The sequence below is a fragment of the Perca fluviatilis genome, chromosome 6 (assembly GCF_010015445.1).
Source record: "Perca fluviatilis chromosome 6, GENO_Pfluv_1.0, whole genome shotgun sequence".
NCBI classification, from domain to species: domain Eukaryota; kingdom Metazoa; phylum Chordata; class Actinopteri; order Perciformes; family Percidae; genus Perca; species Perca fluviatilis.
The window spans coordinates 29,999,595-30,071,683 of NC_053117.1; the positions used below are offsets into that span (position 1 = coordinate 29,999,595).

A 72,089-nucleotide genomic window follows, 5' to 3' on the forward strand; every position below is an offset into this window, starting at 1 on the left:
GGCCTCATGAACACTGGAGTCATGCTTTAATGCAGTTGTGCTGCTACAAAGTAGAAGTCTACACATTACTGTAACATCATCTGACATTTAGTTTTTAGACCTTTGAATCACTGTTAGAATATTTTCATCTTCACCTTGCCAAAAATGGGCAGAGGTGGGTAGTAACGAGTTACATTTACTCCGTTACAAGTTACAAGTTTTTGAAAAAATTATACTTCTAGGAGTAGCCTAGTTTTAAATCACTATAATTTTTACTTTTACTTGAGTAGATTTGTGAAGAAGAAACTGTACTCTTACTCCGCTACATTAGGCTACAATGACCTCATTACTTTTCTTTTTACCTCTTTGGTATTCTATGCGTCATTGTTTGTATCTCCCCCCCCAGCGTACGCCCAAGGGGGTAAGCTTCGCTTCAGAACTCGAACCTCCTATGGCGCCATTTTGTTGCTACCTGGCCATCACCTCCCGTTAGCATTCCACTGACTAGCATTCATTTTGGCGCCACTTGACAGCGAATAACTTTACATCTGAAGCGTTTAAAGACTCTATTTGTCCATTGTTTAGTTCTAAAGAAACACAACAATGTATAAAAGGCTCCATTACCTTGTACCTCACGTTATGGCTCCGTAGCAAACGTTTTTGTAAAAATAGGCTAACGATTGTGTCACATAGTAGAGGAATTACCGTATAGTACAGGATAAGCTTGCAGGCAGTTTCGATTTACATGAGCTGTTTAGGATTAATTACTAATGTTAACTAGCATTTTAGTTAGCAATAATTAGCCTGCGCCCATGTTATGTCCTTACATATACCTACACTCTCCGTCTCTGTAAGATTGGGAATGATTGAGATTTCTCTTGGCACAGCTACCAGAAGACTTACAACTTTCAGATACGTTGCTCACGTCACATTTATGCTGTCTTTCTCAGTTGTAAGCTGCGCAGTAAAGCTGGCCATCACCGGAAAAGTGCTTCTAATAGCCTTCACTGGTCTCCGTCCAGAGCAACGGGGTCTGTTGGTCCATTATATACTGTCTATGCGTACGCCTCATTTTAATGTTTTATTTTGACAGAGAGAGAGACTTCCACTAAAGGCTCTACCACGTGACTGTGTTTCACCAATCAAACGTAGTTGTGCAGTCTCGTCACGTGACCATACTCAATCTCAGCGGCGGGACCACATCCATGGGCGGGACGGGTCAGCTTTACAGTCGTAGCAAAACAAAAATGTCAGAATCAACCGCCTGTACTACGAAGCAAGATCAACATGCCCTGGATTTATTTCAGTTCCCCGGCTTCACCTAACCTAACAACCGCGGCCCCGCATAAGCTGTGTCACGACGGTGGTTATCAACTAGTTCAGTCAACCCAGGGTTTCCCAATCCAGCGGCACGTGTTCACATAAAAAAGGCGGTGTTTGCACAACATGACCAATAGCCACATATTTAACATAAGAAGAGCAAATTATAATTCTACATAAATATGAAGAACACAGACTCGGTTTTACAGGCAAAACACAATACAGTCGCTGCTTCCTAAAACAGGAGGACAGCTGGCAAAAAAAAAAAAATAGGCGACGCTGTAGATGCGTAAATCACAACACTTATCACTTCCTCATCAGTCAGGACCAAGATCTGACCATAATTACACTTGTCCTTTCCATAAATTGTCGTTGCTTTAGAATATTTGCAGTTGCAACCGTGGCAGTGGAAGCGATCGTGAGAGCAAATAAAAAATATAAAAAACATAATTCAAACCGCTGTGCGCGTTGGCAACACACGGCTCAAGAAGCCAAGAAATAGCCGATATGTAATTCCCTCCCATTAAAATCTATATACTTCATAAATATACCCATCAGGGAATGTTAACGGGGTTGTCGGTCTCTAAATGTTTTTTGTATGAGCGCACCCCTCTCCCCCCCCCCTCTCTCTCTCCCTGCGCACCGAGCTCCGCCTGATCTTCTATAAGAACGGTGACGCCGTTATCAACCGAGTATTGATTGGTCAGTAGGCGATGCTTTTACACCGGTTAATCTCTGATCTCCTACATAACCTGCTCCCGACCAGGTTAGGCGTCCAAGCATAAGTTACCACAGCGATTGAACCCGGTAACAAGTGATCCACCTTCGTGATACAGAAAACCCTGGGTTGAACCTGAAGTTAGCTCGCTAACGCCAAATCTTGCTTCGTAGTAGGCTACAGGCCTCTGGCCTCATAATGAAAGCATGTTTACCTTAGTAAAAGTGCCAAACAGCAGCTACATTACCTTGTTCTAGTTCTGCCTGCAGAGCCTGGTAAAAAAGTATAAAGGTTTGGAAATTTGTGTTACATTTTTTTAGGTATTATTATTTTATTGATTTTATTTTTTAAGTACTTGAATTTACCTGGATTATTTTAATTTAAGCTATTTTGTAATTAATTAATTAAGTTTAATTAATTTTATTGATTGGATGAACTATAATTTGCCTAAAGATGATTATTTTGTATTTTTGTCCGTCTGATTGAATGCTTGCGTTAAAAAAATAAATCAGATGTTACTCAACAGTTACTAAGTACTTGAGTAGTTTTTTCACCAAGTACTACTTTTACTTTCTTACTCAAGTAATTATTTGGATGACTACTTGTTACTTTTACTTGAGTCATATTATTCTGAAGTAACAGTACTTTTACTTGAGTACAATGTTTGGCTACTCTACCCACCTCTGAACATGGCATTAAAGAACAATAAAATACCTGAATTCACATTGCCTTTTTTATATACAGTACAGGCCAAAAGTTTGGACAAACCTTCTCATTCAATGTGTTTCTTTATTTTCATGACTATTTACATTGTAGATTCTCACTGAAGGCATCAACACTATGAATGAACACATATGGAATTATGTACTTAACAAAAAAGTGTGAAATAACTGAAAACATGTCTTATATTTTAGATTCTTCAAAGTAGCCACCCTTTGCTTTTTTTGATAACTCTGCAAACCCTTGGTGTTCTCTCAATGAGCTTCATGAGGTAGTCACCTGAAATGGTTTTCACTTCACAGGTGTGCTTTGTCAGGGTTAATTAGTGGAATTGTTTCCCTTATTAATAAAAAAGCAAAGGGTGGCTACTTTGAAGAATCTAAAATATAAGACATGTTTTCAGTTATTTCACACTTTTTTGTTAAGTACATAATTCCATATGTGTTCATTCATAGTTTTGATGCTTTCAGTGAGAATCTACAATGTAAATAGTCATGAAAATAAAAAAGAAATGCATTGAATGAGAAGGTGTGTCCAAACTTTTGGCCTGTACTGTATACAGTAAACATAAAGTACATGTCGTACATGCAGCATTTACAGTGATAGATCTACTATGCAGCTTCCATCGGAAACACAATGCATTCGATGCAGAAAGTGAGATCAAGGGGTGAGCTGGCCAACATTGGAAACAGAAGACTGAGAACAATGGGCTTGAGGGAGGTCTGTGAAAGTGAAATTGTTTTCCAGAGACAGATTTGTAAACCGCTGGAGCAGCTTGTAAGCAGCTTTCACTCAGACGAAACAATACCAACAGAGGCAAATGTCTGCCTGCTTTCGAGACGTGTGTCCTCTCTATGGATGAACAACTAATACTTTGTGTTATTTTGCATTTTTCCTGATAGAAGAAAATCATCCCTGCTAGAAAGACAAATTTTACGTACAGTATGTGCCCTTTGCTGCTCGCTGCAACCTACAGCGTGTCCCAGAGCAGTGTGGGTTTAGCATTGACTTACTGGAGGGAGATAGTGGAGCCACGTGTGGCCGGCAGGGCTATAATGAGGATCTTCACCATGAGTGATAATGAGTGCTAAGGTAATCCTTGCCTGGGACCACGCACAAACACACAAACGAACAAACACACACCACGCTCGCACACAAAATGCCACTACGATACTTCACAAACACACATCCAGCCCCCCTGCACTTTGCCTGTGTCTTATCAGTCTAGCTACAGAGCATGCAGGGAAATCAGAGTCGCACAATCTTGCCCCCAGGAGCCACACTTGTGGCCCCCCAAAGGCTGTTATGATGATACTCCTCCTCCTCTTCCTCTCCTAACAGCTTCATTCTTTTATCACACAGGTAATCAGACAGATAGTGGTGCTGAAATTTCCTCCAGCTCAGTGATGGGGACCGCGGACCTCGCTAATGCAACCCCCGAGCCTGGGCTTGTTAGCTGGAGCCATATCTGAAAGAAAAGAAGGGGAGATAGAAGAAGAGCATGGGGGGAGAGAGAGGAAGGAAAGATGTGTGCTGGAGGGTTGTGGGTTTGTGTGTGTAGAGCAGAGAAAGAGCACAGTAGAGAGCAGTTGTGTGTGTGTGTGTGTGTGTGTGTGTGTGTGTGTGTGTGTGTGTGTGTGTGTGTGTGTGTGTGTGTGGGTGTGTGTGTTGTGGTTGTTTTTGTTGTTGTGCGTGCGCGCGCAGAAGAGACACTGCAGTACTTCCACAGATAAAAGGAAGGAAAAGCGAATCTTTCTCCCATGTGTCATAAGTATGTCCCTTTGAATGAGAGTTAAATCCATCAAGTGAAAGTGGAAGAGCTCTGTCTCTCTCCCCCCTCCCCCTCTGCTTATTTTCTCTCTCACCTCCTCTTCCTCTTTGATCTGATTGTTTCTTTCTCTCGCTGGACCAAATCAATCTGCCACCCACAGGTCATGCCATCACGGAAAGACGGCAAGGACACGTGTGTTTGAGCCATGTGTGTGAGTGTAACTTCACAAGCGCGACAGCAGTCTTCCCGCTATGCTTATGAATAAAGATGATATTAATCCTTAAAACATGGAGGAAGGGATTACAGTGTTTACTACGATGCATGTCTGTGGAAATGGAGTGATCTCACCCAGTAATGGTGGCATGTTTGGACTTCCAAGAAGCATTATGAAATGGCAGAAAAGAGAGGGAAAGCGAAAAGAAGAAATAGAACGAAAGTGTTTGCGTGCATGCTGGCTGTGTGTGGGTGCGTAGCTGCCATATGTTCTTTAAGTAATTCATGGAAAATAAGCGACACATCGGGTATTATGGCTCTATTTTTTTTTTTTTATCACCAATGGTCTCAAAGTTATTGTTGGTGCTTCCATGTGTTTAAATTTGCCCAAGCAACTTGCCAATATTTCTTCTTTCGTCTTTTCAAAATCCTCATCACGATAAGAGAATATAGGGGAAGGGGAAAAAAAGAGAAATTCAGAGAAGCAAAGCAACCAATCTTCCAAAATAGGTCAGTTTGAAAGCACGATGAATTTTCATACAGTCTTTTAAAAGGGCTTTTTAGGACTGAGGATTGTGGAGGAGAAGATGCTGCTGAGGATCTCTTTCTCACACACACACACACACACACACACACACACACACACACACACACACACACACACACACACACACACACACACACACACACAGCTGGGTCGGGGTTCGTGGAAGGGCCATGAAGACTACTACTGCCCCCTAGTGTTTGTTACTGGGATAACATGGTTTTTTTCCCACTTGGGCTCGCATCCAGACGCTCACTTCTACTGAGCATTTGGTGAGGCAAAGACGTGTGGGTTCATCTTCCTCATATGGGCATTATGATCACAGCTTCAATGAAGATGTGGGTGTCCAAAACGCTGAACGAGAACGGATGAGATGTCCATTTGTTTCCCCTTCACACGCCCTCTTTCTGCAGCTTCCAGAATCGGAGCCTACACAAGCACAGGGGAGAGGGAGAAATCAATGAGGATGTGCCACATTTGGCTCTCTTATCCAGAAAATCAGTGCTCTTACAGGCTGCCGCATCCCGCTAAGCCTGAGGTTGTGTAAGAATAGGGAGGCGCTCTCTGACTCATCATCCTGAAATAAAACAAGCAATTATTCATATCCTGTTTGGAGAAGAATCAACTAAGTTAATACTGCTGACACGGCTCTTAGCTCACCTCCAATTGCTCTTCTTTTTAACTCTATTCAATGTTTCTACTGTATATAGCATTTCTCTTCATATTCAAATCTTATCATAATGGGAAATCAAACCTGTAATTTAAGTGTCAAATCAGTTTCATTCATTCAAGACGCCCATTTAATTACTTCATATTCATCGTGTTCTGAAAGATTTTTATTCAAGCTATTTTTTTTTTAAGCTATTCTACTGAGAAGGTGTGTCCAGTTAAGCATTTACTGTATATTTAACTTCAAGGGAACAATGCCAGAAAAAGAGCAGAAATACCTTTTTGATAATCAACTTTCAGTGCAATTGTATCATGCCGTAGATGAGATGGTCATATTGTGGTATCATTATAAAATCCGGTGTTGCACAAATAAATATTTATAAGCGAACTGAAATTAAAGTGGCTATTATCAATAGTTTTATATTGACAGTGGATCACTTGACTTCCTGTACATAAAAGTTGTCACTCATTGTGATGAACCCACATGGAATTATCACCTGACTGTGCACTTCCCTCAGCTCCATGAAGTATTTTAGAGTCATTGGGCTTATTGTTTCGGTTTTACACTCCACTACTGTATTTGTTCACTCTCATTGCCTTCATAGAGTCATTTCCATCCACAGCACAAAGCTGTTTTCAGCGGGAAAAGTTCTAAAATCCCTGTATCTGCTACCTGCCCAGCACTAAACAGCAGACAGGCAAAATAGTTGGACCGAAAAGAATGCTAAGAAGAGAGTGAAAATTGGACTTATACAATCAGTGGTGAGATACAAAACCGTGAATTAATGCTAATGTGGCTCCATATCGACAAGTAAATCAGTTAGGTTGAAAGAATTAAAAAAAATTGTCATTCAAGTTTTTGATGTACGCATGTGAAGGGTTTTGTTCGCTATAACGCATAATATTGCAAAATATGTTTGCATACTTCTGCCATAATAATGTAGATACTTTTTTTCCAAGTATATATTATTGCATTAAGTGGCCGGTTCAACCAAATTTAAATACATATTTCCTGACTTTCCTCTATTAGTATCTAACCATGCAGATTTTGTCCAGGTTTTTTAGATACCTGTCTGTGAAATTTCTGACATATTTTTTAAAAGCACAAATTCACCTCCATTCTATCGAGATGGAGGAACAAATTCACAAAGGTACAAACCTGGAAAAAATAAAACCCAAACTGTGTGCCGCCCGATATCTACTGAGGTTAATGAGAGAAAAAAAAAAATATGATATGAAAATAGAGTCTAAAACATATATAAGGCTTAAGATGTATGTCAAGTGCCAATGTAGATAGTAGTGTGCTTTATATGTAACAAGGCGAAAAGCAAGGATGTGGTAGTTTTATTTGCCTTTATTAACCATAACCACAATCTTTCCAGAATTTTAAGTGTTTATGTTGTAAAAAGCTAACCATACCTTAACCATAGTTTATTTGCCATGATCACAGCATTTTCCTGATCTTAAAGGAGAAATCCGGTGCAAAATGAACCTAGGGGTTAATAACACAAGGGTACCAAGTCGACCGTTCTCTGGGATATGTTTTCATGCTGGTCGATTGTGACCAGTTTTAGCACAAACCGCTAATTAGCTTATAACACTACTCGTAAAAGTACTCAAAAGTAAAAGGAAATCGCTATTTCTATACCACTAACTATACAGGCAGGCGCCATCTTGGGAAAACAGTCACGATCAGTCGAACGACGAACGCCGTGCTTGAGCTATGTTACCCGCAATTTCTACCAACTGCGGAACGGCTGCGGTTCGGCTCCGCTGTGTGTTGGCTCCGTGCTCCGCCGTCCTTCAATACCCACCAGGTGGAACGGCTGCGGCCATGACTGACAGCTGAAGTAACGAGGACTCACGAGATCTCGCGAATTCATGTATGATCACGCGATATAACAGGATGTAGTTTCTATAAACAGAACCACAAAACCAACAACAGTTTGTTTCAGGCCTGTCTCTGCCCATTATGACGTTTTCAAGGTGTAGTGCAGGGAAATATGATCCGCCGCGAGCACGGTGTATTTTATTTTGAAAATTTGCTTTTTTTAATTGAGCCATGGATTACAAATATGATGTTCATCAATTTAAAACATTATTTGTCAACCGAAGAAAGTCTCCGTTTAGGCCTATTGTTAAACTGTTGAAGTATAACACTGTGAAAATTCGTAATTAGAAAGACTACACACTTCAATGTCTCATGGATGACGTCTCGCTGAAGCTACGATGTTTCTTTGTATCGTACCGGGGATGTAACTTTACTCAAATGAGCAGAGGATCTCGCTTGTTCTTTTGCTTATCTACTGAAAACACTTCACTGGATAAAACACATCAGTTAAGATAACATTACATGTGTTGTTTAACAGAGCTAAGCTAGCTAGCTAGCGAGCAAACCAAGCATCAAGCTAGGTGAGGTAGATTGTGTGAGACGGGAGATGTAGTTCACTGAGCGGTTTCACACAAAACTAAGTGGTCATATGACAAACCTACGGCTAACTGAGACTTTCTTGAAAAATTATCTTTTAAATTGACGAACATCATATTTGTAATCCATGGCTCAATTCAAACGGGATCAAAAAATAATTTGCTTCTCCCTGTTCACTACCGTTCATATTTTTTTCTGAGTTAAGGTCCCATGATCTCCACCGGAAGGGGCGGGACTTCGGCTCTCTATTGACTTATCTCAGGAGCAAAGGCAAAAGTAGTGTGATTTTGTTAACTTATTGCCTATAAAAATCAAACCTTTACTATAGAAATGGCTGGTCAGAACACGCTAATTAGTTTTGTCATTAAAGGGTAACTACCATTTTTTTTCAACCTGGACCCTATTTTCCTGTTTTTGTGAGTGTCCAAGTGTCTGACAACATTATGGAAAGGATCCCTTCAGAGATAGACCTTTAAAACCTCTTTGAGACCTTTTTGTTTAATCAGAAACAGCTCTGAAGTCAGTAGCGCTAAACCCATTTCCCAGAGTCCATTTAAAAAAGCAATACTTTTAGCGTGTATAGAGCCAACATATTTTCACATGTAAATCGGTAAACAATGTGTTTATTTTAACCAAAACTAGAGTTGTGATGGATGGAAAAGTGGAAAGACAACCCAAAACAGCTTTTCATAGTTTTATTTTGTTTCTGTCGACTTTGAATGAAGTGTATTTTATGATGCTAAAATTACTGAATTCTGTCAAATCTTTTAAAAAGCAATTGAAGACTCTGTTATTCAAGCAGGCTTTTAGTTAGTCGAGGGTTTTTATGGTTGTTTGTTATGTTTTCTATTTGTATTTAAATTGTCGTGTTTTTATTTGTTGTATTGTATTACATTTTATTGTGAAGCACTTTGTGATTTTTATCTATGAAAGGTGCTATACAAATAAACTTTACTTATGTTACTGATGGTTTTATGTTTAAAAAAAGGATCTTACTCTTTAACATAAAGGTCGACCTCCTTAGAAATCCTTGTGTCGTCAAACACATCTGAGCCTGTCAGTGGCAAAACGAGCATTTTTGTGAAGGTAAATACAATTGCCCCATAACTTACATTGTAGCTTGTTTCGCCGCTGCCGACTGCAGCTATCTTGCTTAATAATGGACAAATTTCAAAGATTGTTGTTCCCATCAGTCACTTAGACACAAAAACATAGGAAAATAGGGTCCAGGTTGAAAAAAAAGTTGTTACCCTCTAAGTTATGAGGACTTGGATTTGTTCTATCAGATTTTCGTTATTGTCCTTTCTATAAATTACATTAAAATGAAAAAGGTACACCCAAACACTGCTGTGCATACGTGTGTGGGCATTTGTGGCTCTCTGTCTGTTTCTCTGCATGTGTGTAATTGGATATGTGTGTGTATGCCTATAGAAAGCAGCATGCGACCAGGCAAACGCAGCATGGTGCTCCTTGGTTTGGGGATCCATTTGTCATGCCAGAACAGTAGGAGGACCATTTACCAAACCAGTGGTGCTGAGATGATAGCAGAGAGACTAGAGCAGCCAGGCTGGTTTTCTCGCTGCTCTGCTCAATTTGTGAGCAGACAAACAACAATTGACTAGATTGGTGTTTAGATTTGCTGTAGATATTACTGAGGTAAACTAAAGTAAACCATGTTAAACTGAACCTGTCCCAGTTCCATCTATTCATCCCTGTCTCTTTCTCACTGACATGTGTTTAAAGTGCTGATTTGTCTCTTTTTTTGGATACACAGTTCTTATTGGTAAATTACACACCACCTTGCATGTTTTGTATCTTTTATTAACCTAAAAGTAGTAATTCATTCAATTTTTGTAATGGTTCCAATCCTCAAATGGGACTTTTTGTTATAAACCAACAGACAACCAGCCACAGTGTTAATTTTGTTCCTGTGCTAACTCTAGATTATTTTCTAAGTAAGAATGCTAAACTGGGACATGTCTTATTTACGTGCAGACTAAAAGGGCTACTAAATTATAATTTGTGCTATAAACCCAATTCAATTATCAAACATTTGTCACCATGGGGAAAAAATGTCCTCTCAGTTGTAACCCTGTGAAAATAGGAAAACCTGGAGGATATGTGGCAAAGAAATAGCGGCTTGCACACTCTCTGACCTGATATATTCACACATTTCTACTGTATGTTCTTTGTAGTTCAAGAAGATTTATGTGTTACCTTTATCCTGGCTTTATTGTGCATATACGATATACCCATTGACACATACAGGCATAATTGAATTCAGATGTATCCGCAGGCAGGCGCAAAGAAACACACAACCAAGCACGCACACACACACGCACACACACACACACACACACACACACACACGCACACACACACACACCCCAACATGGTTTTCTTCCCCAGGCATTAGGTAGCCAATCCATCCTGTGATGGGTAATTGTTCCTTTTTCTTATTAAAAGAACAGGTGGCCATGAGATAGCAGTCTCATTTCTCACCACTGCTGCACTCCATGAGTCCAAACTAATGATCAAAACATTGAACCGCTCCAAATCATCTCTCACACCGGACTGATAGATATGGGAACTGATGGGAGTAAGAGTGTGTGTGGGTGCAGGTGTGTTTGTGTGAGCTTATATTTGAGCCAGTGCGCGAATGTGTGTTCGCATGCATGCTTCCACATCAATATGTTTTCTGTGTTTGCCCTGTGCACATGTAATTATGCATGGGTGCCTTCATGTTGTTGTGTGGGGGCAAACATGAGAAATCTAGGCCTTCAGGGTTGAATTCAAGCATTGGAATAAGGTTGTTTGGCCAGCGGCTGTGACGGATCGCTTGCTTTGCTCCTTTTCCATACTGGTGGTATTCTCCAAATACCCAGACACAATTCAATTCAATTTTATTTATAGTATCAAATCTTAACAAGAGTTATCTCAAGACACTTTACAGATAGAGTAGGTCTAGACCAAACTCTATAATTTACAAAGACCCAACAATTCCAGGAATTCCCCCAAGAGCAAGCATTTAGTGCGACAGTGGCGAGGAAAAACTCCCTTTTAGGAAGAAACCTCGGACAGACCCAGGCTCTTGGTAGGCGGTGTCTGACGGTGCCAGTTGGGGGTGTGATGAACAGTGGCGATAGTAGTCACAATAAAGATAATGGAACAGTGACTAGAAATAGTAGTCGTAGTAGTTCATGACATAGCAGGGCACTGCACAGCGTTACAGAGCATGTAGCAGGATGCAGCAGGACGTAGCAGGACACTGCAGGGCACCGCAGAGCGTAGCAGCAGGACCACAGCCAACCATTACTTTGGTGCCACCCTAATCCAAGGAAAATTGCTGGGCGAAAAAAAAACCAAAAAACATAAGGACTCCGGGGAATAAGCCCCAGAGTTAGGTTAGTAACAAGCATTTCTGGGAAAGGATGCACACAAATGGAAAGAGAGAGGAGAGAGAAGCAACACACACACACACACACACACACACACACAAATTGTTATCTTCTTATTTTTTTAGGCTTTTTCATGTCATGGCTAATTTGTGCTAACCTTTGCTTATCGCTATTAAAGGGAAACTGTGCATCTCAAAGAGATGAAATAAATTAAATTATCTATTATACATGGGGGCCAGTCATTGGCAGAGATCAGGAGGTTTAGGTGTTGGGGGAGAATCGGCAGACTGTAAGTAGTTGAGACAAGATTCATTTTGTGTAATCCACCTTTACTGGTGACTTTGAGGGAGAGGATTGGGAGGCTGCTGCCATGGCCATTGTGTTTTTTATTCTTCCTGGAGCACTTCACTCGCCTCCAAATGATATTACTAAAAACACAAACCAGTCATTGATGACAGACTGACTGGAAGAGAAAACAATAAATAATTAACTTTAAGGATGTGTGAGGTGTGTGATATGTTATTTGCATTTTTTTTCAGCCCTCTCTGTCACAAAACCTGTGATGACAGTGACAACTCTCTGCCACACACATCTACTCAAGAGATTTGGCAGATTATTTCAGCGAGTTGTGTTTGATAGCACACTGATGACACCGATGGAGGCGGTGTGACGCTTTGGTGTGTGAAATAACACACAAACACACACACACACACACACACACACTCTCTCTCTCTCCCTCGGCTTTTGATCATTTGTACTTCGTTCTGCCACTCTATTTGGGCCGATGAGATCAGTCATCGTCTGTCCTATCTGTTGTGTTTACGACTCATTTGTTAACTCACTGGTTCACATCAGAGTGTACTGCGGCCAGGGGGATTCCTTCAGTGCAGGACTGGGTCCAGGCTCTGAGGTCAACTTAGCTCAATGATTCATGACATTTCTCACTAAGTAGCTGTGATGAACCACACAGATTCCATTCATTTCTTACCATAATGAAAAGCAAAGTATTGGGGAAAATGCCACGTGAGAGCCAAAAGGAGAATCACAGACAAAATGCAAGTTTTGACACTTATAATAACCATTCATTTTGTTATATGAGACCATCTTGCTTTTACAAGTTTTATAGCCTGAAATATCAATAGTAAAGAGCTAATCCTCGGTCAAAGGTAACATTCTGTGCAAAACAGTCACAAGCTTCTACAGCTTCAGCAGTTAACTGCCCTTCTATACACACAAAAAAGAGTGAAAGCAAACTAGTATACATGCATAACTAATGTTAAAGACTTACATAAATGCATAAACAATCTTTTGTTGGTGTGACGCCACTCCCATTGTCTCCTTTGCTAAGCAGACATCCACCCTGCATCATTGCTGTCTGGTTTTAAACCTTAAACACCTCCTTTGTTCTGTGTGAACTTTAGTTCATAAATTAAGAGTAAATGTTTGGAGTAGATGTTGGTGGATGTTTGAATGGGAGCAAGCTGGCTAACATCAAGTCTCTGAGCTACTCCAACCATGTCCTGAACAGTGAATACAAATTGTTCAGCTGAGCCTGAACCCCGGCCGGGGAACGCCCATCGAGGGTCTTGCGCTGGACTGCAACAACACCAGCAATATGTACAACACCCATACACAAATGTATACATATCAGGCTTGTGCACAATTCAGAATTGAATTGAGAATGACTCCTAAATTCCAATTCAATTCTTGAATTTGAATTGATGTCAAACACAGGATCTAGAATTACAATTCAAATTTGTATTAAAGGATGCAGAATTGCAATTTCAATAAAAAAATCATATACATAATTTCAGTGAAGTGTTTAACAATGAAGCTATATATGTCAGATATGATTGCAATACATATTCTATAAATTATATTAGTTTGAACTACTTGTACATGTTACATTAACAGGAAAGCATGCAAGCACACGTTTTACTTATTATAAATCAAAAAAACTATTCTTGTCAATTGTGGAATTAATAGAAATATTTGTTCTCTTAAAGAGTGATCTATATTTTGGAACAAAATGTATGCAGGGTTGAGGAGTGACTAGTTATGTGTAATGAAATTATGTTATTAAATTACAAAATTAATGTAATTGTATTTAGTTGTATTACTGAGGTAAAATGTGTAATTCAATTAGTTACTAATCAAATTAAAAGGAAATTGCTTTGCATTGATAAAGTAATCCAAACAAAGTAATCCAAACCACATTTATAATGGTTAATTTATAACAGTAAGCAATTACATTTCCAAAGTAACCTTCCTAACGCTTTATGGATGAGATTCAACACATTCTTTCTGTTGTGCGACTGTGTGGAATTTCTTTAAATTACCATGAATTTCATTCCAATTCCAATTCAAATTCAACTTCCTGTGGGGCAGAGTCAATTCAATTCAAATTCATTAACTGAATGGAGGCCAATTCTGAATTTTGCACAAGCCTGATACATATGCACACAAACTAGGAAAATTTTAGAATCTCCGAGACATTTTTATATCTCATTTACTTTTTACTTCATATTTATTGTACAGACATGAGAGTATGAATCTATATATAATAACTACTATGACAATTATTGTGGTATATTCAATAATTAGCACCCAGTGCCTGGTTTGTTCCTCCTTTGTTGGGATTACTTGGGATTTTCTTTTTTTGTGTTCCTTATAGTAAAGTGCTGCCAATTATGCCTATCTTACTGGGAAAATGTCAGCGTCTGGCAGAAAGTTAACAAACTCCATTCTCCTTGTTTCTCCTTGTTAGACATGTGAGCCAAGTTAGCCTCAGATGTTTAAAATATTGACGTCTCTTGCAGCATTTTCACTGATGCCAATATACTGAGTTATACTGTGCTTGTCATTCTGACTGGCCATGTAAAAATGATGCTGCGATTATGTTGCAATGTTGGGAAATACAGTCTACTGCTAGTTGTCTATTGGATTTTCCCTTCATCTCTACTGTATTGAAGTCAAATTTGTACAGAAGAACCAAATGATTCAAACATCTCAGCCAACCTGTTGTCACGCAGACTGCTTAAAAAGCAAGCACTTAGTGAGTGAGCATTACTACCATTGCTACAGTGATTTTATAGGCGTACACTGATGGACTATCGCTGATTATTCATCTGTGCTGAAGTGAGAAGATGCACTTGCTGATATAAATATTAAGGTGGGGTTACAGTGTAAGCATTGTGCTGACAGATGAAAACTTTGTTTGTTTTTATGAATCACGCTTCTACTGTATATTGCAAATATAATTCCACTAAGCCTTCTCAGCCCTTCAAGAGGGAAATTAAGTTTTAACATCATCTACTTACTGAGGGTATGATTACAGCTATTGAATTGAATAAGCATGGGCACAGTTTTCTGTTTTGTGCAATGTGAGCCAGTAATCTCTCAGTTTGATACAAATACCCAATACCCCGGGGCAGCTCAAAGCCATAGCACTCCTTTTCTATCAGTTCGGCACACAAACGCTTAGAGATTAAAGGGCCGGTGTGTAGGATTTTAGGGGGATGCATCGGTGTTTTCATTAGTCACCTGAAACTAAGAATCGTGTTTTCATTAGCTTAGAATGAGCTCATCAGGTCTATAAATAGGGAGCGGGCCCTGTTCCACGGAGCCCGCCACGTCACCAGTGTGTGGCGATTTTGCTGCATTTCACAAGCTCTCTTAGCTCTTTTAGTCTAATAAATACATGAAAAAACAACTCAATTGCCAAAATCACATAAACACATGCAAAATAGCCAACCAATCGCCTACACAGGCCGGTCCGTCAATCGGTACACAGGCGGACAGTGCTGTTCTTCGAAATCCTCAAGCTGCTTGTCGCTGAAGAAAAATAGGGAGCAGAACTCTGGTCTCACAGCTGTAATATACAGTAACTGCGGACGTAAGAGAGGCCCGTGCAGGGCACAAGGGTGCGAAAGAAATCTTCACGACTGCGCATGCGCAAGGTACAAACCCAATAGCAACAGCTCTTAGAGGGCGAAGCCTATACGAAATAGAACACTGTGTGTTCCCATTGAAACCACAAAGCCAAGGGCACAGCCAAACAAACAATCCAAGACGTCAGACCATGGGGGACCAATGGCCGAGGAGCCCAAAGAAATCGGTTATGTATGCCATCCTTCACATCTTGCATAATACAATGTCAACATTCATTACGTAAAGTAAATTAGCCCTGGCTGATTCTATTACATGCCTGTGTGCTTTAAACTAGGGAGACGTAATGATAAGTCCTAAAGAATATGCAGAGTCCATGTTTGTTTTGATTGGCTTGGAACGGTGTAGAATTTTTCACACTATAATGTGTCCTCTAAATCATCTTTGCAACTGTAGCTAACCAGGAAAACTCCAGTGTCCTGTAAGAAAGGATTTGTTGGCAAATGTATACCCAAAGGCACATCTTGCATCAAAAGTAGACTTGATTCTTAATTAAACCGATAGAATACAGCAGCAGTGACAGCTCTGTGGCGCTTTGCCTCAGTAAAAACCTAACAGCCACTAAAGTTTCTTCTGAGTAATGATTAATGCATCCAATTTAATTGATCTGTATTGAGCGCAGCATCATGGGTAATTAAATCATGGTCTACAGAGCACTGACTGCTCTCATAAAATGACAAGGCCATAATTACCATTAAGCTTGGTTACCCTCTGACTGAAAAAATACTAATTGTGTATCAATAACCAAGTGGAAGATGTCAGAATTCAAACCAAAAACAACTCAAGCTGTGCAAATAGCTCACAGCTACAATACAGCAGTCAATAACATCCAGTTCTCCCTTTAACACAAAATTTGAAGTAGAATTTTGTTATTCATACAGTGCATATTTATTCATTTTGCAATGTCACAGGTCCATAAAGTAAGACATGTCAAACCAACGAATGGAATTACCTGCTTCAAACATATTTACACTGTCAAAGATAAAAACTGCAGTGTTAATCCATCAAAATGCAGTAACACCAAAGGGCAACTTACTTAACTTATTATTCCCTTGCATATTATCTTGTGTCATGAAAAAATAAAACCAGGCTGCCAGAGTTGCAGGCGTCTCTACTAAAAGGAGATTCACTCGCTGAATACTGAACTGTATGTTCTCTTGTAACACCTCAGTGACCCAGAATATAGCTCCCTCCAGTAAATACAATCACAAAAGCATTGCACTCTCAGAAGAGGGATGTGCTGCGAGGAGCCATTTATACTTTCTTATTGATTCATAAACGGGCATCATTTTCAAACAAGCAATACAACCTCAAATACAGCACACAAATATACAGTGCAAAGAAGCCTCCCCGGGGGACTCTGTGGCTGTCCAAGAGTTTTGAAAAAAATCACGATATAGGAGGGGAATATTGATGTTTCCTTTACTACCATTTAAATCAAGGCTGTTTTGTTTTATTATTGTTGTCCCTCTCCAAGATGAATAGGGTGATAAAAAGAGATGCCCGCCCAGGTCTCGTCGACATTTTAGGGAGTCCTTTTGGAGCAGTAAAGATGCCCACTTGATGGATACCAGAGCTCTATAGACAACGGGAAGGCAAAATGAGGAATGCTTATGGATGCAGAGGCGGATAAGGAAAAGAAATCGAGAGAACATGGGCAGTATACAAAAGAAAGGATGGGGGTGAAGGTTGGTTACATCAGCGAGGAACAGAATGGAGAAAAACAGCATTGCAAAGACAGAATAACAGAGTGACATGCCAAAACAGTCCATCAGCATTACAACTCCAGGACAGGGTAGAACAGGAGATGTACACCCAGGGAGAGCTTTACAGAGGGAGAGACAGAACAGACAGCCACAGCAGCAGCCTTCAACTAGAGAAGATACAAAATAAAATAAAAGAATAAAAAAAACACGACACATTGACACACTCTTTGTCTCTTCTTCTGTGTTTTCAGTACACTGGTCTGTAGAGAAGCTCCCCAGAGGCAAGTCTGCGTTTCAGCTCCTTCCACAGCAGCTCCCTCTCCTTTTGGGCACCCTTCATGAAGCCTCGGTTCTCCTGGGCTCTCCGAGACAGGTAGGGCATTACCTCATTCACCGGCCCATAGGGGACATACTTATAGACGGGGAAGCCTGCCTGGCCTGTGGTTGAAAGTGGGATGGGAGAAAACAAAAGAAAAATGGGCTTTGTAGCATGATATGGATGGAGATGATAAATGTAGACATTTCAAATTTTTTGTGATATTTCTCTATTCCTGTGCAAATACTGTCTGTGAGTTATCTGTGATGTTTTTAAATGTGATGTTTGATTGACTAGTTACAATTTCAGTTGTTACAGTTTCAGGTGAACATAATTTGTACAGGTTACTTTTGACAAGAGAACACATCACAAATGGACGTCATCTCAGACCTGTTTTACAACCGGAGACATTTCCCTTCGTTTGTACCCTTCGTTTACACGCAAACGGAGAATTCGCCTCTGAAACAGAGTGTTTCTAAAAACTCCGGCCAGAGTGGAGGTTTTTGAAATCTTCGTTTGCACGTTTGCATGTAAACTGAGACAGACGGAGGTTTAGGCCAAGGGGGTAAGCTTCGCTTCAGAACTCGAGCCATCTATGGCGCCATTTTGTTGCTACCTGCCATCACCTCCTGTTAGCATTCCGCTGACCGCCATTTTTTTTTTACGTCACTTGACAGCGAATAACTTTACATCTGAAGCGTTTAAAGACTCTATTTGTCCGTTGTTTATTTCTTAAGAAACACAGCAATGTATAAAAGGCTCCATTACCTTGTACCTCACGTTATGGCTCCGTAGCAACCGTTTTTGTAAAAATAGGCTAACGATTGTGTCACATAGTAGAGGAATTACCGTATAGTACAGGATAAGCTTGCAGGCAGTTTGGCTTACATGAGCTGTTTAGGATTAATTACTAATGTTAACTAGCATTTTAGTTAGCAATAATTAGCCTGTGCCCATGTTATCTCCTTACATATACCTACACTCTCCTTCTCTGTAAGATTGGGAATGATTGAGATTTTTCTTGGCGCAGCTACCAGAAGACTTACAACTTTCAGACACGTTGCTCACGTCACATTCTCTCAGTTGGAGGCTACGCAGTAAAGCTGGCCATCACCGGAAAAGTGCTTCTAATAGCCTTCACTGGTCTCCGTCCAGAACAACAGGCTCTGTTGCTATGGTTTAGGCAGCCGAGAGAGAGAAAGAGGAAGTGATTTGTTGCTGTTGTTCTGATTGGCTAACGTGGGCTTGAGCTTCTCCTTACACTGCCACCTACAGGTTTGGCGTGCTCTTGGCTGCATTGACGGCATATATACACAGGTACGTGTAAACGAACACTTTTCTGAAAACAGCTGTGCACGATGTTATTTTTGAAAACGGAGAGGTTGAAATGTCCATTTATGAAAATAGCCGGCCACGTGTAAAGGTAGCACCAGAGAACACGCCACAAATGGACGTCATCTCAATGGACCTTTTTCACAGCAGACATTTTGACTTGTCGTAGTAGGAAAAGCACAGCTGAAATTGATAACCTTAACAATGGCTCAGTTCCATCAAGTGTCCCAGTAAGCTATTTCATTGAATCAGCATGAACAATACCAGGGCCTCTCCTAAGTGGAATGCAGCCATCATTAATGGTTTTGAATATACCTGTGCTTTTCCTACTATGACATGTCAACATGTCTGCCGTGAAAAAGGTCTATTGGCTTCCTTCACTGAATGATTGCTACAATCTTTCTAATCGGGCCGGTTTGCAGCATTTGCGCAGGCACCCTCAGTTTGCTGCATTTGAATTAGAAGAGCTGCTGCTGTCTGCCAGGCAGGCTCGCATACTGGGACTGTTATGCCAGGACTTACTCATCGAAATAAATGTCCTTTCATCTGATCCACAATTACTAGCAAAGCATCAAAACATGATACAATAAAACAAAGTCATCAACAGAACATTCTGAGCCACAGCCAGTAGTGGAATGCAACTAAGTACATTTACTCTAGCCTGGTTGACACCAGACCCTTCTCAGTTGTAACTGAGAGTGGGTCTGGGAAAGGTTTATTGACAGTTCATTTCCAAAGGGGCGTCACCAACGGACGCCACTGAAATGCCTCTGGGCGCAATTGGATAGTCCTTCAACCAATCAGACCAATGATCCAGGTGACGCTTTTCACATCCAATATCCAACTAAAAAAATGTGATTGTGGTTTTTGGTTTCCTCCACGCCCATAGACAGTACATAAGAAGTCCACGCCCTACTTTTTCCTTGCAGGTGTTGCATATTGCAAACTTGTTATCTTCTGCACACACACTGAAGAATGTCCAAACAGTTGACATGTTGCAGGTTAATTCACGAGGTTCCCTACATGTGCAAGAATAGCGGACACGCGCTTCACGCGCGCAAGCACTGCAGGTATCGCAGCGCACCGGGGCGGAAAAGTTGAGAGAAAGGAAAAGAGGCTGTGTCTCTGTCCGTGTGTGCGTGCGTCCTTGAGAACTGTAACTCGTATAACTTATGTTGTCAGTTAATTGTAAGGTTGACCGCCATGAAATCGCCATATGTCAGACTGACCTGCAGCTCGCCGGTCACGGCCGTCATGTTGAATGTAAACAAAAAGCTGCTCGCCGTTGCTGCGCTATCCTCGTCTGCGTAAAGCCCGCCTCAACGGTCGTGATTGGTGTAAAGCCCGCCTCAGCGGTTGTGATTGGTGCCTCAATTTTGAGGACATTGGAAATGGGTTTGAATGGGCTCTTTGCCAGACTGACCTGCAGAGCAAATCTCAAATTTGCCGGAAGTTCGTCAGGGTTTACCCAGGCTACATTTACTCAAGTGCTGTACTTAAGTACAAATTTGAGGTACTTATACTTTACTTGAGTCTTTTCTTTTCATGCCACTTTCTACTTTTACTCAACTACATTTCAGAGGGAAATATTGTACTTTTTACTTACTTTACAAATTAAGATTTAAGAAAATAGTGTTTTGTTATAAATTAAACTAACCAACAATATAAAGGCCCTTTAAAGTACAGCTGAAATTAACTTTAGACAATTTAACGCAACTGTTTAGATCATTTCAAGTTTCTAAAATGTGAGGATTTTTCTGCATTGAGTACTTTTACTTTTAATACTTTAAGTACATTTCCATGATGATACTAACATACTTTTACTTAAGTAACATTTTCAATGCATGACTTTTACTTGTAACCAAGTATTTTTACAGTGTGGTATTAGTACTTTTACTTGTGCTCATATTATGCGGTTTACTTTCCCCTTTCCTTTATTATGTTATATATCTTTTTGGTGCATGTGGTAGGTTTACAAAGTGAAAAAGCCTAAAGTCCACCCCAAAGGGACTTACCATCTCCAACAGAAAACACTGTTCACAAACTGCTCCAAACAGCTCTATTGTAGTCCAGCCTTTACTTCTGTGACGAACGTGCCTAACTTTGTAACACACGTTATAATGCTCGCCTAGCTGCTAGCGTGGCACGCCCTCATACTCTGCTTCTGACTGGCTAGTAGTCCTTACCTAGCTGGCTAGTAGTCCTTACCTAGCTACTGCGCATGTGTGACTCCCAATCTTTGTTGGGAGTCACACATGCGCAGATGGAACAGAAGTGAGATGTCTCACTCCGTAGCTAAAACAGAGAGCTCAATACACAGGGTGAAAAGAGGAGCTGCACCAATGTGCAGCACAACAAAAATATTGTGTTTTCTGAAAATTAAACCATGTAAACCTATTCTGATATATATCCTCTAAATACAATTATGAACCTGAAAATGAGCATAATATGAGATCTTTAAGTAAAGGAAATACTTTTCCACAACTGGCCACAGCATATCTGAAAACAATATCATGAAAACTGAAGTTAGTGATTGTAAATAATAAAGATCTCAACTCCAATCTGCTTTATTTCATAAAACAACTTCTTTATTGTTTCAAGATTCAAAAAGACACAGCATTGACTGCTCTATCCCTCGAGAAAACAGCAAAGAAACACGCGTGTCTGTTTACATCAATGCTGGTCAAGAGCGTTTCAAGTTGAGCCTCACACTGACAGACAACTCCCTGCCGCCGCTCTGTCTGTCTTTGACTGACAAACAAAGTGGTGCAAGCTGGCACCAGCGCTTCGTTAAGACAGCTTGTCAATACTGAGGTGTCTCAGTTCATATGTCACGTTATGGGCTACAGACTGACTATACATGTGCACTTCATGCAGTCCAAGTGGCCTGTGGGGTATATATGTGTAGCTGAAAGGTCTTAAGTGACACAGCTGAGAGTTATAGGGGAGGGCAGTGGATATAGATCCTCCAAAGGCTAAACTTAAACTGTAAAATCACCCTCAGGTAGGAAAGATCATGCCTTGGCATTGTTGGTTGTGTGAGAGAGTGTGTTTTGTGTGAGTTTTTCTCACCCAGTGGGAAGCTGATCTGATCGCACATGCCCAGTAGTTGACCAAAGTACACCTTGTTCTCTGTGGGTAAGAGACCCAGCTCATTCATTCTGAATGAGAGAGAGAGAGAGACTTACTAAAATAACTTATGTTTGTACAGATGCAAAGCTAAATAAAGAAAATTAATTGTAAATGTGTTTTTTCAACAGTGTGTTTGGATATAATTAGGACCGTACCTCCCCAAGGTGTGTTTCACCGTGTCCTCATTATGGGAAGCCACCATAACGTTGGCATTTCTGTTAAGAGCAATCTCATCCAGCACATAGTCCAGACACCTTACACAAATACACAGACACAGCCAAATGCACACAAGGACAGCAATATAACTTTGTTTTCTCCTAAACTACTCACTATAAAAATATGTAATATGTAGTGGGGCTGAACGTTTTTGGAAAATAATCTAATTCAGATTTTTTTTTCACCAATATTGCGATTTAATATGCAATTTTTTTTAAGCTCTTTGTCTTCCGGATTATTCAACAAAGACAAGCAATAAATCATTGTATAGTATGAACAACACAAGATTAGACAGACTAAACAAACTGTTCTTTCCTGGAGCCCAGGCCTGGATGTGATGAAGAAATTAGGTGATGCATGAATTTATATGAATGACATCTTTTATTTACTTCAATCACAGTAGTATATTGAGCACTGACCAAGCTTGGTGTAAACATTAATATGTAAGTCAGAAACACATCACATAAACTAAAGTGCAGATTGCAGAAATATAAAAACATAAAAACTTATTAGTATTTAGATTATTATTTACTGTAATAAACATATGCAAACATGTCTGACAATGTCTCCAGTCAGTAACAAAACAAAAATGCAGAAAATAAAGGAGAGAAATATCTGCCTGTACCTCTTTGAAAATATTTAGGTAACTCAAAGTTAAATGTAATCTGTGACTACGTTTACATGCAGCCAATAACCCGTTCAAAACCGGAATATTAGCAATAACCCGGTCGCGCACGGCCATGTAAACACCGGCAAAAACCCGAATATGCTCATATTCCGGTTTTTAAAAACCCGAATATGCTACCTGGGTTACCCCTTTTCTAACCCGAAATTTTGGTCATGTAAACGCGTATCGGCATATCTCCATCAAAAGGAACATTGATTTGTGTTCTGCGCATGTTCTATTCGCAAGGAATCTTGGTCTTTTGAGTAGAGGAACTTCTTGTATGCGCCAGAAAACATAGTTATAATAATAATTATATACTATAATAATATAGTTATATATATATATATGTCAATGCAGAAAACCTTCGCGCAGTATACCGGAAGTAAACAAGAAGTAGAGGTAAACATGGCGAGACGCAGCACAGCACCACACTTTTGGAGCGAGGAGGAAACCATTTTCTTTATTAGTGTGGTGAAAACCATGAATATAATGTCTTTTGTTGACGGCAGAAAGTACGGAGATTTATAAGAAGGTGACCGAAAAGTTATTGCGTCTTAAGGTTGTCCGTAGGCTACGTCCAGACGCTAACCGTGCGTCGCCGTTTACATCGGGATATTGCCATTTGATTACAAATGCCATGTATACAGGAGTAACTCTCTCTGCTCACGCATGTAAACGGGTTATTCCGAATGTTTCAGAAACCCGAATAGTGACCTTAACCCGACCATAACCCGAAAATTGACAGCTTGTAAACGTAGTCACTGTCTGAACATTAATATCTAAATATTAATCTTAATTATCTCTAGTCTGTAACAGCAACACACAACACAGACTAAAGTGCAGTGAGTATGGCACTACTAGCCACAGTGATCCTGATCACACAGGAAGCAATTTCTCACATTAGCAACTCCCGCTCAGATCCAGTGTACTTAATACTCGCATCAAATCCATCTACCTACCTATCAGGTGCTAAACAGATGCTCTGTGTAGCTGTGCGTGAACCCAGGCTTGGTGACCATACTAAGGGGCATCATGTCTTTGGCGATAAACTCCGTTACTGCTTGAGTAATTTCCTTGTTCCGTTTTAAAGTACGTTCATATGGAGTTAATGTCACGCTTTCAAACATTTCGGTGAGTGATGGGTGGTATTTTGCTTACTTGACAAACTGGTGTGTTTGGCATTTTAGCCATGCAACTGTCGTAGGTGGCTTTGTGTTTTTTTTTTTTGTTGTGCTGATACAGGTTTTTAGTGTTACCCTGTGAGGTAGCAACGTTAGCAAAACAGGTTTTGCACAATACCTGAAGCTGTGCATCATCTTCTTTTTTTAAACCAAAATAGTCCCCCACAAGTGACACACTGTTCCTATTTGGGACTAAAGTTTCTGTCGAGCCTGAGGCCATTGTACAACAGGTCAAGGTACAGCATAGCGCTAGCGTGCCAAGTTGATGCTTTCTCTGCAGAGTGCAGACTGCTTTGCACTCGCGAGTCACGTGACCAAAACGAAGCCTTTGCGATTAGGAAATCGCGTTTTAATGTATCGCGAAATTATTGCACACGTGATTAATCGTTCAGCCCTAATATGTAGTATAAAGTTTGCATGCTGTGGCTTACACTGTTTCATAACTCATCCAAACAAATATTTCTCATTCGTATGTAAGATTTATTGTGTGGTGCAGGACTATCTTCACACAACAGTAAAATGATCCCTAAATACTCAAAAAATTTTACCATAAATCTTAACCAATCCATTTAGGGAGGACCTCTGCATTTTGCTTCCCTGCTAGTGTAGCTGTGTTAATATGCATATTCTTTATCACCATGTGCATATTTTGAATCCCACCTCATGCTGTGCTGTAGCCCATCAGCTAAACTTTGCGTCTCTAATATGTTGATGTTTACCTCAAAATTCAATCGAGTGCTTGAGGGTGCCCTTTGCTCTTTTGTGCAAAACAAATTGATCTCCACAGGGTGAGTTCTCTGAGCTTGCCTTAATCCAGGAATGTCAGAAAATTGTTACACAGTACCCTTGGAGCTGAATGGTGTTCTGTAACTTGCACAAGGACAACTCAACAGGGTGGAAGCTTGCTGACACAAGATGTTAAACCCAGAAACTCCAATTGAAGGACCACTTCCTTTAAAATGAAATTCTTGTGCTGTCCATTGCAGCAGATTTGTGCCTTGAAGGTGGCCATTTTAAATCTGTGAACCACATGGGAAAATCAGGGTAGCAAAAGTTTTTTTTTTTCCTGTGGTGTCTTTGTGCAAGACACCTAACTCAAAACTGTCTGCTATCTAATGGGAAAAGGCTATAGTAGCAGACCGCTTCTCTGTGTGAATATGAAGAAATTAAAGCTTGGCTAAAACAGATCAAACCTTGCAGATGCAGATTTGGGCAGCTGTCAACAGTTAATAAACAAAGAAACAAGCCTTGGCTCTTACCTGTGGTACATTATATTGGTAGACTCATAGTCAGGGTTAATAGGGTCCTCATAACCAAAGTCTTTGGCCCTCTCTCGCTCCTGATACATGTAGGCACCACGCACCAGCTTGGAAGCAAAATGCCAACCCTCACGTCGAGACAATTCTACATCCATAGTTACATTGTTGTAGGCCTCCTGCAGAACAAAATAAGAGAATGATTCACTCTATAGCAAAAATCAAATCAAGTCCTTAAAGTTTAGATACAAAAATGTGCAATAATTATTATTTTATAATAATTACTGTAGTCTTAACTAGTCAGCTATTACAGAGCCAAATGATGTGTTCACTTACAGCGCAATACAGTTAGATTATTCTTACATCATATATGGGTCCACCTATTCTACCTGACATGGCCTAGGCCACCTAGCATAACCAACCAGACACCATCAGTGCTACTTGCAAGCAAAATCAAAGAAGCTATGGAAGACAAAACCAGAGATGAAGCAGGATGCTAATCACATGAATGAAACTGCGACTGTGACTTAAAGGGGTGATAGAATGCAAAACCGATTTTACCCTGTCATAGTTGAATAACGACAGTTCGGTGGGTAAATAGGACATACATATAAGCTCAAAATCCCATTGACACCCCTTTACTATGAAAATATCATATTTTGAAACTGCCGCTGAAAACGGGCGAATGTCAACAAAGCTAGTTGCTTGCGTAAGCGTCTCAAAATCTGGAACCTTTGTCACAGCCGTGGGTGTATTAAGAGAACGGTCACGCCCCAACATTTGCATAGGGGTGGTGATGGCGCAGTGGCTATGACACGTGCCTTTGGTGTGGAAGATCTGGGTTCGATTCCCACTGCGATACGAGCAAGACACTTAACCCCTAGTTGCTCCAGAGGCGTGCGACCTCTGACACATATATAGCAATTGTAAGTTGCTTTGGATGAAAGCATCAGCTAAATGACATGTAATGCAATGCACAGGCTACACAACTGACCTGAGATCAGTTAGCCTTCTGAATCTAGGTCGTGCAGATCTCAGAAAATGTATACATTGTTCATCTGCTATTCTACCATTAAATTCACTTCTGATACTTTCTTATGCGAGAAATCAACTATGTAGAGGTCAAATATGGGCCGTTTTACGAAAATTGATGTCTAATAGCAAATTTTGTCCGACTGTGTGTCGGACTTCAGAGGCCGGTGCTGCCTGTGTAGCTGCCTCGCCGCCCGGCCTGCCTTCCTTCAGAGACCCCGGCCTGCTGTGAGCTCGATTGAGCTCCGTCACGACTGGCAGCCCACGGCACTCCAAACCCGCGCAAAGTCACCGTTTTGGGCTAATGGACTACGAAACGCCGCTGCTCTGACAGAGCTCCAGGGCCTGCAACTCCCCTCTTCCTGCTAGCTAAATGCCCGGTGTATGTGAGTGAAAGCGCGGTCAGCGAGCTTGTTACGCCAGCATTCTCTTACCACAGGTTCCAGTTACTCTTTTAATGTGTGTAATTATAATATGTTGAGTTATACAAACGATTGGGAAATAAACGCGCTTGTCCGTGAGTCTCATTGATAGAGCCTGCAGCTGGATGGAGCTCTATCAATGAGAGCTAGCTAGCCTCCTCTTAGAATTCCTCTGGAATTCACAAAAGTTCATTAACTTGAAATCGGACACCGTTGTTAGCTTAATAAAACATTTAGTTAGATGTTGTATAAGTGGCGTGACAAAATTCAACTTGTAAATATACTCGAATTACGACCAAAATTGAAGCTAACTAGCCGCAATCTGTACACATAGGATTGAAGGGACAGTCGCAGCTAACGAAACCCTTACAGTTCACAAATATTCATTAACTTGAAATCGGACACCGTTGTTAGCTTTATAAGACATTTAGTTAGATGTTGTATAAGTGGCGTGACATGTGTGTGACATGTGGTAAGAGATTGCTGGTGTAACAAGCTCGCTGACCGCGCTCTCACACACGGGCCATTTAGCTAGCAGGAAGAGAGGAGATGCAGGCCCTGGAGCTCTGTCAGAGCAGCGGCGTTTGGTAGTAGTCCATTTGCCCAAACGGTGACTTTGCGCGGGTATGAGGTGCTGTGGGCTGTCGGAGCTCAATCGAGCTCACAGCAGGCCGGGGTCTGTGGAGGAAGGCAGGCCGGACGGCCCATATTTGAGCTTTATATAGTTTATTTCTCACATAAAAAAGTCTCAGAAGTGAATTTGGTAAGGAAACCTTGCAGTGTCTGGAATATGAGATTCTGTCGCGTTTCTAATGTGTGTGTATTGGGGATTCGCTCAACCAATCAGCACGCGACCTCTAATGCGTGTGTATGGCGATTCGCTCAACCAATCAGCGCGCGTCTCTACGTGTGTGTACGGGGATAAGGCTCAACTAAGCAGCACGCAGCTCATCTAAATATTCATGACCATACCATATTTGGAAGAAAAGCTCTTGTTACAAATAGGGCCAAAACACAGGGATGCATAAGGGCCAATAAAATATCAACCAGGGCATTTTCAGCCCAACTAATGTTACATACCCCATTAGGAGACCATAAGGAACAGTGTGAAATACCCTATATAATCATTCTATCACCCCTTTAAAACAGCTTTTTATTTGAAATGGTGTATTTAAAGAAAATCAAAATAAAGCCCCCAAATTCCCTCCAACATTATCCTCTTCTTGGCCATGTCACGGTTTCATCCTCAACCCAGCTGATTCAGTAATCTCTTTACAAGTTGACATTTGGAGTTACAAGATTTGTCATAGCATGTTCTTCTATCATTAGAATTAGAACGGTTGTGTGCAAATTGTTTACACATTCCAATCTCTGGTCTTTTTCGCCAAATTGTGGATTTTAACCTTGAGATAACACTGGTAGGTGTTGAAGATGACAGGCTTTTCTTTGTTGTAGATCCTCTGCATCTCTAACGTCAGTCTGCTGATAGCCGGCTGGAAGTAGGTTTGCTCTGCATCCACCATCAAGCGAACACCATTCTCAATTGCATGCTGGAATAAAAAAAAAAATGATGTAATTTATTTAGTATAATATCACCTTAACAGTGTGTATTATCCTCTAATGTGATCAAAATAGTTGCATTAATGAATCATTAAATGAATCTCATTACTGTTTCTGTCTAAAACATACATTGTGACTTTCAATACAATACCCTAGATTTGTTATTGCCTTCATTGTATGCTTACAATGGTCAGCAGTACTGCAGTGGCCTTAGTCATATTAAAAATGGCACTGTTGTGCAATACGGTTTAACCAATAAAGATGCCACAATGTTACTACACATTTGGTTAAACTACAAGTGCTTGCTCCTTGCATGTTAACAACAAATTACTACGAAGTGTGTGTATATTTGCATACAGTGTGAGTTTACCTTGACTAAGATGTCCATGCGCTGTAACATCCTCTTCATTTGTTTCTCCTCCTCCGTAGTGAACTTCTCCAGCAGAGGCTCCAGATCACCTAGCTGGACAAACAACCCAGGAGAGTGTGCACCAGGAGATGCTAATGAACCAAATATCACACAGCATGACCCCTATTAGGGCTTCTTTCTTAATCCATCCTTCAGCTGTCTTTATTCCAAGCTCAACTGATATGTCGAGGGAAACATGCCCAGATGTTGTAAACATGCAATTAAACCATGCCTTTCCTTAACTCAGAGCCAAGTGATTCACACTTGAAATCTCCGTTATCCCAGTTTAGAAAAAGAGACTGTTTACTTTAAATGTACTCCAAATTGGGTGTAACCATCTAAAATGGCAAATTTGGGGGCTGATAAAAGTAATAAATAGCTGTGGTGTTTCTAGAGCTGCCACTGACCTAAATAGGTTTAAGTTGTGGTTAAGGCAAAAGGAGCGCAAATAAACAAATGAATTACAAAAAACCTGAAAAACTAAACTGTACGGACAAAACATCGACAGCGAGGTATAAATTAGTAAAAAAACATTTAAATAACATCAACCTTTTACTTCAGTTACTGCCAGATTTTTCTGAAATGTATTTGACATGAATGTGTCACAAGCTTGTTCACATAAACGGAAACAAACACATTAACGCTTTAATACATTTAGGTACAATCCCAATACAAGACAGATGTAGACCGTGGCTGTGCATTTTACTGAATTGTTTACATTTCAAAACCCCCAGTCTCCTACCTGCTGTATACACATTACATTTGGAAAAGCAAGAAGTCCCTCAATTATGGTGTCCAGTGAGTTTGGGTCTTGAATTATATTGAAACATTCTGGGATATTATTTTAACTCCATTTATTGACAGTACATTGCTCTTTCAATGTTACTCTACTGACCTCTACATTTGGGACAACCAGCAGGTCCGATATCTTTGTTCTGTCGTCTATTAGGCTGTTCCAGTCGAGCATGTCAATGGTTCTGTCAGGTCAGAAGATAGTAAGGTACAGTGTTATGGCAACAGTGTATGAGTGAGTGTAAAATATTACCAGTATCTTGGTCATTTCTTGCATTATTTTCATCACTGAAACTGAGCATGTCCTTAAAGATCACTTTTTTCACAAAGTGGTGAGACTTCTTATTCCATCTGTATTGTCATTGTATATTCACTTATTAATGTCAAACAAATAATTTGTGGAACAAGAAATAGCCAGACAAATATATTGTAAAATACTGTGCATGTAACTGTAAAGTGATTTGAATATATGTATTTTGCATGTTGGTGAAATAGTGGTGATTGTTTTGCGATTTAATGTTGTGAGTAAATACAATTAAAGAGTTTGGGAAGTATTACAACTAGTGCTGTCAGTTAAACGCGTTATTAACGGCGTCAGTGTTTTTTATTGCGAGATCAACGTTCTTTTTGGCCTAGCAAACTTTGTAGTTTTTTTTCACATGATGTTGCAACAATTAGTAACGTTAGAAAAACTACCAACTACCGGATCTAGCTAGACCGGAAACGAAACAACAGGCACGCAGCACACACTTGTTTGGGCTTACGACCCGGCCAAAGAGTAGTAGGCTAACGTTACGTTTTGCGTGGATGGCGAGTGCGAGACGCCGAAATGGATGCCAATAAGATTCTGAATGGAATGTTTACTTTTAAAAAGTTGCCAAATGGTTCTATTGAACAGACCAAAGTGATCTGTGTGTTTTGTCGTTGTGAACTGAGCTATCATCGCAGCACGTCCAGTCTGAAATACAACTTGATGGCCAAGCACACAGCTGATGAGAATTCTCCGCCCCCTCGTCAAAGCCAGGCGACAAAAGCACAAAGCAAGCCGATCCACTTTTCCATGTTGATAAGAGCATTAAAATGAGAAAAATAAAATAATGGGAGAAAAAGAAATCAAGGGACATTTAGAATAGATAAAAATGTGCGATTAATTGCGAGTTAACTGACATTAATGTGATTAATCGCGATTAAATATTTTAAAATCGTTTGACAGCACTGATTACAACTGCAAAAAAAATGCAAAACAACACTGACATTCTTTTACATATATGTCAGGGATATTTACTGTTTAAATCGGTAATCTGCATGTGTTCATGCTTACCCTAAAGATTTCTCTTTACTTCCAGTAAACCAGCCATACAAGTCACCTTTTGCACCCAGTTTGGTCAGGAATTCCTAGATGAACATAAAGATATAAATTACTGCAAGGCATAGTGTAGCTATATCCTCATATTGTGTATGAAATACATTCACCAGGTGAAAAGAGGAGGAAACATTCAACCTGCAGTTGTGTCAGCTCCAGCCTCTGCTCTAACGCCTCCATGCCATCTTTCCCCTGCTGTGATGCCAGGAAGGTGAAAAACCGCCTCCATTTAACCAGGACCTCTGAGAACTGGAGCTTTAAAAAAAAGCTTGATGTCAGTCCACTTCCACAAGAGTATCAGCTAAATTAGTGCATTGACCTCTCAATCACCCCTTACTGCCTACCAGAAACTGAGGTCGTCCTAGAGCAGTCATTTTGATGGCAGAAAAACCATCCATTGAACTCCCACCTAAAGGTCCAACATACTTCAAGTCTTTAAATAAATCAAATTGTGTAAAGACAAATGGTGTAATGACAAAAGTATTAACATGATGGTAGTTTAATTTACTTACCAGATGCTTTGATACATCTGATGAAGGTCTCCATATGCTGGTCACATTTGGCCTCATCGGCGTACAAATACGTGCGGGCTCCGGTTATACCCTTGCGACGGCCCCCGAACTGTTTATGTGCTTTGTATTTTTTCTCTCTGTAGTCGTCGCCTGGGGCAGAAAACAAATTTGCATGTCTATTACTTCTAATTACATCATATACGGTGTCCACAACTGAGAACAAAACACGGCATCTTACCAATGCTCTCTTTCTCTGCAGCGGATACACAGGAACTAAATTAGAAGAAATACAAAAGGATAAAGAAAAAGTTAAGTAAACATTACAGATATTAGTTTTATCAGAAATACATCAAATGTCTTTTGTTCAATTTGGGAACTGAGTGCTCTTTATGTGAACATGTTGGCCTTGTGGCATTGGCATGCCAGAGGCTGACATTGTGTTTAGTGCGCTCTATATACTGAACTGTCCTGTTGTCAGCCTGCTGACCCTCCAGATAGGGCAGTTGTAGCGTCACACCACAATTGGCCTATTCCCTCCCCCCCCCATTCATCATAGGGAACTGGGGAGCTCATTTTACCAAATGGATGACTAAACACTAAGCATGCTTGACATCAGGGATGTCAACATGGTTCAAAGCCAGGAAACTGAAGGGAGTTATATTCTTATAACATGACATGGCACTGAGCAGGCCCTTCTGTTGTAGAAATCTGCATTTAACTACAATGTATGCATTTGACACTGACTTTGACTCTGAAATTGTATTGTCTTACACACATGTTCTTTATGTTAAAAAGAGTAGTGCAGAAACCATCAGTCAAATAACCGATTAATCTATTGAAGGAAAAATGTATTGTCAACAGTTTTGATAATTGAATAATTGTTTGTCATTTATTAAGGACAAATGCCTCTCACAATGTGAGAATTTGCTGCTTTTCTGTTTTGTATAGTTAGATGAGTGTAGTAGTAGTAGTAGTAGTAGTAGTAGTAGTAATAGTAGTATAGTTAAATGAAATCTTCTGGGGTTTTGGACCATTGATCAGAACTTGGGAACACTGGGAACTTGTGGTGGTCATTTTCCACTGATTTCTGACATATTTTAGGCTAAATAATCATTTAATTGTAAAAAAAAAATAAAACAAAAAAATTAAAAAACAGACAAATGTGTCTATAATGAAAGTAATTGTTCCATACAGCCCCTAAAAATAACACCAATCTCAGCGTTTTAAGTAGCATTGATCATTTGGGGTAAGTAACCGTGTTGTCAGTACTGGTTCCAGTTGAGATTTATAAATTCTGTTTCAAATGCTTTCTGTGTAATACTGCCAAAAATTCAAATTGTGCTAGAAGCACAGATTATTGGTATATGGTGAAAGGGGACATTTTAATACAATTTGATTACTGTCACAACTTATTAGTTTCAGCCAGCTTCATTAGAAACATTCTGGCCTTCAAAACCATGCATTAATAAAATCCTAACTGTAAAATCAGGTATGTATTTTAAGTTCAAATAGCCCACACAACTGAAGCCTGGCATTGCTCTAAACATTAAGCCAGGCCTCTGTTCCTTACATCTTCTGTTGCAATGAACTAATGTTGTTGTTGCTACAGTATCTTGACAGATCATTGGAGTGCCTGTCAAACCCTGCTGTCTGAGATCAAGCTGGCTTAAAGTACCTTGTCCTCCTTCTTTATAGTTCGAGATGTACGTTCACCAAACAAAAGCTTTCTAGGCTGACGTTTGATACTTCTTTTGATGGTTTCAAGCTTACATCCCCAATAGAAAATATATGTAAAAATCGTATTGCTGGTTATATGAGAGAGATAGAGATATATATATATATATATATATATATATATATATATATATATATATATATATATATATATGTAAAAAAAAAAAAAAACATACACTGAGAAATATAAAGGGGTGGAAAAAGTCATAGCAAAGGGCTTGCCTGGAAGCTTTATCGCCTTACAGAATGTGATAACACAAAACAATAAAGGACATTCTGTCTGGCGCAAGCTGACATTGCAGTCGGCTGTCACTCTACGTCAACAGACTTAAACGCTGGATACTTAAACATACTGCCTAACAGCCCTATTCACTATGCCTGACCTTTGAAAACAGATGTGTGAGATAAAAAAGCTCAGTCTTAAAAAATGTCAGTCATTTTTTAGTATTATGTTCATGCTAAGTAAATCTGACAATTGTGTTTGTATTTTTCCCTTCAAAGAAACAAGCATAAAATATTATTCATTTTATTGACTGATTTGACGTTGAAGCAATTCCTAAATGGGCCAAAAAGTCCACATTTTATTTTGGACTACGAGATGTCCTAATTACTCATAATGCATGAATGCCCAGAGCTACAACTTAAGTAACATTGCTGCTGCCTCTGCCCAGAGAGATTGCTTGCATAAGGTCTGTAATGTCATCCAAGTTAGCTCACAGATCAAATTGCCACTGCCTTGTGCTACCCATGTGACAGAATTCCTAATGAGTGAGAAATCCTCTCCAGCCAGCCAATCCAGAAAGAGGGGCCATGTCTGAGCCAGCAAATCATGCTGTAAAGTGTGTTTACTTCCTGGTTGTGAGGCATACTAAAATACACTTATTTTTGACATCAAATAAGTAGAAAATACTCTGTGAGGTAACGTACTCTGTGTAGATTAGAGTCAGTTTACTTTAGAGAATTAAAACAGGACAAGATCTGTGCAGTTCTATAACCAATATTGATCCATAACTGACTGTATGTTTGTACACCAATGATTCCTGTAACCAGGTGTTGACAAACACACTTGAAACACTGACAATATAACCTCAAAAAACACTCAAAATCCTATTTTGTATGCAATATCTACTGAAATGTGTGTTAATACTGCAACTTTCATACTCCATCTCTTTCTGCTCTGCCTCCTCCTGGCTAATGTCTTCCTCCACGCTGTAGTCCAGGACAGAGCCGACACCAAAGGCCTGATTCTTCTGGATCAGCGGCCTGATGGCCATGTGGTCCTCACCGGCGACAAACTGGCCATAAAATGTCATCTTCATGAACTGGTCGAAGGCTCTCTGGCCCAGTATCTTCTTACCTAGATCCATTATCTGAGCAGGAAGGGAGAGGACATGGTACATAACAGCAGGTATACTGTATAATGTGCCTATAATTTATTCTACATGTCATTTATCATATTTTATGTGAATCATACTATCCCAGAAAAGACCCGCCTACTGCCTGTAGGCGGGTTTTGAAGGCAAAATGTTTACCTGACAGACTACAAAAAGTAGCATGTTGATCTTTCACAAACAAAATAATTCAAATGATGGTCTTACCCTCAAGCTAACTACTGCATCAAAGATTAAAACAGTGAAAAGTATGAAACATTGCAGGTTCACTGAAAATCATTGTTAGGCCAGATTATATTACTGCTTCACATTTGGTGTAACTTGCTTTTACAACCAGAGCCAAGCTTTCCATTGATTCCAATGAAGATGTGTGTGTGAAAGGAATAAACCTGCAGTGCTTCAAGTCTATCAACGCACTATACCACCATGCATCACAACATGGGCTGAAAGAAATGTCCTTGTTTGAAGGGAAAGTGTGTCTTGTGGCCAATCCGTTTACGGTGTATTGACATGACCAGATGGATATTAAATGATCTGTCATCAAGCCTACAGCGAGCATGGAGAGGTTGCATACTTGGAACAGGTTGTAATTTAAGAAGTGGGGGTTATTTAAGCCTGGGGGTTATAAGCATGAGGGGCAGACATAAGTCTATAGGTTCAAATTTGACATATAGCTTAGATTGGTTTTAACTTCAACACCTTTCGTAACGTTACAGTATATACAGATAGCGTTTGCTTGTCATCACCAAAACTCTCACAAATAGGCTATCTGTGGGCCTATGTCAAAGGAGTTTAACCTCTTTGCATATGAAATAATACAGGTTTAACAACTTAAATGTGCATAGCAAGGCAATTTTTCTGGCGTCTCGTGCCTTTTGTACTCACACCTGTTTTGATGGGGACTACTTTTTCCCGCCTATGGCAAAGGGCATATAGCTAGGAGTAAACTACACGCTAACCTTTACTATAGTGTCGTCAGTACGTCACCTAAACAACATTTATCGTTATTGGCCGGGTTGCAAGTTAAGATAGCACCTCATTAGCGTTACCTCTTTATTCTTATCAACCAGGAAGTCATAGGAGCAAAGTTTGAAAACCACCAAACTTCTGAGCAGCTCTAATGAGTCTTTGCTCTTGTAAGCCCCCTGTGCCTGGTCAAAGTCTACGGAGACCTCATTAGCAGCGGTGGTGGTGGTTCCTCCTCTCCCCGGCTGTCCGGGAAACTCCATGTTGACCGAGTCATGTTTAGCACCGTCGCCCTGCGGCTCCGTCTGGGTCGCAGAGGTCGAGGACCGGAGTCTTCGGCTGGAGAGTAACCGCTTAAAGGGAATGTCCGCCCCTGCCCGTGTCAGGGCTGGCAAGGTTTTTACATGAAACATCACCGTGGAGGAGGAAGATGTCAGCAGAGCGGTGAGGTTACACAGACCATATGCCCGTGCGAGGCCAGCTGCACACGCTACAGTGTGAAAGGTAGGAAGCCAAGCAGCAGTCACATTAGCATCACTTGGTTGGTGGAAAGCCTGTGACGCAAGAGTTGTTTGTACATCATACCCATACCCCCTGGGTAGGTAAAGCACGCCGTTTTTTCCTCTTCCCAGTTTCCAAAGATTGCACTGCAGTTGTGGTTAATTATAAGTAGGTCTACTCGTCGTTATAAACAATTGTTTGTTGGTGAAGCCTACTTTTTGTGTGTCTACATTTTAAACACGCATCCCGTTGCTTAGCTTCCCTAGAATGGCTCAGTTTTAGGCTGAAGGTAGGCCTATAATTGGATGGATGGATAGTGATGGGAAATTGCAGTGTTATCGCTACCATGGCTTTAGTGTATTTTAAATCACAAAAGCAAACGAGATGGCATCGTTAAATAGCCTAACTTCTATGATAACATAAATGAGAATATAGACTGGACTGAATACTTTACATGAGGCTACCCATAAGTATAGTGCAGAAGTAGGCCTAAAGTTTTGTTAGAGCTACAGGTAAAAGGTCAATACGCTGTATTAGTAACATAATGACATATTTTACAGATGGGGCATTTTGTATGACAAGTAGGCATACTCTTGTAAAGTAGAGCTACCTTGGGTAATTGTACGCGTACCATGGATGTCTATAGGCTACGTATGAGGCTTGTGTTATTTAGGTCCTAAATTACACAGCTGATTGTTTTGACACAATAATTTCAGAAAGCTTGAAACATATACCTCACTACTTGGATTGGCTGATACAATATTCAAATCAGTCACATAATTTGCCCACATGGTGGTCACATAAGTAAAAACTGACAACTGAGACACATAATCTCATGCTATCTAAGTAATTGTAGGACCAACAATTCACCTCTGGAACATGCAGGCCTACATGAATTACATAACTTAAATATTTGAAGAAATATCACCAGAAAGCATTATTCATTAATTATCCATTTACGAAAGACCTGTCAAACTATGTGGGGTCATAGCAGTTTTCTGTTTTGGAATTTTGGCAGTGGGTCTTGTTGACATGGATAAGGGATAATGTCAGTAGAACTGAATTACAAACATTTCATAACATTTTGTAGAGAATAACTTTATTTTGGTCCTGAACCCCTTCAAAGACTCCTGACAATCCACAATGTGATGTGCTCCTGTGAGGGGAAAAAAAGAGACCCATCAGGGCACATGCATTGTGCAACCATTCATGGAGAAAGGTGGACTGCATGTTACAATGCATCTGATGTAATTGATGTAATAATTGCTTTGCTTTCAATGGTTAAGTTACCTTGCACTTGTTTTTATTTAGTGCAGGAGGGGCCACATGCCAAAATCACTTCGTTGGTGTTAACAGATGGGGGAGCTATTGTCTAACGTAGTTATTACACTGCCGCCCCCTCCACCCCCACACACACTTCCAAGCATCAATTAAAAAAAACTACCTTAATTAGTGTTTTCTAAGGAGGTTACTGCAAATACAAATCATTTCTCCAAATCTGTCATTTTAAATTGGACGATTGAAAGATGCTTAAAATACGCAAATGAATGATAATAATGATATTAGTGGCAATTTTCATTATTAAAAAGCGAATGCCTTTTCGTCCTAATCGCCCACATTAACTTGCGTTTGTTATAATGACGAAATGGGCCACAATACGTTGTTTTAACCTAGGCGATTAAAGCAGACCCTGTTGCACACAGGCCTATGTAGATTTGGTGGCGCACGCATGGCACACAAAGCCAAAGATAGAGTAACAAATCAGGAATTTCCCTCCTACCACTCCTGAGAGCGCAAGAGAGGACAAAAGTTATAAGCGCTTGTCCTCAGAGAGGAAAACGCGAAAGGCAGCTAATTCGCCTTCATTTTTTGCAAGACTATCAACACATGTACACGTTTCGACGCGCGTTGAGGACATTACGTTGGGGGAAAAAAAGTTTTAATTTCATTATGACTCTGGACCCACGAGCTTTGGCGTGATTGCCTATTTCAGAAACGTTGATGGAATAAACGGCGCACAGCAGGAGAACAGCGTTTGTCAAGAATAGCCTAACTGTGATTTGCAAGTTTTGGTTTTATGACTTTTTTTTTTATTTTTATTTTTTTCAGCTGTTCTGTTGGGATCACTGTCGCTGGTCACTTTTTTTGCTGCTGAGTTTCTCGATGGCGTAGGTGGCTGCGAGAGTTTTAAAAGCACCTTTTTGGACAAGGATTTGATATCTACCAAGCAGATACCTATGGATTATATGCGTTAAACAAATCGGAGCGGTTTAACAAAAAAAGTGAAAAACTGTCATAATCCTATTTCGGAGAAGGGAAATGCGGTGTGAAAACGGCGTCTAGAAGGATGCTGCTGCTTGTACAATGGAAGTGAAGAACTCTTTTGCTGTTGTTGCGGTGGTTTGTCTCTTCTTTTGCTCCAGTTTCAGCCAAGAACTCAACCCAAAAGGCAGGAATGTATGCAAAGCACCTGGGTAAGCACCAGTGCAGAAGAAAACAGGTTAAAATATGTGGCCTATAGTTTTTTTTTTTCCCCACTGGTTGTTAATGCATATCAGCTTGTGACATAGTTTGCCTCGTTCTCCCTTCAGCATTCGGCAGTTAAGTTACTTTCTTCAAAACAGTCCAGTCAGAGTTTCAATTGCACTAAAGCATGTGGAATCATCACATTCCTCAAGTCTTTTTTTTATTAGCTGGAAGAACTATTGCGTTTTCAACACAGAGCACAATAAATTCATAACTTAGTGGTGGCCTTATGCAAGAATAACGGTTCTCACTAAAGTCGCTATATAGCCTGTATCTGAAATCCACCACTGACTTCATTCTCTAAACGTTTATTTTACTTTTATATCAAGCATTCGTATTTACACTGATTAGATTATTGCACATTCTTTTCTACATATAACGTGTTCCCAGTCCGCTGTATAGAAGGAGGAGGAGTCCATTGAAGAAAGCAGCTAAACAGATGTGTACATCTGGAACAGGAGTGTTTTCATTGCTCTTTAGGGGGCGCTCTCGATGACCTTCGCTGGATTCGTGGCACCACACATTGTGGTTGATGTACTTTTAGAAAAAAATAAATGGGTTTATAAAATGTTTAAAGGAACCAATTTTGGTTGTCAATTGATATTTTAACAATAAAAATCAATTATGTGAAAAATAATAGAATACTATTCTTGGAATACAAATATCTAGACAGCTCCTTCTCAAAAGATAAGGTATCCAAAAACCATTTCTTGATGACCCCTAGGATTATAGCTGTCTGTAAAGTGTAGAAGAAAAACCAAACCCAGGTCCACAATTGCTGACTACAGCATCCAAACTGATGTCTATGAATTTTGAAATTGTGGTAGCAGAGAAACAGCAAATAGGCTATAGTCCAGGGCTCATTCTCCAATATGTCATAAAAGATGTGTGATAAGAAATCATGTGCTTATTATCTTTTGTTTCTTGAATCATAAGCAGTCAAAGTTCTTGGAGCAAAACTGAAAATAGCTTATCTAAAAAGCCACATGCTGCATATTTCCGTACAGTCACAATGAAATGTTAAGTAATCAACAGCTGCTTTTCAAAAGTTGAAGTTGTGCTGTCATCTCACAGAAGTTTTTAGTGTGATATATACAGTACTCACATTTACTGCGCTACAAGTTTGACATTTTGCCCTCTTTCCAGCATTCAACATTCATTGTAGTAAACTCCCCACTCACTTGTTTTTCCTGTATGCCTATTGTGTTTTTATTTTTTCTGTCTTGAACGTGAATCTTTCGGCACTGATGCAGAAAAATGGGTTTTTGAATCAGTTAAAGAGCATCTATTGGATTTCTTGGCAAAGCTAGTTGATGCATTCTTTCTGTAAAAAAAACAGGAGTGCAGCTATGCTTCTAAACACCTAATTGATTCTACACAACAGTGAATGCAGTCTTTCTTTTTAGTGCTGACATGGATTGGCTGTGTGTTATAGGTCAACAAGGGTCAACTCCATACATGTTCACCGCGGTTCCTCAAAATTTAGAGCAGCACAAAGCAAAAAAGTTAAATCCAGTGCCATATTAATGTACATAAAATGGCAAAAGGCTTATTAAGAAATTATCCTCCTTCCATTGCAAGTGTTAGCATACAGATCTGAGACCTGTGATCTCAACCACGCGCCTCTTTTGGCAGCATCAAAATCAACGTGGCTCCCTGCTCATTGATTGCAAGTATACTGCCATCTTCAAACACTTAAGGGGAAGCTGACGTGTTGCAGGGGGCCCCACGGAGGTCACAGGCGTGGGAGGAAGAGGAGACACATCCGCCCTTTCCTGACAGGCCTAAAAATTGGCTGCAAAATATTGTCTCTGAATATTCACATTTCCCCAACGGCTTTGGAAACCTAAAGAAACTGGCAAACTACAGATTCGGGGGTTAAGGGCTTTTGAGTGTATGTACAGTACTGTATACAGATGGGAATGACCCACATTCAGATCATTATACAACCATGTTCTAAGCATGTGCATCACGTACAATGCCCTGCATACGTTTGCAGAATTTGGCATCAGCCACATCAATAAGAACAGTGAGATCAAAGAAGCATGCGTTGGGTGTGGATGCTGCTGCTTTGATATGTGTTTGTTTCACTGTATTTAAGCCAGGTTCTTTTCACCATTTATCCCTCATTCTCAATCTCATTACTTCTTTTCCAGATCATCAGGATTTGTGTGCTGCAGTGGATGGGGGCAGCTAGGGGATGAATGCCTGACACGTATGTACCAAACAGAGATCATTTATCAGTACGTGTCATATAGCTCATTGTTCAAGGCAGTTGAATAATACGGCCTGTTCTTGTTCACCCAAGCTCTCTGCGAAGGCAACTTCACCTGCAACGAAAATGAGGTGTGTGTCAGGCCGAATGAATGTCGCTGTCGTCATGGATACTTTGGAGCTAGCTGTGACACTAGTAAGGGATTGCTTATATATATATATTTTTTTTATCATCATTCATACCTTTTTCTTCTCGTCTACAGTTTTTTAAAGGTCAAATAGAAATATTTCACTTGTTCAATACCAAGTTTTAGCTCTCATTTAAAATCTAAAACAACAGCATGATTTCAAATTATGGCACTTTTTTTTTTTTTTTTAGCCATGCCACCTGGGGATGGCAATGTTCTATCTGTAGGTCCACCTCTTTGTTCATAACTATTGGATAGATTGCACGAAATTAGCAGATGTTAGCTGACATGCTAAACAAAGACGGTGAGCATGGTAAACATTGTACCTGCAAAACATCAGCTGTTGTGATTATGTTGCCATGCTGCCGTTTAGCACAAAGCAGTGCTGTGCAGCCTCACAGAGCCACTAGCATGCCTGTACAGACTCTCAGTCTTGTTGAAGGATAGTTGACAAGTCAGAAGAAATTTGCCCATTTCCTGATTACTGCACTGTCTTTTAACAGAGTGCCCTGCCCAGTTCTGGGGCCCTGACTGCAAAGGGAAATGTAATTGTTACCCCAACGGCCAGTGTGATGACTTGACCGGGGAGTGTACCTGCAACCACAATCGTTGGGGACCTAACTGCGAGAATGCTTGCTTATGCCAAAAGGGCAAGTGTGACCAAGAGACGGGCAAATGCACATGCCACCCTGGCGTCTGGGGTCCCCAGTGCAACAACAACTGCTACTGCAGCATCAACTCTATCTGTGACGCAATGACAGGGCGATGCATGTGCAACCCTGGTTGGATGGGGAGGAACTGTGCAATCCAGTGTAACTGTAACAATTCCCCATGCGAACAGTTCACTGGACGCTGCCTGTGCCGGGAGAGGCTGTGGGGCCCACGGTGTGACCGTTACTGCCAGTGCATCCACGGCAAGTGCAATCAGGCGGACGGCTCATGTACCTGCACACCAGGGTACCGTGGGAAGTTTTGCCGGGAACCATGTCCTGCCGGGTTCTATGGTCAAAACTGCAGAAACAGGTGGGGAAAAAAATATTGGCAGAGAGCAGATGTACCGTATAAAAAAACACAGGAATATGCAGTTTTACAGATGGCTAATGTTCAGTTCCCTTGTCTGATCCATATTATGGTGCGGTTTTGTAATTTTATTAGGAAATAAGATTTGATATATGCTGCAGCTGATAATCCTTAAAATATCTGACCGTGTTACTTAATGGAGCAATAATAATGTGAGATTTGGGAGTTGGTATTCACATTATACCATTATCATCAGCCAACATGTAAAAGCAATTCCGGTTAAGTGCTTTACCTTCTATGGACTGTGACATTCTCACACAATACAGTTGCTATAAACTGAAAAGAACACGGTTAGAGTTCAATGTTGTGTATCTGCCTCTTTAAATGATCACTAAAGCAAAAAATTTAAAGCATACAAATACAGATTATCATAGGTTTCAGATCCTTAAACTGTTTTACTACATTTAGATGAGATGGAGGACTTTTTGTGCAAACAAGACAACATTTTTTATGTTTTCGTAGGTGTGGGCACTGCAAGGGCCAGCAGCCCTGTAAGGTGACAGAGGGACGCTGCATCACCTGTGACAGAGGTTGGAATGGAACACGGTGTGACCAGCTCTGCTCCAAAGGCTTCTTTGGCGAAAATTGCCAGGACGTGTGTCCCACCTGTAAAGATGGCCACCACTGCGACCCCATTCATGGCAAATGCTCTCACTGTAACCCTGGCTGGATTGGGGACAGGTAAGCCAACATGCACAGTACAATTTAGAAATGTGTAAAATAAGAAGAAAAAAAAACATATGTTAAATGTTATGTACGTATGTTAAAAAAAATATACAGTATATGTTGTTGTTGCTCCATACTGTGATAATGTGTGTGACTCATACTGCTAAGCTTGAAAATGACTGTAATCATGGCCTTCCTTTTGTGTGTGTTAGGTGCGAGGTGCGCTGCCCCAACGGCACATATGGCGAGAACTGTGAGAACAACTGCAGTCACTGTTTTAATGGCATTTGTCATGTCGTCACCGGAGAGTGCTTATGTGACCCGGGATTTTATGGCACCTAGTAAGTCATAAGACACCTCATACCCAAAAAAAGAGTCATGTTTATGATTAACAATACGTAGTGAAAATGGTTGATGGCTTTCTCACATACACTTGTATATCTTGGGAATATGAATGAGCGAAGCATGTGTTTTGAGGCATATTTTTTTTACAGATACTGATAAGGAACACTTTTGAAATAGAAGAGTTAAAATTCCTACAAACTTCCATCACAGAGGATTTTGCCTGAAACAAAACACTGATCCCATTTATGCAGTTTCTCTTTTTCTGTGTCCTATTTCATGCATCTGTCACTTGGAATGAACATTAAACAGATGTTGTTTTTGTCTGTATTCAAGCTGCAATATGACCTGTACACCTGGCCAGTACGGAGTGAACTGCAACCAAACCTGCTCTTGCAATGACAAGAACTGTGATCCTGTGTCTGGTGCCTGCTATCTCCGTAAGAAAAATCTTTTTATTTAAAGAGCAACCACATGCTTTGTAGTTATGTTTTAAAAGGGGTTTCTGTGAACAGCAGTAGTCAAAAACTAGTGTTTTTCTAAATAATGTACCTTTTCTGAGATTAACAACAGCTATTTTTTACTTGAACTACACATACACAAAGAATTATAGTTTGTTCAAAGAGCCAGATGCCACTAGTGCTGCCTGTGTATTAAATGTCTAATAGTTGGCTGTACACACTGAGTACCAACAAACACATCTATTCAGGTCAGTTTGTGTAGTGGGAGAGTTAACGTAGCGAGGCCTTGATAGCGTTTCCAGACCCAGACCGGTGTCCTTTTTATGGCTGTGTTTGTTGGCTCTGTTCCTGTCGAGAGAGAGAGAGAGAGAGAGAGAGAGAGAGAGAGAGAGAAAATATGAGAGAAAAAGAGAACTTGGAAGGGAGACAGAGAGTAGAGGAAAAAGTGGACTGCAAGCAGGCAGGCAGGAAGAATATTGTTGTTTGGGACACAAAGTTAGCAGGGATTTTGGCAAATGGATGTGATGGGCGTTGACAGGCTGGCCAGTGATATCATAAGACCTTGTCACTTTTACCTTACCCCCCCCACCCCCCCTCCACCAAAACCATTTTCCATTCTTTATCCATCTGTGAGCACAGAGCAAATGACAACATGCCACACCCAGACTTCCCAGCAATCCATCTCAGCCTTATGTGACAGTGCAAAGACCTGAGGGCCGCAGCTACTTACCCCTTAACTGATGGTTTGCGTCTCTTCTGGTGTCATCTGTCCTTGCAAGTGCCAAAGCCGTCCATGCTTATGCAATACAGCACTTATTATCTTTGGGGTGTATCTCACTTGAGAAGGGAGGGGTGCTAATAAATCATAGATGAGTTATGGTGACGTTTAGTAAAGAGGAGCTGAGGATAGGAAGTTGCTTGCAGGAAATCAGCAATGAAAGCGTAAGTGGTCCCTTGTCTCGAAGGACATAAGATTAATAGTGAATTATTTGTAGTGAATTTCAGCCTGTTGCAATATTCCTCAGAGATGCTTCATGTCAAGCAGCTATTGAAAATCAATTGTTTCTCATCAAAGCTAACCATCACATTAATAAAGATTATAGACAGTTAGCTAAACCCTCTACTCAAGTCATATGCTTTCAAGTGTACAGTAAATCATAATAATTCGCTATGCACTAAGGTCTCTAGTGTTAGTGATGACAGGGAGAGAGGTTTGTTGAAACTGGCATTCAGAGTTTTGCTGCGCCAATGTGGCACACCCAGAATTCCCTGCATCTCTTCTTTCAGAGCCCAACCAGCGGATGGGTGTGATCGCGGCTGGAACCCTGGTCTCCTTTTTACTGATTGTCCTGCTCTCGCTGCTGTGCTGCTGCTGCCTGTGTCGACACAAAGACGACCACAAGTGAGTGACACTCCTAGGAACTCAAGCCCAATCGTGGACCATAGAGGTGAAAATGATAGGTATCTTCACCTCTATGGTCCACGATTGGGCTTGAGTTCCCAGTAGGAGGCTTGCCCCCGGTTATGAAAATAGAGATACATATTTTATTTCTGCTCTCTCTCACAGGTACCAGGTTGTTAAATGAATAAATGCATTTAAATTGTATTTTAAGTACTTTTATATATTGACATTACAGTGCGAGTAGCAATGTGAGCAGTCCCTGAGCCCTCAAAAGAGGCACGGGGCCAGGTTTAATATGCCTCTTTTGAATGATTCATTTGAATTTCCATGGCGTCATCCCTTTTCAATCCTAACCAAGACAACTCTACCAACAGCAAAAAAGCCAAGCGGATCCTGTGCGGACGATTCAGCCGAATCAGCACTAAACTTCCCCGTATTCCACTGAGGCGACAGAAACTGCCCAAAGTAGTCGGTAAGCCCCAAAACTCTTTCTCATATCCCACCGCAGCGCTGCCAGAAGCTGCTGTGTTTTATGTAATCATCCTCTCTGCTGCTCGTACAACACGTTCTGCTAAAGCCGCATCTCTCATAGCATCAGAAATAGCCGATGCATAATTAGCACAGGTCATTAATGTAATGATATTCAGATTTTGACATGGAGGTGTCAGATAATATGATAACTGTGGCTTCACTCGCTATCAACGCTTTTATATAGCTTCAGCTTAACACAGCATGGACAATGACACCCGTGCGTGGCAGTCAGAGTGCGCATTTTACTGTACCTTCTGTGCTACCTCAGTCTTCCTCTTAGTTGATGAATAGGGTTGAAAAGTGTATGGTGGCTGCCAGGCGAGTATGGGGTTTCATTTGAAAGGAATGCACTGGTTTTAGAGCCCATTATTATTCTTGGCACCCTCAAATGCCATGTGTTCATATTATTACAACCCTAAACTGGGCCCTTTTTTTCTTTTTCTTCCCGTTTCCATCGTCTTTTTCCCCAAGATTTTCTTTTTTTCTTGGGCTGAGGGAGGCTGTGTTATTAAAAGAAGGCCAGTGGTTGTCGGGGGGCCCGGGTGGTGGCGAGTGACGCGCTATCAAAGGCCGCTCTGTTTGGGTGGACGCTGCAGCTCTGCTGCTCCATGCGGAGGTCTCGTGGTCTGTGACAGATCTGTCTGTGACCCCAGTCTTTTTTTATAGTAGACAGAGGAGATATGATGATCTTTTAAACCCCGCCACACACAGTTTAACACGGCTGTTTTTGTTTAGGGTTCTAAAACAAGATTAACAGTTTGAAAATATACATTTATCTAGTTCTTTAAAGATTTGAGCGTTTGTACAAGGAGATAGTTGTCTTGTCGTCCCCCTGTCTTGCCCCTATAAGCTATTTTATATTACTGTACAAATAATTGTTCTTCATTATGACAACACATGCAGATGCAGCGGAGTTTAGTACTGCAATATTTCAATATATCATAACAGCAATATGTTTCTGCATTTCACAGTATATGGAATTTCCAATTTTCAAGACATGGACATATTGTCCTTACTGTACAGACCTTTATAGGAGCCCATTTGTATTAATTGTGCAGATATTTCTATTTACTAATTGAAGTAGGAGATTAATCATGTTTGGCGCACAACATTGACAGAATATAGGGGTGACATTTGCAGTAGTGCTAAAGCAAGTAGTCAACTTATGTATAAGACCACTGACAGAAAGTTAATGTACAACAATTTTCATAGTCGGCTTATTGTTAAAAGTAATTTATCAAGAAAAAAAGGCCAAACATTCCCTGGCTCCAGCTTTTCACATTTGCTGCATTTGTTTGTTATTGTGAATCTTTGGACTCTTGGTCTGACAAAACAAGCCATGGAAGTGGGCTCTGGGAAAGTGGAATGGGAATCTTTTTTGATTTATAGATCAAATGATTGATTGGTTGGGTGTGTGTGTGTGTGTGTGTGTGTGTGTGTGTGTGTGTGTGTGTGTGTGTGTGTGTGTGTGTGTGTGTGTGTGTGTGTGTGTGTGTGTGTGTGTGTGTGTGGGGGGGTTTCAGTGTTGTACAGCAGTTTCTTAACTTTGCCTCAGCTTAAGCATAATTATGAAGCACTGTAATTTGATTCTTTAAAAGGGCTCTACTGAACTCAGCGTGCTGTGGAAGGAGTTGATGACCTGGTTTCTTTTCCACGTCTGAGCAGCATGTGCCTCCTCAGTTATCCAGCTGATTCTTTAAGCTAGAATCTGTCTCTGTTATGCCTCGGTCAAAATACAACACTGGGACAGAGTTGCCTTTGTCATCACATTGGGGGACATTAATACGATGTTTGTGAAGAGCTTGACCATGTGGAGCAATGTGCCAGAGGCATATAAAAAGCAACGTCATCTTAGCCAAATGCCTTTTTAAACAACAGATCTTTTTCACATCTTTACTGTACATAAAGATAAGATAGAGAGGATGTGTTTACACTGTAAGCAAAGGGAAAAAGACCTATGTTTAGGCTTTTACTGTCAAGAATCTACAAGTTAGAAAACAGATAAGACTACCATGTACCAATTCAATTTAAGAACAGACCTCAATACCCAATCAAATCCATTACAGAGAGTATGCGTCTCTCTTGTCCTTCCTGGTTTGTCCTATCCAAATGTGTGCTACTCTGCTTTCTGTTGGCCTACCCACAGAAGCGTGGTCTGCCAACATTTAGAAACTCAAACTCTGACTGGGGCTACACAGTCCTGCACACACACATTCCAGAGGGGGCCCAATGGGGCTGGAAACAGGAAGTGGTCAAATTTACCCCAGCCCGTGTCAGAACTGTGATTTATCCACACCAGGGTCAGTGGCAACAGATGTGGCAAGACCAAATGAAAAAGGAACAAGGGGAAGTAGGGAAGGACGACAACAACCCCTATTAGCATAGTTAGCCTCAGAGAAATAGCTACATGAACACACTGTCACCTATCCTCCTCTTGGCAAAACTAAGGCTATTTGCTTGTAGTTTGGCATTCCATTCTAAGCATATTTACTCCACGCCCAACAGATTCACGTCTGTCCGGCATTCCTTGCATCCTCTGTGTGCAAATGCTTCCCCACGGGTAAGGGCTGAGAGCAGCTCCACCTGCTTTTTTCGTCTTTATTTATCCTGGGAAAGTTGGCTGGGATTGCAAATATGTTTGCAACAACACTCAACTTCACATTCATGCTATTGTGACCGACCAAAAGAAAACTTTCTCACACTGTAACGTTGCTCTTGAGTGCATGAATTAAGATGGATCAAAGGAAAAAAGGTCAGCTTGAGTTTTAGGAATATTTGTAGATAAATGTAATCACTAATTGATTTAAAGGCTCTGATTTGGCCATGTTGGATGTACTGTATTTGTTTCAGACTCTGCAGGCAATCCTGTAAACCTGACACAGGCTATTTCAGGCTGAAGCCTTGTTTCTTGTTATTATTGGCTAGTAATCCCCATTCTATGCCCAGATTTCCACAGCTGGACCAGGCATTTGAACTACCAACCTGCTTGTCCCAGCCTGGCTCTCTAGCCTTTAGACTACCTCTGTCTCAGGTCTGTTAACACATCCCCCCACTGAGCAACTGTGGTGGCGGAGCTCTGCAGCTGGGATGTGTCAATAATGCCCTGTTGTGCGTTGGCCTCCATGTAGGCAGGGATCACAGTGGCGTCCAGTCTGGAGAACAATCTGCCCCACTAGACCCACAGTCTGGAGGGAGCAGCTTTCAAGGGCAGCAGTTGTTCATCACTGCATCCAAGTAATGTCGCAAAATACCCATGTGTTAGCTTGTTGACTAACTTAACTGAAGTCTTTGCATAGGTTAGCTGCTCTACATTCCTAAGTCCCTCATAGTCTCTGCCGATCTGCCTGCCGCTGCACAGTAAAGACCCTTCACACGGACAGAAGACAGAGCACATACCCTGTCTTACTCATTTATTTATTCCTCTAGTTGAATTTGGGCAAACTATTATTAGTCATCCACACCTCTGTAAAAATACTTTTGCTGGGTTCTGTATACATCATAGTATTATTAATCTATCACATCCACATTTATGAGATTTTTTTCAGTTAATCCACTCAGAATAGTAATGCCATGAAAGACTACACATGTAGAGAGTGCAGGGTGACATTATTCTAGTAAACATGACATCCTTAAATAATCACATAAATGGGTGCCCTCGGATGGAAGTCCCCTCAACGCAGTAACACATGTTATTTTTGGTCTTTTTTCCTCCTTTTTACACACATCTGTACTTGCTTATTATAGACATGTTGCACCTGTGTTGACATTATCCACCCTACGAGTAACACAAAGACATCAGTCTACCAAACTCAAACATGGAGTTCAGATGTTTAGAGGACTTGTTTTGGATAAATGTAAGAAATAATTTTAAGTGATAACAATGTTTTTAGATGAATGTAGCATTAAAGATTCAGCAAGACTGTAAACAGATATGCTATCGTAGGTAATAACTTACATTAAAGTGCCCATATTATGAAAAAATCACTTTTTCTGGGATTTGGGGTGTTCTTTTGTGTCTCTGGTGCTTCCACACACATACAAACTTTGAAAAAAATCCATCCATGCTGTTTTGAGTGAGATACGGTTTCTGAATGTGTCCTGCTTTCAGTCTCCTAGTGAGCTGTTCAAAATCGGCTCGGACTGTGACGTCACAGTCTGAAATGAGCTGGCTAACCACAACCGTTAGCTCGTTAGCATGCTAACGCTAATGCTAACGCTAGCATGCTACGTCGTTCTCAATAGCAAAGCACTGCTACAACACACACAAGTTCACCATAATCTACAAAAGAACTACTTACATGTGCGCCCTGATTTAGAAGTCTCCCAGCTAATCCTGCCTTGTAACTGACCAAAGTTGGAGAAACAGCTTTCTTTTACTGTCTCTAGAGTTAGCTAGCTGACATGCTCTACATCTGAGCTACTGAGCATGTGCAAGTGCAATCAAAGATAGTACAGAAGAAGAAGAAGAAAAGAGGTCTCACTCTGTAGCTAAAACAGAAACCAGGTGAAAATAGCATCTGCAGCAGTGAGAGAGAGCTGTGCAGTACAACAAAAATATGGTGTTTTTTGAAAATTAAACCATGTTAACCTATTCTTGTACAATCTTAAAATACAGTTATGAACCTGAAAATGAGCATAATATGGGCGCTTTAAAACTATTATAACTATAATTTGGAAAACTAGATAAAACTCTGCAACCTCAAGACAAACAAAACAAGTCAGGGTCCTTGAAAATTGCTTTGCACATACATGCTGGTACACAAAAAAATAATGTGGCACACACAAACACACACAACCCCTATGAGCCAGTTCCAATTTGTCCATGACTAAAACTGATGGACACAGGAAGCAAGAGAATAAACATCAGACCGGTTTATAATGAAAACCCAGACATGTTCAGTTTACACATTATTGTGAGAGGAACCTCTAAACAGACCATCTGCTAAAGTTATATGAATTTGAATGTTATTAAGATCAAGATTGTCTTGCGTATCAAATACCAACAAGGGAGAATGTAAACAAATATGTGTGAAATAGCTTCTCATACTCAAATTAAAATTAAAAGAAAATGCAGTTTTTCCTCTAATAGTGCCTCTATAAGTCTCTAAGTCTGTACAAATTTGGCAGTAGATCACATTTTTAGTTACAGTCAATCAGTGTTGTAATGTAACAAGGTACAAATACTTTGTTACTGTTCTAAAGTAGAATTTTTACGTATCTGTACTTTACTTTATTTATATTTCTGGAAACTTTCCCTGTTACTCCACTACTTTTCCTAAATGAAATGAATACTTTTACTTCACTACATTTCCTCCAAGCGTCTTTGTTACTCGTTTTTTTGTACGTTGGCGTGAAAGATTCTTCCTCACAAATCTTTTTTTAATTCTGTTTCTATTTTGTCAGACTTTGAATTTAATGTTTAAGAAGACGTGAAAACCCTAAATATTATACTTTACTATAAGGAAGCCACAATAAAGTTCATAATCAAAGTTTTTCTTTACTTTTACTTCTAAAAATGAAGTACATTTAATATCAGAAAATTACTTTTGATACTTAAGTACAGTAAATATCAGATACTTTAAGACTTTTACTCAAGTAATATTCTAAAAGGTGACTTTAACTTGCCAAAGTCATTGTCTTGTAAGATACTTGTACTGTTTCTCAAGTATTGCTTTCAAGTACTTTATACAAGACTGCAGTCAATCAACCAATGCTAAGGAGCTAGGATTTGTTTCCTGGTACAGTTAGGGGATTTCTTCCACCTAGGGTTTATCTGAGGTCTAAACAACTGGATGGACCCATGTGTCATCAGGCATGTAAACAGGCGCATCTGATGTGGTCGGTCATGTCGAGTTAACGCCCAGAAAAGTTAAAGCCAAAACTCACAAGTATCCCTCAGACACCACAGCTGTCCTGAGACTGAAGGCTCAGCAAAATGCTGCAGTGTCTAGGGAAACCGAGAGAGAGAGAGAGAGAGAGAGAGAGAGAGAGAGATGATGTTAAGGGAGAGGATTCTGTGGAAGATGATGAAAGAATCCATTTGCTCAATACTAGAAAAGACCAGAATAAGGTATGGCACTACAGTTTAAGGGTCAATACTTTATCAGTTGTTGTTGTAATTACAGATTCTTAATTGTCACTCCATACGTGTTAAAGAAATAGTTCACATTTTGGGACTACGCTTATTGTGTACAGGCTAGCAGGTGTACAGACTACCTGTTTCTCCTTGTTTCAAGTCTTTATGCTAAGCTAGCTGAGGCATGTACTTATTAGCTTCGTAATTAATTTGATGAGAGTAGTATACATATTTTCATCCCACTCTGAGAAAGATTTGTATTTCCCAAAATGCTGAACAATCCCTAGAAAATGGTATCTTTTTAAGTTTTTTTGCTTTATTCTAACTTCTGTTTCATTGAATTAGAATGCATCTAATAGCTCACGTACTCCTAAATAATGTATTCATCATAAATTAATGAATAAGTTGTTTGGGTCACTAAGGAGCTGCAGACCCACCAAAAATACAATGCCAGTAGTTATGGGTTTATTCAGAATTTCTGTCTCGTATGATGGTCAGAATAATGTTTCTTGTTTGCCTTTTAACCTGCTGAGAATAACACTTTGGGGAAAACGTAAATCACTTTAGCTTTTGACAACAACATGTACAAATACTAAACAGGTTACAAAAATATCTACACTTGCTTCCAAAACCCATAATGTTGGCGCCTTTGTTAACTCAAATTCAAAGCCAAAACCAAAACCAATAGAAAAACAGTTTTTCCGTAGACTCACTTAAACCAACACTTTCTACAGCACTCTCTGCAGCAGTTGTGAGAGAGAGTGAGAACAGACTGTTGTTCTTGTAACACGGTACAATACCCTCTGGCTGACCTTTTGGCTTCTGCGTTTGTTTTCTGTTCTCAGTAGCCCACCACGACCCAGAGAACACCTTCAACTGCAGCTTCATCGAGCCCCCCTCAGTGGCCGAGCAGCCCTCCCCCTCCTCCTGGTCGTCCCAGGAGTCTTTCTCTTCCTTTGAGAGCGGAGACGAGGGGCCAGTTTACTGTGTGCCCCATGAAGGTGAGTCATCGTAAGAATAAATAAACAGTTTAGTTATCTCGAATGACGCACATAAATCCCTAATTTGTCTTTGGCATGTAGGAGACTTTGCACATACACGATAGACACAGGTTTCTGAAGAAGTCAAGATCCCCAGTGTGACCGTTTAGTGACTCACCCACTTCTGTAAATCTCATTAGGGAGATAGTTTCTTTATCATATGCCATCTAGGCCCAGGTTTTGCGCCGAGACGAGGAGAGTATAAACAGGAAATGGAATGGCCAAGTCAGCTCATGGCATAAATCCAAACAGTGACTAACTCCTTGAAGTTTGATGGAAAACACCCATTCCATCAGTTTCTATTCTAGAAGTCTGACTGTTCGAGTTAGGTTTTGTTTTGGGGGACTTTTCAGTGTGCTTAGTGATTGATGGGTTTTCAGTGCTCTCTTACTACTTTAGTTTAGTTCTCATTCTTCTAATAAATGGTTCAAGGGTTTTGAAACAATTGATTTTGAGTTAAAAGCCTCGGCCACAAAATAATCGCTGCAAACATCACAAAAGGGTTTTGAATTAGAGTTGCACCGATAGGATCTGTTGCATTGGAGTCTCAAGTATGTGTATACAAATTAGCAAATGAAGTGGTACAGATATTTTTAAGTAATGTGTGTTCATGCTTTTCTGGTGGAAAGAAAAAAAATATTCTCCAACAATGAATTGCTGCTATTTGTGAAGGTCACAGATAAAACACATTGTTAACAAGTTTCAGATTTACAAGATGTGTATTCTGTTTTCTACAGCCAATGCCTCATTTTTGATTGATTGTTCTGTATTGCCAAATTTATTTACTAACACATTAATAACACAACAATTTGCCTCAAAGGGCTTTACAGTCTGTATAGCATATGTGACATCTTTTTATCATTAGACCTTTGATTCAAATGAGAAAAGTAGGCTAACATTAGCAAAGATAAGCCTTCATAAGCCAGTTGTCATACCATATCATTTGTAACGTGTATGGATATTTAAATGATCTGATCTCTTTAACAAGTCATATGTATTGGTTTTAAAAGAAATTAAAATGTACTTTAATTTTGAACATTGGATAGCTAATTTTGACTAATGCCTGTTGATCTTCCAATGATCCACAGAATCCGTGAACGAAAGCAAAGAGAAGCGCAGCCCCAGCCCAGCAACAGAGAAGCCAGAAGCTGTCCCGAATGAGGATGATGCAGGGGAGTACACCTCCCTGAAAGACACCAGTGTCACAAAACCAGAAGGCAGCGAGCAGCCCCTGCTCAAGTCCTCTGACAGTGAAGGCTCCACCAGTGGCTCTGAGTCCACTACAGCAAACCTCTATGCTCGCATCGCCCGCCTCTCCAAGCAGTCCAAGGAGGATGATGGCAGCGGCAAGGATGGGGATGGCACTCCTACACCAGAGGCTAAACGCAATGGAAAGCCACCACCTTCACCTGGCAAGCCCAAACCACGGCCACCAGACCCATCTACTAAGCCCAAAGTATCGTGGATACACGGAAATACTACAGGGTCTCCGCAGCCAGAGCAACAGGGGCATGGGGGTATTAAGGCACTTGCAGTGCCAAAGGAGAAAAATAGGAGCTCCAGCGATGGCTCAGCTAAGAGCGAGGAGCGGCAGAAAATGAAGGAGAGGAGCCGTGAGCAACAAAAGAAACAAGAGGGGAAGGAGGCAGACGCCAATGGCTCCCCCAGCAAACACAAACCTCTGCGAGGTAAGAAGTCTGGGGACGAGCACAGCAGTCCCAGTCACATGGAGCACATCAATGGTGTGGTTCAGAATGCCCTCAAGAAGATAAGTAGCTTCCACAGCTCCTCATCTGAGAAAAAGAGTGCTGACAGTCCAAAGGAGACCCCCAAGGAGCCACCTAAGAGCCCCAAAGTCATCCACCATCATATGAACTCTGAGGCTGCCACTCTCCTGGCTGCTCAGCTCAAGGAGAAAACCCAAAGCATCAACAGGAATGAGGGGACAGGTCTGACAAAGACCAATGGTCTCTCCACACCCAAGGGGAACCGTGAGAAGCCAACACCTCCACAAAAAGCCAAGAGGACCCCCTCCAGTGGATTTAGCCAGCAGGGCTCCACCAAGCCCCTGCTGCCCACCTCGAGCAGCCTCCAGAAGATGGTGGCACCCATCGCCCCAGATCTTGGGACCCCTGAAGCCAAGAGCCCGGAGAAGCAGGACTTGAACGGCTCAAGGCCAGGGGACCCAATGTTGGATCCTACACCAAAGAAGACTCCCATAAAAAAGCCACCAAGGAAGAAAGGCAAGGAGGGTACGTTGGATACATCGGAAAGTAAAACACCTCAGCAAAAGACAGCCATTATGCCACCACAAGTAGTGAAATAAGTGATTTTAAAGACAAATGACCAGTGTTTGTGATGGATTTCAAAGAGACTAAAATGGATTTGTTGGTGAATCACATAAATCAAGGAATTTAAACAGATTCGGTGGGAGTGTGCTGCAACTCCAGGACCAGTCAAGAGTGAGAAATGCATTTAAATTGAGGGCGCAGTTGAGTCATATAGGTGAGTTTCTATTATAATGACGTCTATACACCATTGTATTTCATTTCAAGAATCCTTTTTTGTGTAATGACTATGTCTCAATCTCACACCACAACCTGTGGCGAAGCTGGACACAACTGTGAGAACAGCGGTGCACAGACATCATAGTTCATTCATCTCTATTCCTCTGCAGTATGTCCACCACTATATTTATATATGGATTGCTTTTGAGGTTGCATAACTGTAATTTGCTATGCAGGTGTCGGAAAGATAGCTATTTTTTATGTACGCTCTCCAAAGGTACTAAAGGTTCTAAAAAATAACAAGGAAATTAGATCCTCTGAGGATTGCAAATTATTTTGTTTGTGTTTCTTTTGTTCATGGACCAACATGCATAAATACAGTTCAATACCTGAAGCCACCCACTTCATTTTGTATGTCCGGGCACACTTTTACAATTTCAGTGTGTTTTGTTGGAGCACCTTTTTTAAGTTCCTACTAGAGCAGGTCAAGGTCAAGGAGTCTTAATTTCCCCAAGGGGCAATTCGTTGTGCAGTAATAGAATGCAACATAAACAACACATAAGCCATACAAACAAGAGACACTATCAATAGAGGACACAAATAAATACATACTACACAGAAGTCCACATCTCACATTGAATTATTAACAAAGCCTTTAGCAGCAGGAACAATAGAGTGTTTGTGTCTGTTTGTCCTGCATTTAGGCAGACAGAATCTGCGGCCAGACAGCAACAACATAAAGTAGCTGTTCAGGGGGTTGCTTATATCAGCCAGGACTGACTGGGCCTTCTTCAGGGTCTTTGTCTCATATAGCGATTTTAAGTCAGTCAGAGAGTTGTGGGAAATTTTGCCACACACTTTAGTTATATATTGCAGCCTGTTTTTGTTTTTAAGAGTGAGGGACCCAAACCAGCTCACAAAGGCAAAAGAAAGAATAGTTTCAATAAAACAACAATAAAACATCCTCATAAAGGTCTTATCGACATTAAAATTGCGAAGTTTACAATAAAAAAACATACGCTGGTGTGATTTTTTTTTCTTTTTTTTTTATACAGACAGCATCAACTTGAGGCTCGAAAGTGAGTTTGTCAACTATTATAATACCGAGGTATTTGTATTGCTTTTCTACTTCGATAGCTTGATCGTTAATAAGGGTGGGAGAGAGGGTGGGGGGATTCTTCCTAAAGTCGATCAGCATTTCTTTAGTTTTTGCCGCGTTAATGTTTATAAAAGACGACTTGCACCACTCTGTAAAATCATTTAAGGTAGCGCCATACTCAGGGTCGTTGTGCGTCAGCAGCGACACTGTTACCGAGTTGTCAGCGAACTTAATGATGTGACGCCTGGCGTGCTGGCTTTGGCATGCATTTGTATATAAAATAAATAAGATCGTGGAGAGGACGCAGCCCTGGGGGGAACCGGTGGAGGAAAAGAGAACATCGGATAAGATGCTATTCACTCTCACGCGTTGAGACCTGTCAGTTAAAAAGTTCATCAGCCAACAGATAAGACTAGGATCAATATTAAAAGTATTCTTTAAGATCCCTGCCAAAATATGTGGTTGAATGCAATTAAAGGCTGAAGAAAAATCAATAAAAAGCAGCCGCACAAAGCTCTTTGCACCCTCAAAATGGGTATAGATCAAAAGTTCAAAAAGAGTACATGCTGCATCTTCCAGTCCCCGTTTTGGTCTGTAGGCGAATTGAAGCGGGTCTAGTAGATCCTGTACAGAGTTCAAAAGTTTGTCCTTCACGATCTTCTCTAACGTCTTCATAATAAGGGACGTGAGTGCCACAGGCCTAAAGTCATTAAAAGACTCTGGAGCCTTATTTTTAGGCACCGGAACAATAATTGAGTCTTTCCAAAGGTTAGGTTTCAGGTTGATATACCACGTTATGAGGAATCCTTTTCTTTAAACAACTATATCTCACACCTCAAAGCACAAAGGTAATGCTACATTTAGGACTTAATTGTCCATGTGCTTGTAAGTCACCTTAAATTCCTCGCTGAGCTTTAGCGTTGGTCTCAAGGCTCTTTCCTACAGAAATGTTGCATTTTTGGATTCAAAGACTTAGCTCTCTATTTGGCCAACTCTGTCAGACATGGTTTGTTGAAACCCAAACAAGCTTTTTGATCTTTCTGCAAAAAGGGCTGTTTTAAACCTCTTTCATACTTGGGCTAACACCAAATCACCAGAATGTGCTCTTACTGTACGTTTTATTCAGTCAGCTAAACCACTAAACCAAAAATGAAATCCCAAGCTATCCTATGTCCTCACTTTATGTCATGCTCATAAATCACTTTAAACTCACTTACTTTCTCAGCAACATCTGTAGTTTCCCTATGCTGTATTCAAGAAAACATACTGCAGGACAATGCCCCCCCCACCCTTAAACCAGATACAATAGATGTTAGAGTGTTTTAATGTTCGTAAAAAAGTAGTAATTAGTAGAAGTTACTAGTATTCTCTAAAGATCGGACTACAAAAGGAGACTGCCATGTGTCTTTATCTGCTCTTTCAGTTTAGTCGAGAAACTAGGTCAATATCGCCAATTGAGCGACTTCCACTTCTCATGAATTTGTTTATGCCATCGCGGTATTGTGTGGAAAAATCTTGTCTTGTCCCTAAGGAACATATTATCATAAGCTAGTAGACTCAAGCTGAAGTAAAATGGTGCTTTAATTTAATTTGTTTTACGGTAAGACTGTAGGGCTAAATGGTACCGTGCCTTGGGTGTTAAAATGTGCCTCAACTGTGGATCAGTTTAAGCAAAAGAAGCCATGTTTGCCTTAATGTTGTTGCCAACTTGTATTTCAAGTGTTGATCCTAACAAGTAAACCAAAAAAAGGTGGTGAGGTGGGATACTTAAACTGGACTAATTCAGTTTGAAGAGGAAAAAGCTTTTTACTAAAGTTACTGGTGAATAGCTATTTTGAAAGTAGCATTCAAAACAAGAGCTATGAACAATGCATGATATGTATGTGTGTATGTATATTAACATGCCATTGGTATGTTTTGGGCTGAAGAATATTTCACATTTACAGCTAATTTGAAAAATAGTCTTTTTTTTTATCAAGGTACAACACATTTCTTTGGTTATTCTTTCAACATTTTTTACTTGTATACATAGTGTACTTTTTATTATCTTTGTAAGCTGTGCTTATATGACCTTTTAAGTTCTTTTCTTTTCCTTGGTGTCAATGAACTGGCTTTCATGTTGTATTTGCTTTTTTTTGGTATGTTGCTTATTTTGAGCTCTGAAGCAAACCTACGGTATGAGTACTTTCCATCTTGTAAAGTTTACATTGGCTTTGTAATTGTCCTCTGTTGATGTTATTGTTTGTGTAACACTTAACTGCATGACGCAGAGTGTAATTATATGGCATTAATAACTGCACCGGATATCTGTAACCTTCTTGTTCCCTCCAGTTGTTATTATTGCCTCCCATAAAAAAAGATTAACTCATACAGAAAGGATTGTACACTACTACTCTGATACCACTGTTGAAACAATTGCATATACTTAAAACCATAACATTGTGTAATTATGAAGTGGCAATGTTTATCTGACTGGTCCGTGCCTGTTTTTATAGGTGTACAGTGCATTTTTGTAAAGAAGGGCCTGAAAAAGCTGCAAAAACATTACCAACTGTAAGGTATATTTTGTCTTTTGTGGTTTTGTTTTTAGCAACATTTCCATTTGTGTATGGTCATTGAATTGTTATTTCCTCATTTACTTCTTTGGAATAAAAAAGCAATACATGTAGCTCTAGTCAAACAAGAACTTAAAAATCCATCCTTATTTAATCGCTTTACATGACAGTCATCATATACTAATTCACTAACACCCCATTTGTTCTCATGGGGGCATGGCCTCTTCTTGGCATCTTCTCCAAATGTCTTATTCCAGTGTACAATCAAGTACAACAATAATATGGTGGAAAAGGATGTATTGGGTAATAAACCACATAAATCTCTTATTGTATTCTTCAAACAGATTCATTTGAATGCTGATTGATATTTGACCCTTTCCTGTGACTCTGGGCTACTGGGCTGCAGAGTCCCAGGAACGGTGCAGGAGTTCTCCAGAGTCATTCGGTCACAGCGGCTCTTCAAAGAGCCTGAGGGAACCAGGGAACTGTTCATTTGGCTTCTTTAGGATGGGGGGACAAGAGCTCCTTTCATGAGGGGAAAAACAGTGGAGACTCTGTGCTAAGGAGTTAATCACGCGCTGCATATGTCTTCTTTTGGCGGGGAGAAGAGGAATATAGCAGCACTGGGCCTCAAGGCAATGAAGGAGCATGAATGGATGGATATAAGGATGGATGGATAGGCCATGTGATGGGTAATTGGAACCAGAAGGCGAAAGGGATTTGTTTTAGGTTCTACACTTGTGCCATGGTGTTCTACTTACTGTGTACATGTGAGTAATTCATACAAAAATGTTGAGTTGTATTAGGATTTTTTCAGAGCTGTCTGCAAGTCTGAATTATGATCCACTTTTGGACCCGTCAGGGACTTGCCTATTTTGATTAAGGCTTGTCTTGATGCTGACAACAAATGAGTGTGGATCTGACTTTTATCTAAAAAGATAAACACTTCAACAAGTTTGCTTAAGATGGACTGTCTTTTCCTGTTTTCTCTAAAGCAGTGCAAACAATTTAATCAACAATTTCCACATTTTGAAAGACATAAACTACTGTTTGTTGCTGTTTTAACTATGGCCCAATGCTAGCACCATAGCTCAAGGGGTGGCAATGTTGGTTGTGCTACCATTGTGGTCTAGATGGAAGTATTTCAATAGCTATGGGTTGTGTGATGGATTGTCATGAAATGTTATAGATATTCAAGGCCCCCTGGTGATGTATCATTATGACTTTTGTGATCCCCTGACTATGTCATGAAATGTCTCAACTTCTATTGAATGAATTACCATGAAATTTGGTTTACACATTTATGGTTCTCACAGGCCGATTTGTAATAACTTTGTTGATCCCTTAGATTTTCATGTTCATCAGATTGGTATTTAGTGTAAGCTAATTTGTTGAGTTTCCTCTTAGCGAAATGCTCTGAGCGAATTAAAGTTGGGCTTTTATTGTGAAGGGTAGACTTTGAAGAAGTGAAGCTGTAGCGTTATGCGCTAATGTTGTCTTTATGGGAGTTAATAAAAGTGATGACTGAACCTCCTAGTTTTTGTTAAATTATACTTGCGTATAGTAGTTAGCACGCATTAGCTCGGAGGACAAACTTTGCTTGTTTACTTTTGTGAATGTCTTTGTTACCCTTAACATCCTTCCAAACGATAGTACACAGTGGCCTCCATGTTTACTTTCATACGTCAGCGTGCTGCATGTGACGTATTTTCTTTTGCGCGTGCGGGTCGGACATCTGGAGTGCCACTGGAACGACATAGAAACTTGCCTTTTATAGATAGATTTGAGAAAAGGCAGACATCTCTACGGCCGATATCTCCAACACTAAGCAACTCCCATCAAAACAACCTAGATTAATAAATAGCACAACAGGTAAGAGGAAAAATATGTATTTTAGATTTTGAGGTAAACTGTCCTTTTAAGTCTGACTCAACTACCACAACCTTAATGTCTCCAAATCAATCTTCCTTTTAACTCCCATACGGACTGTCAGCCAAACCCCCAAATCATTTTATTTTTCATTTGACAATGGCTCGAAGTCTGATTCTTTGCAAGATGGAAAGGAATGTTGACACAACTGCCTCCATCTGCCCGTCCTAAACTCGCAGATGGAGAAGAATCTCAGCTGAGCATACCAACACATGGTCTCTGGCTTTTCATCCTAAACATGTTGTGGGAAAGTCACAGCATTTCAGTTGATTGAGCATGTGTACGACATTTGATGGATTTCTGTGCCTGCTGCTTTTATATGGATTTAAATGGGAGAGGCCTGTGTATGATTATGACACTTTGCCTTTTCATATCCCCTCTGCAGTTAGCTAAGAGTAATATTTTGTTTGTATGACTTGCTATTGAAGGTTGACGTGCGAAATATAAATTCCCTTTGGCACTGCAATACAAAGGAACACAAAGGAGCGACTATACAGCATAACGCAAAGCTTGGTCAAAAAGTCAGGGTTAGGAGTGTGGGAAGGGGGTTCAATGACATGTCGGCTTCCAGTCTAAACATGACTTGGAGCAGGGGCATCCTCAGTGTGCCAAGTCTATAGAAACAGCGAGGCTTTAAAACTCAGGCCCTATGAGTCAGCCAAAAGCCCTGGACTCAAAAAACCTATTCCAGTCCCTGTGTTCCATGGCAACAGGAACAGATTGGAACCACATCTGGTAGCCATTTCAGTCCCTGCAAGGAGAGGAAGAAAGAAATTTATGAGTGAGGGGGAAAAAGACAAATATTTTCTGCAATGCAAAGCAGAAAGAAAGTGGAGTCGAGTTACACTTGAAAAGGCTTGAAAATATTAATTCTTCCGAGGACTCAGTCACAGGCAGTTTTTCATGCCCATGTAAGTTCAGGATAAAGGATTAAGCTTTACTCCATTTCAGTTGAAATCTTGTAAGAGGCATTCAGTGGAAAGTAACTTCTAGTAGCATGCATGGATAGATATATTCAAGACTTCATGTGGTCATAGAAAGCCCATTTACTGTGCCGATCCCCTTATTTGTTTTGAAAACCCATTGCTGAAATACTTGCGTTATTCATGAACTTTCAAGTTATTTCTTGAAAAACCTCAATGTTACAGAGAGTCTGAGGTTTTGACGTTTACAATCGAAAAGTAGCTCTTTGTTCTGGTGCTCAAACCACCGACTGTTTCACTGTCTGACATAGATATGTATCTGTTGCAGCACGGTTTCCTAAAGCGCAGTCATATCCCTGGCTGATTCATTGCATCAGACACGGCCAGAGGAGATTTGAAAATGCTGTTTTCGTCTCTTATCCCTGTCGACGCGCTGTCTGCGAGAAACACTGTCTAATTGCAGTCCTCCTCACACGTTAAATGTTTTTTTCTCAGCCCTGTGGAAATGCAGTAACTATGAAATGACATTTACTGGAAATGGAGCTAGTGCTTTTCTTGAGCCAAAACCACTGAGAACTGAGGTCAGCGCACAACCAGAATGGGGAAGAGGAACAGCACCAGCATTAACTGTGTGTTTATAGATTTCCAGTGACATCTAATCACTCCGCGATTTATGACCATCATTATAACAGACCCGAAACTCCCTTGCAGTGTCACTGAGCAAAAAAAAGGCAACTCTTAATGCTCAAATTAAGAGCAACCACACAACAAGCCGACCTCCCAACACATGCTCAGACAATCTGGTGTTCTGAAACTAGGTCAGTAAAATTGAAACTGAAGGAGTGTCAGTTTAGGATGGATAAACTTGTCAATATTGTGCTTAAAGTCAATGAATGAGACTAAAACTGCTATTTACTTTAGTTGAACCCACTTTGCTTTATCCATCACATGTCAAACTACTTGGAACTGGACCCATGGATCGTTATTCTAGCAGTGTTAGGACAAAGAATCTGGAAGACACATACAACTTCTGTAAATGTGGAAATAAAAATTAATATGAATAGCCAGAAATGTAATTAAGCCACAGTTGCTCTTTCTATAGCTGGACAGAGATTTTTCTTTCTCTTTTTTTCCCTTTTCTTTCACATCGAAGGGGGTGCAAAAAGTTGTCTAGGAGCTTCAAATTGCCCTGGATTTTTCCCCCTTTGTCAGCATAATTCAATGCAATGAGTGTATTAGTGGAGACGATTTGGATGGCTAATAGAAAGCAGATCAGTCAGCTTCTCTTCCTTTCTTTTCCTTTCTTTCTCATTCTCTTTCTTTTTTTTTTAAAACCTTCTCTTTCCCTCATGTTTTTTCTCTGTAGCCTATTTTTCTTCTCCCTCATTCACTTATTCCTCCCTCTTCTCCTCCCCCTGTCCTATATTCCCTCACATACCCATCCATCCGCTATCTGTGCAGTAAAGTGGAACTTCAGACTCCATAATGTGGCTTGAGGTTTCAGCTTTCACATAATTCCACAGACTGATCCAAAGTTTTTTTTTTTTCCTCTACTTCTCACTCACTCCAACCTGGAGAGGCAGAGAAAGAGAGAGAAAGAGAGAGAAAGTCGTGGCCTTATTCCAGATATTGGGATAGAAAATGATCACAAGACCAAAAGTGTCTGCCCAAACCCAAGGAAAATAAGCAGATGGCTTATGTTTTTATACGCTGAACCCCAACTGTCCCGACAATCAGTCCTGTCTACAACTGACAAACTGTAGCTTGCAACAGCTTTGTTGTTTGAGACGCAAATTGTCACTCCAAATTTGTTGCCAAAATCAGTCACAGAAACACAGAGTTACAAGAGTGCAGGAACATTTCCCTGTCTTTCAAACCGCATCTGATGTGCTCTGTCACGTTTTTGTGACTCAGAGGCTGGGTCAAGATTATTCACACCCTTCTTATCCACGTCCTGTTTGGTTATACACACTTTGATAAAAGCCTGAAAAAGGCAGAGCAGTTGCCTTTACTTGTACGTATATGGATGCCAGGGTGTATTTTACTGTATGTGGTTGCAGTGCACTGGCATGTGAAGGGAAGTGTTGGCTGTATATTTACCATCACCGTGGCTGTGTGCTGGTGTGTACCCGACCCTTACAGCCCTGTTCTACTTCACAGAACAACACTGGAGCCATTATAGGGAGCCATGTGTTTCTGATTACCCAGACACAGATTAGAGGGAGGGGAGCAGTGGTTGCTGTCTGCTTGCCCCCCGGCCTCCTCTGATGTGGCCACCAACTGGACATCCATCAGTGCAAATCCCTCCGCCACCCTCGCCCCCTTCCCACCTCTGCGCCAAACCTTCACATCTGCCACGATGTCACCACCAGGCCTAACTATCGCCTTATTCTGTTCCCCATTTAGATATGCAAACACTGGAATCTTTATCAGTGAAAGCATTCCTACTTGACCTACATATCGTGCCAAAAGCACCAAGCTGTCACTGCTGTATTCCTAACAAAAAGTGCACTCGTCGCCAAAAAATCGTGAACACTGTTGTGGCTCTGGCGCGTGACCAAGAGACGTATTGTGTTTGTTGTTGCTTCAGCATGTGATACTTATTTGAACTCCAAAAGGAAATTCTCTTTTGATTCCCCCCCTCTCTAGGGAGGTCAGAGGTCATCAACAGCATCACAGTGAGTGTGAAGAATCAATGATTTGCAGGACACTTCTGCAGGGTAACTATATGTTGGACTGAAGGGACACTTAACCCGCGGTCAACCAGCCACCCAAAAAAAACACAAGCTATCTTCACATTCATCAGTGTCCTGCAATTGTCAAAATGTGCTAATCCTTACTGTACTGTACTACATATACTTTTTGAATATTACAGCATTTAGCATTTTCTGTCAATTAAGTTTAAGTTGCTGCAGGGTTTTTTTGTGGTCTTTTCAGAAGTGGTCATAATCATTGTCAATGCAGCCAGTTTCTCATCACCCTTTATGACAAGCCAGACGGTGTTTAAAACAACTATGTAAAAGCATTTATCGCTTCAGCCCTGTGGATGCCAATTGCGATTATAATGATTGGGATAGTGAGTTTGTACCAACTGTTGGACCATGGTGTGAATTTCACTACTGTATGGGGTGGTGAAAGAAGTATTTAGATCTTTAGATAGGAATAGTTCAACATTTTTGGAAATTTGTTTATACACTTTCTTGTTAAGGGTTAGATGAGAAGACTAGTTCCACCCTTATAACTGTTATGTATAAAGGAGGTAAAGGAGGTAAATATGGCAATTCATAGTTTTTATGTAGGATTATGTGCAGGACTTTTTCTTGCCCAGTGCAATGAATTGCTATTCCTTTTATATCCATCTTCTCATCTAACTCTTCCCAAAATGTAAACTTCTTCTGTAAGTAAAGTAATATCACAGTGTAAAAAGTCAAAATGTGTACTTATGTACTGAATATATTATGGTCAAAATGTATTGAACTGGTTAGGGTGGAGCTAATTTGAACTGTAGCCTCCCTATAGGCCGTAATCTCAGTAAAAAGCAGCAGCCTTTTCTCACCATCGACATAACAAAAACCCTGCAAACAAGTCACTGGCAGCAAACCATCCTTGTCATCTGTTCTTGTACAACACAGATCCTCTACCAAGGCCAGCAGCGTCTCGCAGCATTCTGCGGCCTCCCTGTGTGAGGAAAATTGGAGCCACTTATTTTAGGTCGTAGGTTCAAGTCAACCGCAAGCTAAATCAAACTCTCATTTACTCCATGAGCTGTAAATTTGCTCACGGTTAGTGTCACACATAGACATTTCACTTTCTATTGCTTCATTTAATTGTTCTCTGTATAAGCTTTCCATAAGAGAATAATACAATGAAAACACAGTCACTTATAGTTTCCATAACCAGATGCAATGTTGTTTTATGTACTGTGCTGACAAACCATAACCTCCACGAGGATATGGCCACTTACTATACAGTATACAGCACAGCACACTCATTAGCATTGTATATTTTTTGAATGAAGCCCTCCACATGGCCCTCACTTCTTTCAACACTGCCTCTCTTCTTCATAAGCAGCAGGCAGACAGGCAGACAGGCAGCAGGCTTCCCCCCAGTTGCCCCGAGGTTCCAGACAGATGAGCACACACACACACCCACACACACACACAAACAAACACCACCACTCACACACACACACACACACACACACACACACACACACACACACACACACACACACACAGATAACTGTTTATACCCAAAGTTACATTTTTTATTCATCTCCCTTGGTCATCCTTAAAAATATAAATACATTTCCCCTCTAAGGCACAGAGAAATAGACACCAGAGCCAAATATTTCTCACAAATGGCCATGCAGACACACAAACTAATGTCCCACTGACTGGTAGGCAGCATCCGGTGCTTTGGAGAAACAGGAAGTGTGTGTATCTTTATAACAAGCTCGCCAAGGGAGGCAGGATTACAGTGAGGTGTTTAAGTGTTTGATCTTTTGCCAGCTGCAAGTGTTGCAATTTGCAAAATCTTACTGGAAAAAGTTGCTCAGTACACATTTTGTAAATGTCTTCATCGTCTACGTCTCTGTTCCGTAACCCTAGTTATAAATGACTGCGTTTTCCCCTTTGTCAGCACATTAATAATAACATCCCCTATTTGGCATGCACCACATGATGTAAGCTGAAACATGCTGAATGTGAACACATATGGTATGCATCCACACATATAGACTGAGGAATCAGCCACAGCGAGATCACCCCAGCCCCCACTGCTCATTGTATTTTCTCTCCTCTCTCATCAGCTCTTTCTTTCTCTCAATCAACTTTTTAAGTTCTTTCAGGCCGAACATAAATTGTGAGATACAGGAATGGAATTTTAAAACTCAAAGATGCAAACGTAAAACCCCAGCAAGAGGAGTGTACAGGCCCGTGGATTTACGATGGCTGCCAAGGGGAGGAAACCCTGTTAAAAAAGGGAACAGTTTTACTGCCATTTGACACATAATCTCAAACAGTACATGCAGAATGCAGGTCTGAGCTGCAGAGCTCTGTGTCTGGAAAAGATAGAGACAGAGAGATGGTTTTGCATCAGCATTCCAGGCAGGAATGGTTTATTTTTGTTGGAAACGTAATTGTCTGTGGCTTGGATTTTGGAAGTACATTTTACCCGCCAAACTGCCATAAAGTGTACACGTGGGTGTTGCCGCCCTCTTGTGGTGACCTGACGTATTTGCTTTTTCACAACAGAGGAGTTGAGTAAACTTGGAGGAGAGAGATGTTTTCCTCTTCCAGGGTGTTAACACAAGTGCAAATGTGCTGTGCTGTCATGAGGTCTGATTTCATACATGAGTAGACAATGGAATTAAACATTACTTCTAATGCAAGTAAACAGTGAGAAAGAAATGCACTGGAGGTTTAGTGGCCATAGTGTTTCATTGTATCTGTTGCTGATTTTGTCTGCAATACTACTTTAGAATATACAGAATGCAATAATGAAAACAGCTGTATCGTAATTCAATTCAATTCAATTCAATTTTATTTATAGTATCAAATCATAACAAGAGTTATCTCAGGACACTTTACAGATAGAGTAGGTCTAGACCACACAATTTACAAAGACCCAACAATTCCATTAATTCCCCCAAGAGCATGCATTCAGTGCGACAGTGGCGAGGAAAAACTCCCTTTTAGGAAGAAACAGTGCTGAAAAAAATTAATTTAGGGAGAAACCTCGGACAGACCAAGACTCTTGGTAGGCGGTGTCTGAAGGTGCCGGTTGGGGGTGTGATGAATAGTGGCAGTAATAGTCACAATAAATAATAATGACAAGAAATAGTAGTTGTAGTAGTTCATGGCGTAGCAGGGCACTGCAGGATGTTACAGGACGTAGCAGGGCACAGCAGAGCATAGCAGGGCGTAGCAGGACGTAGCAGGACATATCAGGGCACTGCAGGGCGTAGCGGGGTGTAACAGGGTGTAACAGGGCATAGCAGGGCGCGGAGCAGGACCACCGGGACAGCTGCAACCATGATTTAGGTGCCAACCTAAGCCAAGGAAATATGCTGGGCGAAAAAAAACAAAAACAAACATAAGGACTCCTGGGAATAAGCTCCCCAGAGCTAAGATAAACATTTTGGACAAAAACAGGAAAAATGGGATGTCATTAAATTAGGTTCCAACCCGGTCTCACGGCAGTTCGTGTAAATGTCCACGTTATTCTTAATCTATTGATACGTGTTCACGGAGACGTTTTTCTCGTTTTTTACGTGTAACTGTCACGTTATTTTTTACGTGTAACTGTCACGTTATTTTTTATGTGTAACTGTCACGTTATTTTTTCCGTGTAAATGTCACATTATTTTCTCGGGGAAAGGACGCCGGGAGGCGGCCGAAAAGGTCGCTCCATAAGCCGGGAGGCGCCCGCGAGGTGGCCCGCTGGGGACGCCCCACAATAACGGGATGGCGGAGGTTGGGTTTAGGAAAAAACTTACGGGGAAAGGGCGCCTTAAAGGCCGGAGAAAGGGCGCCTTAAACGCCGGGGAAAGGGGCTTAAACACCGGGAGACGCGCCACAGTAACACGCGGGACAAAACGCCACACGCAGGGACGCCATCCCCGGGAAACAAAGCGCCGCAAACGGGACGCGATCCCCGCTTGCCCGGGTGAAAGTCCTGTGTTGTTTGACCCGTCCACCACCCCGACCAACCTCCCTACGCTGATTTTCGGCTTTTTATATTACTCCCTACAATTTCGTTCTGTGGCCACGAAATATGCTTCCCATTGAAATACATTACTTCACATTTTCGTGTTGTCCACCACGTAAAAAACGACAAAAACGTCTCCGTGAACACGTATCAATAGATTCAAATAACGTCACATTTACACGAACTTCCATGAGACCGGGCTGTAGGTTCTGCATACAGAGTTTAGAGTTAAAGGAATAGTTTGATATTCTGGAAAGTATGTTTATTTGCTTTCTTGCTGCATTTCTGTGCAGCTTCTCAGGGAAATCACTGTGCCTGGCTGTTTGGCAAGACATAGGCTACTCACATAATGTAACTTCCTGTAAAAAAAAATTGCTGTTTGTGTGTGAATTAAATAAATTAGATATGAATGTTAATTAGAGAGATTTAGAGGTGTTGGCATATTATTGAACTGAGCCTGGCTGGTTCCCATGTTTCCCATGTTTTTATGTTAAGCTAACAGCCTTAATAGAAATGAGAGTAGTATCAATCCTTTCATCTAACTCTCAAAAATAAAACAAATAAGTGTATTTCAGCAAGTTAAAAATGTAGGCTACTTAACTTATTATACTAACCAGGGCATAATGTTCACATGGGTTTCAGACTTCAAAATGAATGGCCACTTTTGGTACATTGCTGATACAAAAAGTACAAAAAAATGGTTCTTGTGAAAATTACTTTTTTCTAAAATATACATAAAGTGATATGCTAATTTCACCCTGTGACATCATTTAGGATGTTGTCTTCACTACTAGTCCAAAACAAATCTAAGAGTTTAAGCCACAGAAGGTAATATGTTCCCCTATTACGGATACTCTCCGACATGAAACTTCAAATGAGTTTCTAAATAATTATTTTTTATTGCAAGTCCTTTTTTCTTTCTTTAAGGACACCTGTACAAAACCAGTATAGCTAAAATTAGCTTTTCAGCAGCTATGAGAGTGTGGCTGGTTCTTAGTGGCCCTCAACCACCTGCAAGTCACACTGTATGGGAAAAAGTGATAAGAGAACAGATGTTCTGTGGACCCCCAATGACATCTGATGTGGAAGAAACTATAAACTATAAAGCCAGGGGCCTCTTCACAGCCTTTGGAAACATTTAAAACAGCCTAATAAAGAAGAGCTAACAGCAAAAGAACAATATGTCTAACCACTGACCTACTTTTCAGATTACATATAATTTGTGATAGAAAAACACAAAAAAAAGTAAGTATGATCTAACACAGGAGGGCACTGCCCCCCTACAGGAATGTGCCATGGTCTTGTCCACCTTGAGAAACTGTCCAAGTGGATTAAAGGGTTAGATATTGTCAGTAATAACTTAGGCAAAAGCACTCAAGGGTACTAATTTGTCAGAAAAAAATGTGGGCCTTCTTGGTGCTCACTTTTGCCCTCGCTGTTAGGGCATCAGACACTAACAACGACACAGCGGTTGAAGAAAAGCTTGATATAGCCAGAGGTAAACTGCTGGTGAGTACAGATAGAAATCATTTATGTTCTTTAACTTCAACCTTTCAATGTGGATATCTTGTCATGTCCTTAAAATGTTTAGGAATTTGTGATATTGGTGCAGAGACAATAAAGTCTGACATGGCAAGAGAAAAGGGAACACAGTAGCCTAAATAAATAAGCAAATGAGTAAGATGGGGGGATAAGCCATGTGCTGTCATGTCAGTATGCATTATGTTGAGATACGAAACCTATTTCTTACACCTTTGATCAAACAAATAACAAAGCGTGCACAATGCTATTTGTCATGCTGTTTTAACTGTCTGTCGTTTTCCCTGCAGGCTCCCAGTGTGGTGGGATGAGGCATAAAGAAAATGCCAGAGCTCCATCATTTTCTTCTGGAGCGCTGGGCTTTATAGTATCCTTTTACTCTTCTGTTCCTCAGGCTGGTTGTTAAGACCTGACCTTTACAAAAAAAAAAATAATAATAAAGACTTTCTCACGACCTCTTTTATACACAAAACAATGTTTTTAACAAGTTGCCAAGTCCGGTGCAAGCTCTGTGAGCTTTCCAAAAACCTGTGTCTTCCAAGTTGAAATCATGTTGAGTGAGCCTAAAAATAGCAATGTGCTTTATTCTTCACTGCCTACCTGTTGTTTCCCTTGATCCGTTCTTTCCTGTGTAGCCACAACTTGGAATATGATTCATCGGAGGAGAAGAATCCCCGTCTGATACTCTATAACGAAAAGGACGAGGTTGTAAAGGTGAGATGTGAGTTCAGGGATCTTCTACACATCCGCCTTGTGATGGGGCTTATCTAGGGGGCTCCAGGATGTCAAGACAGATTCATGTCGGGAAGTTTTATGACTGCTGCATCAGTTATCGGATCATCTGTCAGATTTCAAGTCACACAGACCGAGTGTGTTTGAAAGAGAAAGACAGAGTTCCAAAAAAAAAAAAAACTGATGGAAAGAAAGAGTGAGAGTAAGAAAGTATATAAATTAGGGTTTCTGACAGCTGAGCAATATTTTCTGTACTGAAATAGGACAGTTGGTATGACTAATGATATGAATTTGAACTATGAATTCTTTTTTATGCCCTGAAATTACAACTGTTCAGTGTTTCCCACTGCCTTTTATTTTTGTCAGAGTAGAAAAAGCCTGTGAATCTGCAATCAAGACAGTAGGAGACAATTAAACCCTCCACTGAAACCAATACTAATGAATTCATTTAGCATTAGCCTCTTCTAAATGCGTAAAGAGCCCCTGCTGTGATTTAAAAGTTAACTTCTCACATACTTTATGATTTACTGCTTTCTTGGGGTTTTCACCTTTAATTTTCCCTCATAATGCTTAAGTAGGAATTTTTCTTTTGTCACATTCAGGGTCTATTGTTTCTTCTTTCCATTTATTTTATCATGTGGGCGGCCTTTGAGAATGTAATTTGACTTCATATGAAGAAGACTAAATTACTGAATAATAACTGAAAATAAATGTGCAAGGAGGGACCTCTATATCAGTGAATGAACATGTTTTAATAAAAATCCAATTTTGGGCAACCCAATTAATGTATCAGAATAAACTAACCTGAAAAAAGCACATACTTCTCTGCCTACATCTAATTGACACTGCATTACTGCTTTTAAGCCTTTATCCATGTGTCTAAATGCATGTGTGTTTCCTTCCCGACACGTCAGACTGTTCCCGTGAAGAAAATGAAGGCAGACGAGATCAGCAGCCTGTTGGACTCACTAGGTTTCTACAAGAGGTCCCAGAAAGGGGAAGAGGTGCCAGAGGAGTTCCAGCATTTCCCCCTGCGCACCCCTAGGGACGAGCTGTGATGACACCTTGTGGCCGAACTCTGCTGCTGCAACACGGTCACATTAATGACGAGTGGGGCCCCAAGGCCAAAACGATAAGCCAGGCACCATTCTGAGGAATCGCTGGCCGGGTGCAGCGTGCAGTGTGTAAGTCATTGCTGTGTAACTGTTTATGTGCTTTAAATAAAAAAGGCCATAAAACACGAATGGATCGATGCATTTAATGTCCCTGATGTCTCCATTTAATTTAAGCTACTAGTTATTCGGAATGGTATACATTAAAACATAATGCAGAGAATGTGCACACACTGAAAACAGACATTTGAATTAGTTTT

General features: G+C 40.6%; 3 protein-coding genes across 5 annotated transcripts; 2 read left to right on the forward strand and 1 right to left on the reverse strand.

Moving 5' to 3' along the window:
- Window positions 1-5,499: 5,499 nt before the first annotated feature.
- Window positions 5,500-36,305, reverse strand: prodhb (proline dehydrogenase (oxidase) 1b). Of its 3 annotated transcripts, XM_039804469.1 has the most exons (14): window positions 35,779-36,302; window positions 34,500-34,708; window positions 31,843-31,877; window positions 31,605-31,754; window positions 31,437-31,501; window positions 31,231-31,347; window positions 31,051-31,124; window positions 29,833-29,914; window positions 28,899-28,991; window positions 28,372-28,518; window positions 25,518-25,693; window positions 22,350-22,448; window positions 22,135-22,223; window positions 16,573-17,852 (listed from the first exon to the last, which is right to left on the reverse strand). In XM_039804469.1, exons 1-14 carry the CDS (start codon window positions 36,106-36,108, stop codon window positions 17,662-17,664), a joined length of 1,857 nt encoding a protein of 618 aa, XP_039660403.1. In that variant the 5' UTR covers window positions 36,109-36,302; the 3' UTR covers window positions 16,573-17,661. The 3 variants fall into 3 exon arrangements, with proteins under 3 accessions (XP_039660404.1, XP_039660403.1, XP_039660405.1); XM_039804470.1 differs by lacking the exons at window positions 16,573-17,852; window positions 22,135-22,223; window positions 22,350-22,448 and adding an exon at window positions 5,500-5,694 and having other exon boundaries at window positions 35,779-36,305; XM_039804471.1 differs by lacking the exons at window positions 22,135-22,223; window positions 22,350-22,448 and having other exon boundaries at window positions 17,698-17,852; window positions 35,779-36,299.
- Window positions 36,306-37,957: 1,652 nt separating this feature from the next.
- Window positions 37,958-59,210, forward strand: scarf2 (scavenger receptor class F, member 2). The gene is made up of 11 exons (XM_039803741.1): window positions 37,958-38,670; window positions 40,879-40,937; window positions 41,031-41,132; window positions 41,628-42,147; window positions 42,667-42,885; window positions 43,083-43,211; window positions 43,549-43,652; window positions 44,961-45,075; window positions 45,450-45,547; window positions 52,528-52,683; window positions 53,811-59,210. The coding sequence occupies exons 1-11, from the start codon at window positions 38,561-38,563 to the stop codon at window positions 55,046-55,048; spliced, it is 2,850 nt and encodes a 949-aa protein (XP_039659675.1). The 5' UTR covers window positions 37,958-38,560; the 3' UTR covers window positions 55,049-59,210.
- Window positions 59,211-69,816: 10,606 nt separating this feature from the next.
- Window positions 69,817-71,961, forward strand: selenoe (selenoprotein e). The gene is made up of 4 exons (XM_039803743.1): window positions 69,817-69,955; window positions 70,276-70,352; window positions 70,621-70,699; window positions 71,632-71,961. Exons 1-4 carry the CDS (start codon window positions 69,848-69,850, stop codon window positions 71,773-71,775), a joined length of 408 nt encoding a protein of 135 aa, XP_039659677.1. The 5' UTR covers window positions 69,817-69,847; the 3' UTR covers window positions 71,776-71,961.
- The last annotated feature ends 128 nt before the right edge of the window (window positions 71,962-72,089 follow it).

Bases quoted from the DNA above. Each gene is read 5' to 3' on its own strand.
- prodhb (XM_039804469.1), bottom strand. From the start codon at position 36,108: ATGTTTCATGTAAAAACCTTGCCAGCCCTGACACGGGCAGGGGCGGAC. The intron at 31,755-31,842 runs GTAAGATGCCGT...TTTCTGCCCCAG, and splicing joins TGCAGAGAAAGAGAGCATTG to GCGACGACTACAGAGAGAAA. The intron at 31,125-31,230 runs GTTGAATGTTTC...ATGTTCATCTAG, and splicing joins TGGAGCTGACACAACTGCAG to GAATTCCTGACCAAACTGGG.
- scarf2 (XM_039803741.1), top strand. From the start codon at position 38,561: ATGGAAGTGAAGAACTCTTTTGCTGTTGTTGCGGTGGTTTGTCTCTTC. The intron at 38,671-40,878 runs GTAAGCACCAGT...CTTCTTTTCCAG, and splicing joins AATGTATGCAAAGCACCTGG to ATCATCAGGATTTGTGTGCT. The intron at 45,548-52,527 runs GTAAGCCCCAAA...TTCTGTTCTCAG, and splicing joins GAAACTGCCCAAAGTAGTCG to TAGCCCACCACGACCCAGAG.